General features: G+C 36.0%; 1 long non-coding RNA gene across 1 annotated transcript; it reads left to right on the forward strand.

Moving 5' to 3' along the window:
- The first annotated feature begins 39,862 nt into the window (after positions 1 to 39,862).
- Positions 39,863 to 54,014, forward strand: LOC123321307. Its single transcript, XR_006538842.1, has 3 exons — positions 39,863 to 40,189; positions 40,299 to 40,475; positions 53,780 to 54,014. It is a non-coding gene; the product is annotated as an uncharacterized LOC123321307 (long non-coding RNA).
- Positions 54,015 to 72,089: the final 18,075 nt, after the last annotated feature.

The following is a 72,089-nucleotide window of genomic DNA, read 5'->3' on the forward strand; positions in this document are numbered from 1 at the left end:
CTGCTCCGACAGGAAGTGCGGGTGGAGCAGGAATCCAACCTACAGCAGGAAGCCGAGGAGCGACCCGGACCCGACCACCACCACGAGCCCGAAAACCTGGAAAAGGCTCCAACATTGCTTAATCCTTTTGATATCTGAGATATCTGGGATAAGTGAATTTTTCTCTGGAGAGGAGTGTGAAAGCTGCAAGGCTAAAGTCATTTATTCACTATGAAAAAAGTTTCTGCAGTACAAACAATATACAGGGTGTTTTCTAATTGAATGTCAATATTTGTGGGGGTGATTTTTGGGCTCATTTTAAGAGAAAAATTTTATATGAACATATGTCCTAAACGTCTTACCTTTTGAGCGACAGGGTGGTAAAGTTTTCAAAAATAAATCATTTATTATCAATATCTCCAATACCACTTCGAATATTTCAATGAAATTTGTCATACATGTTAGCAAATGTTAATTTGACCCCCCTTAAAATATACTGATAATGGCCGACGACGAATGTCGAAGGAAGAATAAGAGTATAGAACCTATGCTCTGTGAACTCTGTGCTCCAATGTTACCTGCTCTCACTTTTGCACAGGCCGAGCACACAATTACTTGAACTATCTTGTCGGGCGGTACGCTTTGTACCTGACCCTTTGTTAGAGCACCTCCACGTGCTAGATAACCGACCGCCATCTTACTTTGTGAATAAAAAGTACCAACCACGTGTTTTATTAAATCTAACATACATGTATACTATGAATCAAGAGGCATTTTTTAATGTATCACTTTTTTCTTAATTCACACCAGTGGCGTTCGTATGTAATTTGACCTACCTATTTTGGCAGATATTGATGGTACGCCACAGATTTTTCCTGAAATAAAACTTATTTTTGAAATTCCCAATCATTTCTTACCAAAGTTGATCACTTAACTTTTTTCAATCCGATTCACGGTTTCCGCTTAAAAAAAATAAAAACCGTTTCTCTGCATGATCATAACAATATCCTAAATACATATGTACATATGACAATATCACCATGCAGAGACATACGTAGATTTTATTTTTTTAGATGAAACCCGTGAGTCGGACTCAAAAATTCAAGAGATCAAATTTGTTCATAGTTGAATACAGTCAGTGGCGTGATACTGACTGTCTAAATAATACCACCCTCAAAATCTGAAAAGGTAAGACGTTTAGGACCTATGTTTATATGAAGTTTTCTTCTTAAAATGGGCCCAAAAATCACCCCAATAAATATTGACATTCAATTAGGAAACACTCTGTATAAAGTAATATGTGAACAAATAAAAAGATGAAACGACATCACAGAAGCTCCAGCTGGAAGCCATCGCTTGTACGTGTTGTCATATCGTTAATATTCACCCCTGATGATTGAACAAAGTGAACGCACACTCCACACATTCTACCCCAGGAACAATTTTTTTTTTATTAATTTTTTTTTAATTTATTTATGAATTATTTTTTTATTACTATCATATTGATATTCAAAGTGTTCTAATATCACAATTTTTCTTTTCTTTTTCTACTCATCTATATCCAAACATAATTGATGAAATTATGTAGTCTTTCTCTTCCGTAGCACAGTATCCAACTCCTGCATATTCCCTTGAACAAACTGACATTATTTATCCCTAAGATGTAGGCAGGAAGTTGATTGAACAGTTTCGGTGCAAGATGATTACATTGCCGCTGGCCTATAGTCTTCCCACATCTAGGTACACTCAAGGAGCCTAACCTCGTTCTGGTGTTGTGACAGTGTACAATGGGCTCAAAAGACATTTGGGATTTCCTTATATTTTTGGCGGTATACTTTGGCGGTATGTGCTGGGGTGAGTTCACGCTATTTGAAGAAATGCGTGCTCTTGGGGTGATTGTTTCGTCCCACTGCTAGGGTCGGACTCATCAGGTAGGTTAATGAACCCTAGCAGCTACCTACGACAATCGCCGAAGCAGCGTAGTTTGTGCCTGCTATAAACGCCGGTTACGTCGAGGGTATAGAGTTGTGCGTCGCCGGTGGCGCCATCGTTTGGCGTATGCTGCACCGCAATAGACGTATATGCTACCCTGTGATCGCAACCGTCATGCGCAGTGATGCCATCGTTTGGCCACCCTTGGTACCACCATGGTGAGATGAAGTATTCTTCTACCATGGGTACAACTACGCCGCCACATATTCACCAGCATATTCAAACAGAATAGCTGTCTCACATCGAGTATCTCGGTCTCTCCATACAACCTATCGTTAGAGAAGGTAATTGGTTTTTTACAGATAACCCTTAGAATCCATCTTTGAATAACGCTCAATTTTTCCAAGTGAACATCACTCACACCCCCCAACTGATGATTCCATATGTCAGATGCGATTGGATTAATGCAAAATATATCAATTTGAGGTGTTTTAGATCAAGGTAATCCTTCAAATATTTTATTCTATATAGAACCCCTCTTAACTTATTAAATATATTTTTTACTTGTAGGTCCCACCTCATGTGACGGTCAATGATCACACCCAAATACTTGACGGGCTCTGCCTCCAGGATTTAAGAGTCAGTTCCGGCCGTTAAAGGACCAATAGAAGGCAATCCACTGGAGTATGAGCAAAAGGGCATATATCTTGTTTTTTCTAGGTTTAGGGTGAGTGTGCTAAAACTCAGCCAATCCTTCAGAATCCTTATGTCGGCTTCAGTTTCTGATTTCAAGCTTTCCCACGATTCCGACTCACAAAACATTGCAATATCGTCCGCATAGCCGAGAATTTTGCCCTTGATTCGGAGATTCAGCAAGCTGTTAACATACAGAGTGAACAACAAAGGTCCGAGCATAGTCCCCTGTGGAACCCCGTAGGTCATATACACGGGATCACCCATCTCACCATCAACATCCACCCTCTGTTCTCGATCAGTTAAATAACTCTTTAATAAATCATAAATATTCCCTCTAAAACCATAACTGTCCAATCTATTTAGTAATTTTTCGTGAGATACTGTATCGAAGGCTTTAGAGAGATCAAAGAAAACACATAATGATGGATTACATCTGTCTAGTGAACTGTAGATGCGAGACGTAAGATGATAGAGTGCATCTTCCGCTGACTTCCCCTCCATGAATCCAAACTGGCGCTGCAAAATGATCCCATATTCAACACAAAAATATGTTATTCTCTTTTTCAATATTTTTTCCATTACTTTCGCGATATTAGATACTAAAGATATTGGTCTGTAGTTCTTCATTTCTTGTTTATTTCCACTCTTGAACAGAGGTTTCACAATTCCAATCTTCAGCCTTTTCGGAAAGTATCCCTCATTAAAACAGCAATTTATCAAGTGCGTTAAAGGGATTTTCACCTCATCAGATATCTTCTTCAAAGTTTCTGATCTTATGTTATCATGTCCAGGAGTTTTTTTCAGTCCTAGCTGCATTATTGTCCTATGCACTTCTTACGTATCCGTAAGGCAAGAGACACATGGAGCTCTGTACATTTTTATCATTCTCTCTATAGTTCTCTGGTATTATAATCTTTTCTGCGTAATTTTGACCTAATGAGCTAAAATATTTATTAAAATTGTCAGAAATTTTCTTCTTATTTTCCAATACTGTACCTTCCATCGATCTGTTTTTATTGGCCCTCGAGTTATTAACGAAATACTTTAACAATGAAAACTAATAAGATGCATCATGTACCCCAAAACCGCATATTCGCAATAAAACCTTCAAATTAATAAAACAAGAAACGGTAATAATGAAATAAGTGGTAACTTACGTATGGAATTCACTGAACAAAATAAATAAAAAAAAAACAAGCTTTGTCTTACTCAGAAATTCACTCTAGAGAAAAACCGGTTTAACTCGTTTCAAGAAAGGACGCTTAATGAATTCCTTCTTCATTAGGAATTTCTTGCCTTTTTGATCTCAAGTACCTACTTGAAAAAGAGCGTCTTCCAGGATTCTTAACGCTTGCGCCATCTCGCCTTTCAATTCAACAGCTAGTACAGAAAACCTTCTCTAACATTTCATTTCTTACTGGTGGTCTTTGATAAAGTCCACTAGAGGGCAGTCGTTATGTCAATATTAAAAAAAAAGCAGTCCACTAAAAGGATGGCATAATTTTTCATTTCCTCCCAAAATACTGCTTGACTTGCCCAAGTTATTGAATACTTTCATGGCCTCTGTACTAATGTAAATTTTACACAATTTTAGTTCGAACACCATTTTGGCAATGCATGCTTCCATAGTATGTTTCTGTATATTATTGGTGAATGCAAATAAAAACACACTGTAATTATATTATAATTCTTTGGCGATCGATTTCGGCTATGATTAAGCCATCATCAGGCCAGCTGAAATTACATTTTTCATAATTTAAATGATGCTACTTTTTTACATAAACGTTTATGTAAAAAAAAAAAGTAGCATCATTTAAATTATGAAAAATGTAATTTCAGCTGGCCTGATGATGGCTTAATCATAGCCGAAATCGATCGCCAAAGAATTACAATATAATTACAGTGTGTTTTTATTTGCATTCACCAATAATTCGAACACCATGTTTACTTCGGACATTAGGGTGTGAGCAACTCGAAAATTCATTTTTGAAAAGATATATGTAATATAAATTCAAAATAGAATAGAATTTTTCAATCGTATTTGACAAGCAGCTGTTTATGACAGCGGAGAACACAACACGTCATGTGAGAATGTAGGAAGGAGTGGGGATTGTCGCTGGCGACACTACGAAGCTCTGAGAACTAGGCTGTCACCTGTCACTCATTTCCGCCACAATTCTCGCAATATCCATATCTTCTATTTCTAGAATTTTGAGTCAAACTTAATTAATTAGACGAATAAAACACTGTTGCAACTTCAACGTATTTATTGAATAAACTCAACTTATTAAAATTCAGCTCTAAGATTAATAATCAACGACGACGCTTTTGTTTCAAGATCTCATTAACCACTTGTTAGCGTCCTTTACGTGGCTTGGCTTCGCTTTTGTGACCACACAGTACTCAACAATCATAGACTTACTCCCTTCATACTCCGTAAGCTGGTCTCTCCATAAATAACAATTCATTAGTTCATTTATTCCAACACTCCCTTCTCGTTATTGTTGTGAAATAGTAGAATAACAATGACGACTTCTATAAATGAGCTAATGCACCTTACCTTATGCGTGATAGGATTAGTCAAAAGCACCATAACCTCCCTTTACTCCTTATTGATTTAAATAATTACCTCAACACCTTATTCTTTAATTTCTACAACACTTTTCTTTACAACATATTAATTCAAATTTATATCCAACACCTTGTTAATTACAACATTTCTACTTCAAAAACTTGACTACTTATACTATTATTTAACTAATGGACTTCCATCTTATTGTCCAATACACCTTGAAACCATTTAGTCTTGTCTAATCTACATTAAATTCACCTTAATAATTGAATTTCTCAACTTAACACCTTAAATCAACTTAATAGTTAAGAATTTTTCTACCACCTAGTATTCCACCACCACAACTGTCTCTATCAGATCATTCGAACATTTGGTTTTCATCTGTAAACATAAATAATTAGTTACTCTTTCATATTGTGTACTAATTTGGCTCGAAATTGTTCAAACTCATTTCGTCCTAAAGCCTTAGTAAATATATTTGCTATTTGGTCATTTGTACTGATCCACTTAATTATTAAATTACCTTCAGAAACTTCAAGTCTAACATAATGATAGCAGAGTTTTACTATATGCTTCAAACATTTAGTCTCATCAGACTTGGCCAATTTTATGGCTGCTGTATTATGTAAATGATTAAAATTTGGAGAAAAAAAAAAAAAAACGAAGGGTTTACAATTTTTTTATTAAATTTGTTAATAATGTGTTTGTCCAACGCGGTTATCTATACACCCCTCAACATGTCTTGGCATTGATGCAAGAAGATGGTCTATTTCTTCTTGAGGGATACTATTTCAAGCTACCTGTACTTCATGTCTCAGAGCCGCCAAAGTAAGTGGGGGCTGTGGTAAATTTCCAAGCCTTCTACCCATGATGTCCCAAACATGCTCTATGGGCGAAAGATCGGGGGATCTGGGCGGCCATGGCAAAAGATTCGCGCATGGGTCGCTTCAAAAAATTTTAAACTAACTCTGGCAACATGAGTTCGAGCATTATCTTGCTGAAATATTGGATTCTCGAGCCGGTTAAGGTAAGGGAGAACATATGGCTCAACTATTTCTTGAAGGTAACGCAGCGCTGTCATGTTACCTCGAATAAAGACTAAAGGTGGCCTACTTCCCTGTGCAATAGCACCCCATAACATAACACCTACTGTCCGGTGTACATGACGCTCAACATCAAAATGAGGTTCAAGTCTTTCTCTTCGACCTCCTCTTACCCTTCTTCGGCCATCATGTGCACCCAAGGAGAATCGAGATGAGAGACCTGATGCTATTCCATATTCCAATGTTGTGGTTCTCTGCACCACTGTATTCGATGCCGTCTTTCCTCAACCGTAAGAGGTAACACAAGATGGGGTCGATAATACTGCAGTCCAAAAGACTGCATCCTGTAACTTCGGACAGTTACAGAATGGCCTTGTTCTCCTAACCACTCATCAGCCAAAGATCGAGTTGTCGCAAATCGGTCTCTAATGGCCATAAGTCTTGGACGCCGATCTTGAACTTCATTTGTGCCCCTTCGACGTCTGGTGCCTACTTCTTAGATTTTGGGCATTATCAAACCACGCTTGACAACATCTTATAACAGTAGTTGGATTTCTGTTCGTACGGTTAGCGATTTCTCGAAATGACAACCCCGCCTCCCGTAGACCAATAATTCGACCTCTTTCAAATTTACTTAGCTGGCGATAAATTCTGCGTACACGTACTCTAGGCATTTTACAACAACTGAACATCGACTTTGGATCTCCTCGAACAGCTGGTTTGTTGTAAAATTTAAACAAATTGCAAAAAAACGACTACAATATTTAAGTAACAAAAAATGTTTTATGAAAAAACCTTCACGATTTTTTTCCAAATTTTAATCATTTACTCCTTGCTACACTCTCTATGTTTTACCAAAAAAAATTTTAAAATTTAAGCAGCTCCTTCTGGGTGTTGCAGTTTCTTTGTCAGTTAGTATATTTCATGTAAGCATTTCAATTCACGAAATACGCCTATGTTCGTTTCGACTGCTCCATGTGATATGTTTGATATGTTAATAATACAAGTGTTCAGCTCGATGTGTCATAATACTGAAATGATCTACACATGTACATTATCTATATTCTAATATATGTTACAAGCAAGAAAAAGTAATTGTTGTTATATAATATATGTTTGCAATATATCAACAAATTTTTTCATTGAAGCAATTCTTTAACGTTTTTTACCCAATAGTTAAATTTCTACAAATCAATTACTCATAGTGACAATTTGGTTCATTTTATTTGTTCTCAAATTGAAGGTAGGTAAGGAAAATTGTTACGGATTCGACTGTTTTTGTTTTTTTTTTGATTTCGAGGATTCATTGTTAGATTATATACATAAGGTAAATGTCCCAATTATCGACACAATAGTGCGTTCGTGAGAATGACAAATAATTTATGAACTCGAAGGAAGTTTTAATATTATTGCAACAAACATTTTCCTAATCTTTGAACCTTTAATTTGAATAAACTGAAAAGGAAACGAATCATAAAATGGCCAAATAATTTAAATTAAATCAATGAGAACGCAAAGCAGATGTCCCAATTATCGATACCTGAAAAATACGCATAACTAATGGTCGACATGTAAGAGGACCAATGTTCGACACACTGCAAAGTCGAAAGCGGACATCAGTAAGATTTTTACATTTGAGTGTTGTTCAAAAATCTGGGTGTTGAGATTTTTGGCAATTACTTAAAAGTGGACTGTTACCAAATGATTGAGTTGGAGATGGTAAAATAAAATCTTTATTGTATATCAAACACGTCACATAATAAATAGACACTCGCATGAAGTAAAATTATATACAACATCTAAACAGAGTGAACCTATTTACAATTATTGAGAAGTTATTGAGAGAATTTGAGAGTAATGTTTCAACGAGAAATCAACGTTGTATTTGCTTGAGTGAAAGAGCAGGTTGAGTGAATTTCATGTATCGTGTAACAAGATCAATTATTATGTGTTTGATAAGAATTGAGATAGATTTACATCAAAATGTGTTTATGTATTTTGAGTTGCATAATAATTGAGCTTGATAGTTATGAATTGATGTGAGTGTTATCATGCGAGTACAACGTTTACAGTGATAGAGTTTACGACTTCATAAACTGTCTCGCTATCAGAAAAACAGAAGGTTGCAGTGACAACTTGAGAAGTTAGAGATATGTAATGTAGTGAGACAGGTGTAATGAGACAGAATGAGAGAGATTAGTACCAACGCTTACAGGAATAGCAAATCTATTAGAAAAGCAGAAGGTGTTTTATGAGAGTACATAAATTGAGGTGAGTTGTGTTACAAATGTAATGTAGAGAAATGAAATATTGTAAACGTAGAAAGAATTAATGAATAGTATTCATAATTGAGATGAAACAAGAAGAGTAGTTCATAACGTTAGAGAAAAGAAATAAGGCATTATAATTTTCAGGTAATAGAGTCATGAGAAAGTTTATAATAAATTATACTTATTGAGTTGAAATCAGGTTGGACCTCCTCGAGCGTTATCACAAACCAGTCTGTCCTAGAGAGTTAATTGAGTGTATTCCATTATACAGAGTTCTGAGTGTAGTGAGATGGATTTCGATCTGGTCTATGAGAAGTCTTCGAAGTGTCCAACTTGAGCGTAGAGGTACCTGAAACTTAAGAGGCCTGAGAAGTCTGATCGTAAGAGGTGTAAAGTTAATCTGAGGTGACATGTATACAAAATGAGAGTGAATACAAGTATATAAGCTTCTAATCGAGTGGTGTGAAATGTGAACTTGGTGCTGAAATTAGAGAAATTAAAATGTGAGTAGTTTCCGAGGTGATGTGATTTAAAGTGAATGGAATATCGATGCATTTTGAGGAGGTTGAGGCAATTAGGTACATTGAGCACGTGGTTGATTGAGAGATTTGGAGAAAATTGAGAAAATATACATGCAAATATGATATAGAGATGTAGAGCAGAATATTGCAAATGTAGTAGTGAGAAAATGCATAGCGATGGAGTGAATGTTGAGAAGAAAATTATGTAGAATGATATTCTAACGTGACACATGCAAAAAATGACTACATTTTTTGTTGAGTGAAAAAAGTACTGTACCTTTTGAGATGTTAATCGAGTGATAATTATAATATGAAATGATATTATTAGATTTGAGATGACTGAGAAAGTTGAGAGTGCACTAAAAAATCACGTTAAGAATTCACACCAAGTTCCAATTCACTTGAGCGAACGAAGAATCTAAAGAGAATGCATTGAATTGAGCCGATTCAACAGGTTCCACCGGTTTTTTTGAACAGCTGATTGACAGCGATTTTAAGGTTACGTTCACAGAAGCATGTAACGATAAACGCAGTCACTGAGTTGATAGAGATGTGCACCGAGTGTAGAGATGGGTTAAAAATTACTCCAATTTTTAACAAGTGTAATGTGAGTGAAACACTCTTGAACAAAATATATTTTATTCCATATTAAAAAGAACAGTATAGAATAAATAAAATATGAATTCTCGAATAAACTTAAAGAAAAACTTTGGTAGGTACATTATCAATTTATAAGACTCTATTTCTCAATTTCAGGTACTTTATATATGCCACGTTTGTTCAACAGTTTTGGCTTCGCAATCATACAAAAAATTTCTTCAAAATCATACTCCAAAATATCCTCAAGATTTGGCCATTTCCAGTTTCTACCACTCCTTGTCATAGCTTTTATAGTATAAGATTGTTCCGATCGTTCTATAATTAAACCAGGAAAATATTCATTATCGTATTCAACAATCACGTAGTCACCTATATCGTAATGATTCGTTTTCGATAGATGCTGATTCTCCCTCTCTTCATCCTTTCTGGTTTTATGTCTACTTTTACTTGTTCTTGCTAATTTTCTGTCTTCTTTTCTTTTTTGTTCTATTTCTTTTTTTTCTGATCTTCGTCTATGATATTCCTGCCAGCTGGAGGAAGATGCAACAGCAGGAAGTTTTTCCCTTTGTCTTCTGTTATTTTCAACAGTTGGATGATTTTCCGAAGAAGGCCAGAACAAGGCTTTCTTGAAAGGAGTCGGGATATTTTTTCCCCCAGGTATTATCTTCACAGGTGTTTTTTCTTGGAGTTCTTGATGATGATCTGGTATTTTTTTTACTTTATCTTTGTTTTTTTCCGTATCTATTCCTGGTGTTATATTTAGTTCAGTATTTTCTTCATTTGGCACTTCATTGAGCATTTCGATAACCACTGAATGATTTGAGTTATTGTCCTTTTTTTCAATATACCCTTGTTCTGGTATTTCTTGATGTTGCTCCAAAAAATTATCATCAGTGTCAGTGAAACCATGGAGGTCATAAGTATCGAGTACCATATCTAAACTCAAATTTTCTGCCGTAACATTTAAAATAGATGAATCTAAATTACCCAGAGAAAAATTGTCGATTTCAATTCCATTGGATTCGAGGACATCATTTGCAGAATCAGCTGATGCTTCTGGCGGAACTGTAATTACAATTGGCGCCTGAAATTTGTCTTCTACTGACACAATATTATTTTGTTTCTTGGTGTTATTCAGTGGCGGCTCTGCCATGAGAGCACATGAGCACGTGAACCCCCAAACAAAGTAACGTAAAATCAAATTTCCTCTCTTAACTAACCAATAAATTACCGTTCTTAAGTTACAATATTATTTTGTACCTAGTATCTATTTATGAATTATACGAATATGATCCAGCGAAGAAGACTTAGCAGTGCTTTCCTCTACTCTTGCCGTCCACGGCGTCCACATACGTCGGTCGCACGTGCGAACGAATAGGAGGGGTTTACGACGAATTGCTAGACAATTTTTATGAGCGGGCGGAGGGGGATGTACGCCGATTTAACTGAAGCAGGAGCACAACTTCGCTGTGCCCAAACGGTGAAATCTAGGGAGATCACGTTCGGACTATTTATCCGTAAACGACGCGCGACGTAATCCATTAGGTGAAGTAGGAATTATACGTTCATTGTTTGCATTATGGATGCAACAAAATTTACTGTAGAATATTTAAAACAAAATTTTAATTCATTGAGTTATGAAGAAAAACTCCAAGTTAAAAAAAATGGTAGGCCAAAACCTGAAATTAATCTAACCCAAACTACCAAGTGTAAATCCAGAGACTTTAATCGGAAATTTAAAATGGAAATATACGACAAGAATGATTGGATATGTGGATGTAGCACAACGAATCGTTTATTCTGCTTTCCTTGCTTGTTATTTGGTCGCAGTCTTGTCGAACCAGCGTGGACGAATACTGGAATAGCAGACCTGGGTCATTTGGCACAAAAAATTAAAAAACACGAAAATACCCAAGCACACATTAATGCACAGTTAGAAATGAAATTGCTAGGAAAAGTGGATATACGTCAACAGTTGGACAGTGCATATAGACGTAATATCCAACAACAAAATGAACAAGTGCGAAAGAATCGATATGTACTTTCAAAAATTATTGATTGCATAAAATTTTGTGGTGCTTTCGAACTGGCTCTTCGAGGACACAATGAAAAAGACGATTCTTCGAATCCAGGAGTTTTTAAGGGTTTGATAAATTTCAGTACCGAATTGGATGTAGCACTGAAAGATCATTTCGAAAAATCTAACGTATTCAAAGGGACCTCAAAAACGATTCAAAACGAATTATTAGATTGTATGTTGAAGGTGGCTCAAGAAAATATAAAGGAAGAAATATTAAAAGCAGAGTATGTTTCTGTTGTGGCAGATGAGACTACAGATGTAGCAAATTTTTTACAAATGGTTGTAGTATTCAGATACCTTTTACCAGATGGGACACCTGTAGAACGTTTTTGGGGTTTTACTAATCCTACTGATCATGATGCTGCCAGCCTAGCAGAATGTATCAAAACTGTTGTGAAACAGGTAATACACAAACCAGAAAAACTTATTTCACAAAGTTACGATGGTGCTAGTGTAATGAGTGGATGTCATTCAGGTGTACAAACTATCATTAAAAATGACTACAAATACGCTTACTATGTTCACTGTTACGCTCACCAATTAAACTTAATTTTATCCCAGGCTACAAGCCAGAATCAAGAGGTACGTGTATTTTTCTCAAATTTAAGTGATATTACAAATTTTTTTTCTCATTCTCCTCAACGGGTAGCAGTTTTAGACGAAATTGTTGGACAAAGAGTTCCTCGCGCTTCTGCTACTAGATGGAATTTCAAAAGCAGAAGTGTTAGTACCGTTTTTGAGCACCGCGAGAACTTGATTGAATGCATGGAAAAGATAGCATCCACTGCTAGACAAACTGTGACAATCAATCAAGCCACTGCTATTTGTCGGATGTTGCAAGATTCTAAATTCGTGTTTTGGTTAACAGTATTCCATAGGCTGTTGCCACATTCTGATATTTTATATCAGCAACTACAAAAAACTGGGACAGACCCTTCACAGATTCACTCTGCCATAACTTGCTTCGAAGAATGTATTCAAAAAGAAAGAGACACGTTAAATACAGTGGAGAGTGAAATTCCCGAACTTACCATACAAACTAAAAAACGCCGTTTGAATGAAAATACATATATTACCAAAACTGTGGCTGCAAAAGAGGTATGTGATACTATCATAATGCAAGTAAAAGAAAGATTTTCATTTACGAAGCATTTGAATGCGGCATTACTTTTTTGTGCTGACAAATTTGAACAGTATGAAAACCGTTTTCCAATGCAGCATTTAGATGCAACAGTGGATGCATATCCATTTTTTGATAAAATGAGGTTGAAAACCGAATTAGAGATTATTTACAGAAGACCTGATTTCAGAAATCTCAGCGGTGCTTTCAGTTTGTTGAAATTTATAATTGAGAATAACCTAGAACTGATATTTTCTGCCACTTTTTCCCTTCTCCAAATACTTGTGACAATTCCGATGACGACAGCTGAAGCAGAAAGAAGTTTTTCAACATTGAAGAGAATTAAGACCTTTTTAAGAAGTTCGATGAATGAAGAAAGACTTACGGCACTAGCGATGCTATCTATAGAAAAAAAATTTATTGAAAATCTACCAAATTTTAACGATGTGGTCATCGATAAGTTCGCTGCAAAAAAGGAAAGAAGAATGGATTTCATTTTCAAACACTGTTCAGAATAGTTAACAATTATGTAAATTCTTGAACCTTTCTCATTCAATAAAATCAATGGCTTTTTTTAATTTTGTGAACCCCTGCCTCTTAGGCCCACGAGCCGCCACTGGTGTTATTATCAGCTACTACAATGTTCTCAAGTGTCGGTGCCTGAGATGTATCGTCATCAGCCAGTAACTGTTCGCGTTCTTCCGCTAGATCATGCTGTATTTGTTTCCAGATCAAAAACAAATTTTCATCTTCTGTTGCACCATTCCATTCATCAACAGCGCGAAAAATTTCAGCTTTCTCTTTATTTTTTGATACGAAATAATTCGAAATCTGCTTCATGTCCCACCTTTTAATCTCACTTCTTTTTTCTGTGCTTTCACTTGGTGTTTCTGCATAATTTGTTTTGAAAAATTTATCAAATTTAATATTATTGGGCTGAAAAGGACATAAACCACAACTACGAAAACCGTTTTGGAAAATATCAGGTTTATTTTTGAAAATATTTAAAACTGTTCCAGCAGGGGGGCAAAATCTTCTTTCCTGAATCTAACTCCTTGATTTTCCATTCTCCAGTTGGTAACAGCTCTTTTCCATTCAAGTTTTAGTGGTCGAAATAGTGCTACATCCAGTGGTTGGAGAATATGGGTGGAATTCGGGTACAGGCTAATGAGAACAATTTCATTTTTCGAACAAAACTCGCTTAATGTCATCGTAAGGTGTGAACTATGTCCGTCTACAAACAGTATCACAGGCAAAGTAATATCATTTTCTTTCAACCACGAAAAAAATACATTTGCAATGTATTCATAAAATGATTCTCCGGTCATCCAGCCAGAATCTGAAGGACCTACTGCCCAGTTAGATGGTATTTTTGCTGTAATATACAGGGTCTTTCACGAGGAAGCTCACCCATATTTATACGGGAAACTACTGAACGTATTTTCATGAAATTCAGCACTTATAAGTATTTCACGATGCTGATGAAATCTAAAATATTTTCAAGGCATGAGCACCTCCGGTTTTTCCGGAAATGACGTCAACTTCCGTTTTTCAAATTAGAACACCATTTTTTTATTGCAGAAATAGATTCCTTAGAAAATTTCAAGTTATTTTGATGTAACATTTTTCAGTTTTGGTTGGAAAATTCTCTCTGAGCGGGAAAATTCGGAAAAAAAATCGAAAATAGAGCTCCGCTGAAACAAGAATAACTTCGAGGTTTTTGGATGGAAAATTTTCATTTTTGGGATTTTTCAAGATGTAAGATTGATGTATCCACTTAAAAAATCGAAATCGCGATTCATGATACAGGGGGTGAAAAATTGATTGGTGAAAAAATCGCTTTCAAAGTTAGGGATGACAAAATCGTGAAAAATCAATTTTTTCAAATTAGAACCCTATTTTTTTATGGCAGATATTGAATCTACGTTAAAAAATAATGTGAGTGTATGCATCACACCCTTGCCCTAAAATGCATATTTTCTGAGTTATTCACAAAAAACTGTTTTACGTCTTGAATTTTCAGCTATTTCTTTTCCCTTCACGCCAAAAAGGTGAAATTTTCAGGAACTGTTATTTGAACCCTGCTGTAGATTTTTCACCCCTTCTTGAAACCGACTTCAAGTTACTATTAGGAGAACCATGGCAAACTCTCGCAGTTATAACTAGAGAAGATGCTCAAAGTTTTGACCGTTAATTTCTAGACATTTATTTATACGTCTCAGGAATGCTTCGTGCGTTGCTCTTCTTATTTCATCGGGAGGAAGAGATCTGCAAAAGTTGAGTTTCAAAACTATGAATCTAAAAATCTAAACAAACCTGAAGGCATTTCTGACTCGTTCTATGCAGTCCTCTTTATCAGTCAGGGGAGTTGAGTAGACAATATTTTTTATCCTACCCCAAACATAATAGTCTAAAGGAGTTAAATCGGGAGAACGTAGTGACCAAAGATGTGGACCATTGTTCGCCAACCATCGATCTTCAAATAGACTGTAGAGGATATTTGACACATTGAGTGAATTGTGTGGAGGCGCGCCATCTTGTTGATACCATAAGTCATTATGGTTCTGTACTAGCGGCTCAATTATTTGAGTCAATATGTCAGAATATCTATCTGCTAAGGGAGAAAATTCTTTAAATAATGCAAACATGTTTAGTGTTCTATCTTACCAGTTAAAGTCCCATCATAAATGTGAACATCGAGAATTGCATTATTTTTGATGGCGCAAAAAACATTGAAACTCCAGGTCTCTTGAAAGTTCCATTGTCTGAAGTGGTGGTTGTTCTCTTCATCCCAATAATAACTTATGCCTATTGAAAGAACCATTCTTTGTGAATTTAGATTCATCTGTCCAAATTATACAGTCCAAAAAGTTTTCATTCTCTTGAAATCGAATCATCATAGCTTCGCAAAACTCTGTTCTCCTGACGAAATCAGTTTCCTTCAAATGCTGTACCCTATTGAATTTATATGGGTGCATTTTATGTTTTTTTAATATTCTCCAAACACTCGATTGAGATAATCCCAGATCAATCTCGGCATCTTTGAGAGAATTTTGAGGATTCACACGAAAATATGCAAGAACTGTAATTTCGTTGTTCTCATCTTCTACTACACTTTTTTCTCTGTGTATAGTTTTCTTAACGAAAGATCCGACATTTCTCAAGTTTGTCATGGTTCTGTTAATGGTATCTCTCGTTGGTCTGGGTCGGTCAGGAAACCTCTCAATGAACAGTCGAATCGTTCTATCTACAACTTTATTACATTCTTCATGAAGTAGAATGAGATTTAAATAATCTTCATTGGTAAAATTAGGCATAGTGATCGATTTCATAACTTAACACGAATTATCACCAAATTAATAGTAAACACAAAATGCTACTGAATAAAGAGAAATTTGGCAGATGTAATTAATGATATCTATCATTAAAAAAAAAAGAATGTAAAACATGGTAAGTTTTTGCATATGGTTCATAAGGAATTATTTATTTATCACTGGAGAGAAAACCGATGGCCGATTTGTTGAAATAAAGAGGTTTCCGATACAAATTCGAATCAAAATTCGCCATCTATTTAGGAACAACCTGTAACTTTTTTCTCTTGCATATTAGGGTAGTAAAATCTAAAACATGGTTTAAGTAACTTGGCAACAGCATCATGTCTATTTTTGTACTCCGTACCCGTGAACTTCTGGCATCCCCCGGTGATGTGCTGGATAGTTTCATGTGTCGCACAGCCATAACGACAGCTATCGTCCGCCACTGAGGCATCCTTGGCGATATATTTCATGTAATTTCTTGTTGGAATCACCTGATCCTGGATGGCAAGCATGAAGCCCTCTGTCTCAGGAAACAACCTTCCGGGAGTCAACCAGTAGTTCGACGCAGATATGTCGACGTAATCATGGTTGACCTCGTTCTGGTGCCTTCCATGTAAAGGTTTGCCAATCAGTTTTTGCATTTCACTTTCTGCAGAGTGTTCGACGGTTTCCAATTGATCCTGTTTCAGCTTTAACGGTGTAGAACTATCAGCAACACAAACTACTCGATGGAGTTCTGACGAAGCTGCCTTGCTCAGGAAATATTTTCGAAGTCCTTCAATTTCCTGGGACCTACGGTTGGACAAATCAACAATTCCTCTACCCCAAGATGTCGTGGCAGCTCTATCTGTTCTATTGAGCTTTTGGGGTGATGTTTATTGTGTTTAATCAGCATCGTCCTTTTAGGCTGCTAAATCGGTGGTCGTCCAAGAGATGATACCGAATGAATAGCTCAGCGCCGAGCAAGCGTAGGTGTTAATCGCTTTTATGAGATTCTTGCTGTTATTATTATTATTATTATGACTTTAGCCTTGCGGCTTTCACACTCCTCTCCAGAGGAAAATTCACTTATCCCAGATATCTCAGATATCATCATGTTTACAAACTACTGATTTTTTTCCTTACATATTACCACAGCATAGTTCACTTTTAAAAGGTAGATCGGACGCTTGTATGGCAGTAAATTTATTCAATATTCTACCAAAAAATTTGAGGAATATAACGGGTCATACAAAATTCAAGAAATCTCTGTATGGATTTATTCTAGATTGTGAACCATATAGTTTGAGTGAATTTAGAGAATACCGCATGGTTTGATGTATGCATTGTTTCATTTTTCTTTTCTTTTGTTCAACTACAGATTGAACTGTTTGACTTGTTTCAAATTTTATTCTTTCTGGTGTAATCTTTTGAAACCAATAAATGTTATTATTATTATTATTATTATCAAAAGGATTAAGCTCTGTTGGAGCCCTTTCCAGGTTTTCGGGCTCGTGGTGGTGGTCGGGTCCGGGTCGCTCCTCGTCTCCGTGCTGTAGGTTGGATTCCTGCTCCACCCGCTCTTCCTGTCGGCGCAGACGGTGTTCCTCTGCATTCCCCATGTACTTGCGTACAGTTCTCGCCGTTCCGAGTAGTACCGCCTTCTGCATGACTCTATAGATATTTTCGTCCAACTGAAGTTTCCTCAAGTTCTCCAGTAGTTTCTTCGGTATCAGGCCTGTAGATGAAATGACAATAGGGATGGTCTTGATATCTTTCAGCCAGTGGCGGCCCAGGGCAGTGGCGGTCAGGGACGGCAGGGTCGGCAGTGCCGACCCAAAATTTCGCGAGCAGCAAAAATGTGAATTCTCACTTGTGTAAAATAATAATGTAATAGAAATTCTCCAAACATAACATAGCTCTCAATAAATTTTATAAAAATATTAGGTATATGATATCTGATATCAATGGAATATGGAACTCTTTGAAATACGCTGTTTCAATTTTAATCCTACTCGGTCCGTAGACAAAATACGCTCATCTCCAATCGAGCTATGAAGACAGCGCCGCAGATGCCTTCTCTAGCGACCGAGTGACCGACCGTTCGTTCTGTTCATTCTAGTACGGCACGCCGGATCTAGATTGTAAACATATCGAAGAAGCGCTAATATCAATGAGTCAAATTGCTTCAAACTTGAATAATTTTTGTTGGAATTTAATTCGGATAACAATTAAAATTAGATAAGCCTCTTATTTAATGTTTTTTCCGTCAATATCCGATAGTTTCAGTTTCACATAACAAATTACAAGAGATCGCTGTTATTTAAAACGAATTTTTAATGTATTTGTTAATTTTTATAAACGTGAGTGCTGAATATATAATAGTAATGAAATTCCGACAATTTTTTAAGACCTTTTCAAAGAATAAAGACCAAAACTATGATGAAAGTTGATATTGTTGGCTCAATACTTCGCACGGTGTAGGACATATAGGTCCGGCAGGCAGCCACCCTGCCGACCCTAGAATGCCTCTCTTCGGTCTTCGGTAACTCGAAGAATGATCGTTCGGGATATCTCGATTCTATCGTTTGCGCTCGAGGTGATGTTAATTTCTCGCAAATCTCAATTTCGTTAGAATGCACATTTGTTCGTTTTTTCAATTTTATTTTATGGATAAGCATTTTTAGAGTATTTTTATTTGTTATATATATTTTCGGTTCTTATTTTCATATTTGTTCCGAAATTATGTTTATTTTTCAAGTGGCATGCAGGGCTAAAATAGTTATTTCTCAATCATTTTTTATTTTCCGGATAATCTTCAGAGATTATTGAAACAGAAACAAAAATTTTGGCGAAACTCCACTATGAAAAACTAACGCAGCCAGTGCAGTACCCCATGGTGATGTGGAAACCTGCATAATACATAGGTATAGAAAATATTTGAAAAAAAAAAAAAATATGTATATATATATATATCTGCCGACCCACGATAAATATGCTCGAGCCGCCACTGCTTTCAGCTTCCACTGTCTTCTGGTTTGTTCCTCGAGATCTCTGTATTTTGAAATTTTTTCAGTGTGCCTATCTAGAAGATTGTTATTATCTGGAATCGCCACATCTATGAATAGTGCTCTGTCCTCATCATTATTGAGCAATATGAGGTCTGGTCTATTGTGGGTTATTTTCCGGTCTGTGAGAACAGTGCGATCCCAGTAGAGCTTGTGATGTTCGTTTTCCAGCACAGCATCCGGATGGTAATTGTAATAAGGAATCTTTTTAGAAGTAAGAAGTTGGTGTTTTAGTGCCAATTCTTGGTGAAGAATCTTGGCAACAGCATCATGTCTGTTTTTGTACTCCGTGCCCGCGAACTTTTGACATCCCCCGGTGATGTGTTGGATAGTTTCATGTGTCGCACAGCCATAACGACAGCTATCGTCCGCCACTGAGGCATCCTTGGCGATGTATTTGATGTAATTTCTTGTTGGAATCACCTGATCCTGGATGGCGAGCAGATATGTCGACGTAATCATGGTTGACCTCGTTCTGGTGCCTCCCATGCAAAGGTTTGCCAATCAGTTTCTGCATTTTACTTTCTGCAGAGTGTTCGACGGTTTCCAAGTGGTCCTGCTGTAGCTTTAACGGTGTAGAAGTATCAGAAACACAAACTACTTGATGGAGTTCTGATGAAGTAGCCTTCCTCAGAAAATATTTTCGAAGTCCTTCAATTTCCTGGGACATACGGTTGGACAAATCAACAATTCCTCTACCCCCAAGATGTCGTGGCAGCTCGGTCCGTTCTATTGAGCTTTTGGGAGCTTTTGGATGTTTATTGTGTTTAGTTAGCATCCTCCTTATTTTTCTCTGTAAGGCTGCTAAATCGGTGGTGGTCCAAGAGATGATACCGAATGAGTAGCTCAGCGCCGAGCAAGCGTAGGTATTGATAGCTTTCATCAGATTCTTGCTGTTAAGGCCAGTTCTCATTATCCTTCTCAATCTTCGGGTGAACTCCTCCGTTAGTTCTTTCTTCATCTGGCTCTGATTGATTTTTCTTGCCTGTTTTATGCCCAGATACTTGTATGTGTCTCCTTCCTTTAATGCTTCAATTTCTGCACCTTCCTTGAGTTTGAACGTACCATCTTCTATTTTCCCTCTCGTTATGTTTAGCAGTCGACATTTTTCTAGTCCAAACTTCATATTGATGTCTTCCGAGAATCTTTCCACCATTTTCAGCATCAGTTGCATTTGTTTTTTGGTAGATGCGAAGAGTTTCAAATCGTCCATATGAAGGAGATGATTCAGTTTCATCATAGTTCTACTGCCGCTCTTGATGGAAAATCCGTAGTCCATAGAATTCAATCTATGGGACAAGGGATTCAGGGCCATGCAGAAATACAGAGGGCTCAGCGAGTCTCCTTGGAAAATTCCGCGTCTTATTGGAATAGGTCCTGTTGTAATGGAGCAATCTGCTGCTTTCATTTGAAGACTAGTACGCCAGGTTGACATGGCGTTTTTCAGGAACTTAACAATATTGGGATCCACCTTGTAAATCTTCAAGATCGTCAAGAGCCATTCGTGAGGTATAAAATCGAATGCTTTTTTGTAGTCTATGTACGCAGCGTAAAGATTCCTTCGCTTGGAGAACGCTTGATTGCAGATAACTGAATCTATTATTAGTTGTTCTTTGCACCCTCGGCTGTCTTTGGTGCATCCTTTCTGTTGCATGGCGATGATGTTATTCCTTTCGCAATGGTTGTGAATTCGGTTTGAAATGCACGATGTGATTAATTTGTACATCGTTGGAAGACATGTGATTGGTCGGTACTTGGATGGGTCTTCTGTAATCCTTTGGTCTTTAAGTAACAGGTATGTTGTGCCATGTGTAAGGAATACTGGCATTCTTTCAGGATTTTCAATGACATCATTTATTGCGGAGGTCAATTTGTCATGCATGATCCAAAGTTTCTTGATCCAGAAGTTCTGTAATCCATCAGGCCCAGGTGCTTTCCAGTTGTGTAGTCCTCTGATAGCTGATTTTACTTCTTCAATTGTGATCTTATCATGCTGCATCGGCTCATATTTTATAGCTTCAGATTTTTCATCTTCAATCCATCCGGTATTTCCATTGAACTGAGGTTTCGTTGATAATTGTTCCGTCCAGAATTGTTCTATGGCTTCCTTTGGTGGTAACTTTCCATTTTCTACATCAGACGATGTGAGTGACCGGTAGAAAGTTTCTTCCGACTTTTCGAATGAATTATTGTCTCTTTTTCGGCCATAATTGCTTTTATCTCTCCTCAGGCGTTCTGCATACAGACTTAACTTATGCTTCAGAGTGTCGAGGCAGTGGTGAGCTGTAGCATTCTCCGTCTCTCTTTCTGTGTGTGTTCTGTTTCTATCCATGATTTCTTTGGCAGCTTTCACAACCTTTCTTCCGCGATTTCTGTTCAACTACTCCGTCAGTCGTCCAATGTCCCTTCTTAGTCTCTCTGTTTTGTCTTGAAGACGTTTCTGCCATGGTGGCGCATTATTATGACTTTAGCCTTGCGGCTTTCAGACTCCTCTCCAGAGGAAAATTCACTTATCCCAGATATCTCAGATATCAAAAGGATTAAGCTCTGTTGGAACCCTTTCCAGGTTTTCGGGCTCGCGGTGGTGGTCGGGTCCGGGTCGCTCCTCGGCTCCCTGCTGTAGGTTGGATTCCTGCTCCACCCGCACTTCCTGTCGGAGCAGACGGTGTTCCTCTGCATTCCCCATGTACTTGCGTACAGTTCTCGCCGTTCCGAGCAGTACCGCCTTCTGCATGACTTTATAAACATTTTCGTCCAACTGAAGTCTCCTCAAGTTCTCTAGTAGCCTCTTCGGTATCAGGCCTGTAGATGAAATGACAATAGGGATGGTCTTTATATCTTTCAGCTTCCACTGTTTTCTGGTTTGTTCCTCGAGATCTCTGTATTTTGAAATTTTTTCAGTGTGTCTATCTAGAAGATTGTTATTATTTGGAATTGCCACGTCGATGAATATTGCTGTGTCCTCATCCTTATTGAGCAATATGAGGTCTGGTCTATTGTGGGTTATTTTCCGGTCTGTGAGAACAGTGCGATCCCAGTAGAGCTTGTGATGTTCGTTTTCCAGCACAGCATCTGGATGGTAATTGTAATACGGAACTTTTTTCGAAGTTAGAAGTTGGTGTTTTAGTGCCAATTCTTGGTGAAGAATCTTGGCAACAGCATCATGTCTATTTTTGTACTCCGTGCCCGCGAACTTCTGACATCCCCCGGTGATGTGCTGGATAGTTTCATGGGTCGCACAGCCATAACGACAGCTACGTCCGCCACTGAGGCATCCTTGGCGATGTATTTCATGTAATTTCTTGTTGGAATCACCTGATCCTGGATGGCGAGCATGAAGCCCTCTGTCTCAGGAAACAACCTTCCGGAAGTCAACCAGTAGTTCGACGCAGATATGTCGACGTAATCATGGTTGACCTCATTCTGGTGCCTCCCATGCAAAGGTTTGCCAATCAGTTTCTGCATTTTACTTTCTGCAGAGTGTTCGACGGTTTCCAAGTGATCCTGTTGTAGCTTTAACGGTGTAGAACTATCAGCAACACAAACTACTTGATGGAGTTCTGACGAAGCTACCTTGCTCAAGAAATATTTTCGAAGTGCTTCAATTTCCTGGAACATACGGTTGGACAAATCAACAATTCCTCTACCCCCAAGATGTCGTGGCATCTCTGTCCGTTCTATTGCGCTTTTGGGGTGATGTTTATTGTGTTTAGTCAGCATCGTCCTTATTTTTCTCTGTAAAGCTGCTAAATCGGTGGTCGTCCAAGAGATAATACCAAATGAATAGCTCAGTGCCGAGCAAGCGTAGGTGTTAATCGCTTTTATCAGATTCTTGCTGTTAAGACCAGTTCTCATTATCCTCCTCAATCTTCGGGTGAACTCCTCCGTTAATTCTTTCTTCATCTGAGTCTGATTGATTTTTCTTGCCTGTTTTATGCCTAGATACTTGTATGTGTCTCCTTCCATTAATGCTTCAATTTCTGCTTCTTCCTTGAGTTTGAACGTACCATCTTCTATTTTCCCTCTCGTTATGTTTAGCAGTCGACATTTTTCTAGTCCAAACTTCATATTGATGTCTTCCGAGAATCCTTCCACCATTTTCAGCATCAGTTGCATTTGTTTATTGGTAGATGCGAAGAGTTTCAAATCGTCCATGTAAAGTAGATGATTAAGTTTCCTCATAGTTCTACTGCCGCTTTTGATGGAAAATCCGTAGTCCGTAGAATTCAATCTATGAGACAAGGGATTCAGGGCCATGCAGAACCACAGAGGGCTCAGCGAGTCTCCTTGGAAAATTCCGCGTCTTATTGGAATAGGTCCTGTTGTAATGGAGCAATCTGTTGCTTTCATTTGAAGACTAGTACGCCATGTTGACATGGCGTTTTTCAGGAACTTAACAATATTGGGATCCACCTTGTAAATCTTCAAGATCGTCAAGAGCCATTCGTGGGGTATAGAATCGAATGCTTTTTTGTAGTCTATGTACGCAGCGTAAAGATTCCTCCGCTTGGAGAACGCTTGATTGCAGATAACTGAATCAATTATTAGCTGTTCTTTGCACCCTCGGCTGTCTTTGGTGCATCCTTTCTGTTGCATGGCGATGATGTTATTCCTTTCGCAATGGCTGTAAATTCGGTTTGAAATGCACGATGTGATTAATTTGTATATCGTTGGAAGACATGTGATTGGTCGGTACTTGGATGGGTCTTCTGTATTCCTTTGGTCTTTAGGTAACAGGTATGTTGTGCCAGGTGTAAGGTGTTTTCCAGTTGTGTAGTCCTCTGATAGCTGATTTTACTTCTTCAATTGTGATCATGTCATGCTGCATCGGCTCATATTTTATAGCTTCAGATTTTTCATCATCAATTCATCCGGTATCTCCATTGAACTGAGGTTTCGTTGACAATTGTTCGGTCCAGAATTGTTCAATGGTTTCTTTTGGTGGTAACTTTCCATTTTCTCCATCTGACGATGTGAGTGACCGGTAGAAAGTTTCTTCCGACTTTTCGAATGAATTATTGTCTCTTTTCCGGCTATAATTGCTTTTATATCTGCGTTCTGCATATAGGCTTAATTTTTGCTTCAGAGTGTCGAGGCAATGGTGAACTGTAGCATTCTCCGTCTCTCGTTCTGTGTGTGTCCTGTTTCTATCCATGATCTCTTTGGCAGCTTTCACAACCTTTCTTCCTCGATTCCCGTTCAAGTACTCCGTCAGTCGTCCAATGTCTCTTCTTAGCCTTTCTGTTTTGTGTTGAAGACGTTTCTGCCATGCTGGCGCGTGTAATTTGTGTAATTTTGGAGCATTGTTGTTCGTTCCGCGAATTTTTGCCCCTATGGTTTTGGCTGTCGTCAGCGCTGCACAGTAAAAAACTAGATGCAGATATTCCAATGAACTTCCGTTCTGTAGGTATTCAGGTAAAACGTCCTTATTCAAGATGTCGATTATAATAATGATATAAGTTACAGCTTCTTGGATGTATTGAGTCGGGGAGGTGTTATTCGATGAAGAGGGTCTGTCCCTTCCAGTTCGGCGAAGTATCTCCTCATGTCAGAGTGAACTTGTCGGTGGAGCTCTTCCCTATCGTCCTGGAGTTCAGGCTCACTTGGGTTGCAAGATGGACTTTCAGTATCAATGACTTCTAGGTGTTGTTGCCCAGGCATGTGAATTTCATCAGAGGTGTTGGTGTTATTCTCTATTGCTAGCGGACGCTGAAGTTCCCGTTTAATTGCGTCGATTCGGGCCGTTGGTATTAGTTTATTTCTCAGAATTACGCGGTACTGGTCTGCCACTCGTTGTTCAGTGACCTTGAGATTTGGGTAGGCGTTGCAGAATTCCTCATGGAGCCTTTTCCTATAGTTGTTCGTGTTCTGCCCTAGTCCCGTGATGGAGTTATATATGCGCACAATAGTTTCATTCATGGACGTTGTCCACTTCATGCGCTTTCTAACTAACCCCGCTTGGGTGAGCACTGGCTGAATATCCTGCGCAGCACCTTCAGCGGTTCGAGTCGGCAATTGAATTGAACTCGTTGGTTGCTGTTGTTGCTTTGGAGCTGTAGCTTCTTTTGCAGCAGGAGCCCGCTTCCTCAACATCCTGCCACCGACGTCCCGCATGCTGTCATGTCCAGCGCCGGCTCCAGACATGCCCTGACGATTCCCAGGCAGCGACTTGTTTCCGAGGCTTCTCGTAATCACCATTTCCATGGGTTTGTGCTCCCCTTTCTCGGTTTGGGTGAGGGGTAGAGAAATGGGAGCAGAAAGAGCACCCCCATAAAGGATGTGAAAGAGAGAGGAAAAAGGGATGGGACTGCGGACAGCAGGCGTGGCTGGCTGCACCGTCTACGTCGTTACGATGGCTACCCGGCAGGCCATCTACCAGATAGCTGCCAGGCAGGCCAGACATTATTATTATTATTATTACTATTTATTATGCACCTTAGGCACAACACTGATAATTTTAACCCAACAATGAATGGTGCCCGCACCCGTATCGACTAGAAAATTTCTTCAGTAGCTCGAGTAGATCGAGCTCAATACCCCGCGGTTGCAATATACTGATCCGACGCTTCAACCACCAAGCCACGCACGCTACAATTAAAACTACAATCAATATACAATATCAATAGGACTAATCCAATTTGGTTAGGTATTGTAGAGAAAATTGAGGCTCCATCATTTTATTTTATTTCAGGTTGGTGATGATCATCGATGATCGTTCACTCTCAATTTGTACCTATATAATACATCTTGAAGATTTAAAACTCCGACGTCTTCAACACGTCCAAGAATAGACGTCCTGAAGATTTAAATGTACGACTTCTCAAAGACGTCTAAGAACAGACACCTTAAAAACGGCCTTTTTGAGGCTAAAGACGTCCAGACCAATATGAGGCTCATTTTGGACGTCTCAAAGATGTCTTGTGTTATCTGGATTGGCAGAGGGCGTCTAGATTTTTGAATTCGCCAATTTTGGAAGGATGTTAAGTCGCATTTTGCACAATGACAACATTATTTTAAACTGAAAATAATGTTCAACTGGGCCTATTTGAATCTCTGTCCCCAAAACAACAACCGAAAACATTTCATACGATATGTTCCGAAAAAACTTGAAAACATAATACCAAATAACACAGAACAATACAAAAAATACAGTCAAAATAAATAAGGAGGAAAATTTATTTCAAACGCAAAAGTGGCCTGAGAATATATTAAAAATTTTTTTTCACAGAAATCGATATTGTGTGAACACTTCACAAACTGCAATATAAATACATTCAAACCATATACAGAAGAAATTCTTTCTTTTATCTATAGACAATTTATGGATTCTTGAATTATAATTCAAGAATCCACAAATTTGATTCTTGAATTATAATTCAAGAATCCATAAAGTCAAAACAAACTACAACTGACTAGGGGAGACCAAACATTAAGGGGAAGTAATACCTAAAGAATCTCCATTCAAAAACGGCATTCACTAGTTCCTATTTTACGTTTTCAATTTCTTACGTAAAGACTTGGTTTTTTTAAATAGAAGTAAAAGGACGTCTTGATGTCACCCCGTCTCTTTTTTTTTCAATTTAGTTCGTTTTTCATGAGAAAACAGAGTTTAGTGTCTATAAAACTTGTTTTCACAATCATTTTTCGACGGTTTCTCAATATATTTTGATAAAAATAGCGAAGGGGTGACATCGGAGATTCAATTCTTTATTTATTGCAAAATTTTTTTATAGTGATACAGGCCAAAATTACGCTGAAATTCAGGAATAACTGAAAATTATTCAATATTCCTAATATTACCTCTCACGTGATAATTTCTAATTTTCAACTGACTCAGTTCGTAATTCAGGCATTGCTCAAAGATGTGACACATTTCCTATTTGGGGAAGCATCCGTAAAGCAACCAATGTCGATCGTCTTGATATCGAATCGTATGTACTACTTCCCCTTAATAATAATTTTATATTATCCAATTCCTGGAATGATTTCCTGTTCTGATCATACATCATCTCCTGAATTTGAACTGCTATCTCGGGATGAATTGGAAGGCGTGAATTTGGCAACAGGAGAATATCCAACACGATCTGTCTGATGCTGACTGATCTTGAGCACTGTTTCATCTGGAGTTATAGACGGAGAGCCAGAGCCAAAAAAAGTCTCTGAATTTCTTGAGCCTGTTTTTTTCTCAGGTGATTACAATCATAATAATAATAATAATAATAATAATAATAATAATAATACCCCGCACGGGGGTACTACTTAGTAGTATACGGGTGTGACAACCCCGCGGACCCCGGTCACTCTCAGCCGATGTCGGAAAGAAATCAGCTAAGCCTCGGAAAACAGTCGCTGCCTGGGGATCGTCAGGGCACGTCTGGAGTTGGTGCTGGACGTGACAGCATGCGGGACACCAACGGCAGAACGCTGAGAAGGCGGGCGCCTGCCACACAAAAAGCTACGCCTTTAGACGAGGAGGACATCGACGAGGAGAGAGTTCAGGTTGTCGGTCGCATAGGGATTCAAAGCTCGCAAGAGCACCCCGTAGTCGGAACCGGCAGCCGAAACAGGACAGCACAAAGGGGACGCCACAAGTGGACGCCCGAGCAGCATAGCCTGCTGTCTGCGCTATACAGAAGATCAGAACCCGACAGAAGGGGATACATGAATAATAATAATAACAGAAAGGATGCACCAAAGACAGCCGAGGGTGCAAAGAACAGCTAATAATTGATTCAGTTATCTGCAATCAAGCGTTCTCCAAGCGGAGGAATCTTTACGCTGCGTACATAGACTACAAAAAAGCATTCGATTCTATACCCCACGAATGGCTCTTGACGATCTTGAAGATTTACAAGGTGGATCCCAATATTGTTAAGTTCCTGAAAAACGCCATGTCAACATGGCGTACTAGTCTTCAAATGAAAGCAACAGATTGCTCCATTACAACAGGACCTATTCCAATAAGACGCGGAATTTTCCAAGGAGACTCGCTGAGCCCTCTGTGGTTCTGCATGGCCCTGAATCCCTTGTCTCATAGATTGAATTCTACGGACTACGGATTTTCCATCAAAAGCGGCAGTAGAACTATGATGAAACTGAATCATCTACTTTACATGGACGATTTGAAACTCTTCGCATCTACCAAAAAACAAATGCAACAGATGCTGAAAATGGTGGAAGGATTCTCGGAAGACATTAAAATGAAGTTTGGATTAGAAAAATGTCGACTGCTCAACATAACGAGAGGGAAAATAGAAGATGGTACGTTCAAACTCAAGAAAGGTGCAGAAATTGAAGCATTGAAGGAAGGAGACACATACAAGTATCTAGGCATAAAACAGGCAAGAAAAATCAATCAGACCCAGATGAAGAAAGAATTAACGGAGGAGTTCACCCGAAGATTGAGAAGGATAATGAGAACTGGTCTTAACAGCAAGAATCTGATAAAAGCGATTAACACCTACGCTTGCTCGGCGCTGAGCTATTCATTCGGTATCATCTCTTGGACGACCACCGATTTAGCAGCACTACAGAGAAAAATAAGGACGATGCTGACTAAAAACAATAAACCCCAAAAGCTCAATAGAACGGACAGAGCTGCCACGACATTTTGGGGGTAGAGGAATTGTTGATTTGTCCAACCGTATGTCCCAGGAAATTGAAGGACTTCGAAAATATTTCCTGACCAAGGCTGCTTCGTCAGAACTCCATCGAGTAGTTTGTGTTGCTGATAGTTCTACACCGTTAAAGCTACAACAGGATCACTTGGAAACCGTCGAACACTCTGCAGAAAGTAAAATGCAGAAACTGATTGGCAAACCTTTGCATGGAAGGCACCAGAACGAGGTCAACCATGATTACGTCGACATATCTGCGTCGAACTACTGGTTGACTTCCGGAAGGTTGTTTCCTTAGACAGAGGGCTTCATGCTCGCCATCCAGGATCAGGTGATTCCAACAAGAAATTACATGAAATACATCACCAAGGATGCCTCAGTGGCGGACGATAGCTGTCGTTATGGCTGTGCGACACATGAAACTACCCAGCACATCACCGGGGGATGTCAGAAGTTCGCGGGCACGGAGTACAAAAATAGACATGATGCTGTTGCCAAGATTCTTCACCAAGAATTGGCACTAAAACACCAACTTCTAAGTTCAAAAAAGGTTCCTTATTACAATTACCATCCGGATGCTGTATTGGAAAATGAACATCACAAGCTCTACTAGGATCGCACGGTTCTGACAGACCGGAAAATAACCCATAATAGACCAGACCTCATATTGCTCAATAAGGATGAGGACAGAGCACTTTTCATCGATGTGGCGATTCCAAATAATAACAATCTTCTAGATAGGCACACTGAAAAAATTTCAAAATACAGAGATCTCGAGGAACAAACCAGAAGACAGTGGAAGCTGAAAGATATCAAGACCATCCCTATTGTCATTTCATCTACAGGCCTGATACCGAAGAAACTACTGGAGAACTTGAGGAAACTTCAGTTGGACGAAAATATCTATAGAGTCATGCAGAAGGCGGTACTGCTCGGAACGGCGAGAACTGTACGCAAGTACATGGGGAATGCAGAGGAACACCGTCTGCGCCGACAGGAAGTGCGGGTGGAGCAGGAATCCAACCTACAGCAGGGAGGCGAGGAGCGACCCGGACCCGACCACCACCACGAGCCCGAAAACCTGGAAAGGGTTCCAACAGAGCTTAATCCTTTTGATATCTAAGATATCTGGGATAAGTGAATTTTCCTCTGGAGAGGAGTGTGAAAGCCGCAAGGCTAAAGTCATAATAATAATAATAATAAATTTATTCATCCTGTAAGACATTATACATGCATAGGACAAGTCGAAATATATAATGATTGAACATTTACAATCTTTCGGAATTGTATTCACCGACAGTGTAATAACATTTTACATAAAGTGTATCTTTAATTGCTTTCCTAAATTCCTTGAGACTAAGCGACTGTACACCACTTGGAAGGTGATTAAAAAGCTTCATACTCATATACAAGGGTGACATTTCAAACTTAGCAGTTCTGTACTTGGGTAAAGACATAATTCTAAAATTTCTGGTGTTATAACTATGAAATGTTGTGAGTTTTGTGATATGATTTTCATTTTCTTTCGCATACAAAAGACACCGGAAGATGAATATAGATGCAACAGTCAAAATATTGTTATCCTTAAAGTAAGGTCTGCATAAAGTTCGAGGTGGAATGTTGAACATCATGCGCAGAATCCGTTTTTGGGCTATGAACACTCTACAAACATCAGATGAATTGCCCCATAACATTATATTGTAAGAAATGTGACTGTACACAAGGCTGTAGTATACATTCATCAAAGACTGTAGGGGAATTAAGTTTCTAACTCTACTCATAGCATAAAAGGAGCTATTCAGTTTTTTGCAAACAGAATGTACATGCGAGCACCACTTCAAGTTCTGATCAAGATAGATTCCCAAAAATCTTGCACTTTCTTTAGCTTCTATAACATAATCCGAAAACCGTAAAGTTAATTTATTGAGACCATCAGTTCTATTTTGGAAGTGGATGCATTCAGTTTTGCTGATATTAATTAATATATTATTTTTACGGCACCAGTTTACAAAACACTGCAGCAAGAGTTGACATAATGTCTGTAATTCTTCGAACGTCTTGGCACTGATCACAACTGAGGTATCATCAGCAAACAAGACCAATCTTAAAATGTTCAGGAATAAATTGAAATCTGTATGATATGATAACAAAAATAGCATGTTCTTCAAATTTACAGGTAAATCATTAATAAATAACAAAAAAAGAAGTGGTCCGAGTACGGACCCCTGTGGTACACCTAGATTGATATTCTCTTCTTGCGAAAAAGATTCGTTAACCTTGACAAGTATGATTCTACTTACTAGATAACTTCGAAGCCATGTTAGAAATATGCCTCTGAAACCAATGTTATAACATTTATCAATGATGAACTCGACGGAGAGGCTGTCGAAAGCCCTTGATAAATCAAAAAAAAGTCCGGCTACGAATAAGTCTTTGTCGAGGCAACCATGTACAAACTCGACGAAAGATAAAGCTGCCGTGTGAGTCGAGCGACCTGATCTGAAGCCGTGTTGGGCGGTCAGTCAAGTGGATGTTAGAACATGTGCCTCTGGTGCGCGGTCAAATATGTCGTGATTACCGACATAACAAAATCAATTTCTTAAGGCTGAAACTTTATAAACTGTTGTATTTTGGTAGGTAAATCAAAATTATGATAGTCAGTTAACGTCCGATCGGGACACAGCTGGTCAGTCAGCTTCAATGTGCGTAGCTTCGTTTATAAGGATGCAATTCGTTTATTAAGCGTGAATTTTTTTTTTTAACTACTACTGACTATATTATTGATAAATAAAATGGTCAGTCAGTCATTCCGTAGACCAACGCCCGTCAGTCAGTGGATAAGAAATTAAATTTTTTCGCTCCCTATAGATATTACATCATAATCATTCAAAGTATATTACATTTATTTTAATGAGCAACTTTTCTTTAAAATCTCAGAAATAAAATTCGTTCAAAATCAACAAGATACTTAACGAACATGGGTATACGCACAAGTAAGAACTCGTTGATTTTCAAACATTTTTAATATTTATTTAATTCTTTAACGAAAACAAGCTACAAAGAATCATCTTATGATTCATAATCTGAATCTTCATCTGAATCCATATCATCATTTTCACTATCGTGATCTGACAAGTCGAGCTCGGGTGTTGCAGAATCTGAAAAATAAATAAAATTCAGTAAAAAAAGTATTTTTGTGATTGTTTAATCCAGATGAAGATATTTCTATACCTGTATTTTCTTGTAGAGGTGGAATAATGACATCTTGTACAAGTTCTGGTAATTGGTCGCATTTGAACCAATCAAAATCATATTTCTCATCCACTAATTTCCACCCGTAGTCTGTAGGAGATAGCTCCGTTGGAATTTGACGGTGAGCATTATGCCAAATATTTGAAATGAAGCTCACTCTTAAGAACTACTGCATCAATTCCGATTGGCATGGTGGCATACTCGACCCATCTACATTCTTTATTTTAATTTTAAAAGGATCATTTGTGGTGCTTGAACATTTATACGTCTGTGAAAATAAAACGAATCTTGCCTCGTCAATTGATTTAATTTTTTTCCAGCCGTATAAATGGCAAATTCTTGAACCTTATTGAACCTGTTATTCTGGTTGCTTGCATCTACAAGTCCAAGGTCAGCGAATGTTTTTTGAAAATCTTCGCTTTGCTTCATTATCTGCAGAGGTTTTTTTTACCTTTCTTGTAAAAAGCTGGGTTAAAATCATATTCAGTCAAAGCATGCAGTCCAGGAAGAGCATTGCAAACTGAATTTTCCAATTCTTGATGCATTCTACTGACATTAATCATCCTTTGATGCTTTCCAGTCACACGTCCAGTCCAGTCTACGCACATTAAAGCTGACTGACCAGCTGTGTCCCGATCGGACGCTGACTGACTATCATAATTTTGATTTAAATACCAAAATACAAAGGTTTATAAAGTTTAAGCCTTAAGAAATTGATTTTGTTATGTCGGTAATCACGACATGTTTGAATGCGCACCAGAGGCACATGTTCTAACATCCACTTGACTGACCGCAGCATTTCATTGTATATTATGATTGTAATCACCTGAGAAAAAACCAGGCTTAAGAAATTCAGAGACTTTTTTTGGCTCTGGCTCTTGGACTATTAGTCATCTTGGATCAGAAATTCGGAAATAATAATTTCTTTGCATCTTTCACGTTGTATTGTGGCACACAATATCAAACCTCTGGAGGAAGAATAATAGATGGTTACTGCCTAATTTGAGGTATTGATATAACTGCTTCTTCTGGTAGCAAAAGAACAGAAGAATGAGTTAAAAAATTGTTAGAATTACCTTGTCATATCATTGAATCTGATGGAATCTTTTATATCCTCGATCAGGCCTTGAAAACTACTATCTCCACATTCACCAGAGCTATTTCTCTTAGGTACTACCTTCTTCCGAATTGTTCACCTGCATGAAAAAAAAGAAAGTATTTTGAATGATGACCTATATATAATGAGCGATGCTCTTTCATATTCATGCAAGACATATCCACCTTTATACAACTCAAAACAATTTGAATGGATCTCATTTTCTTTCAGCATCGCAGGGATAAATCTGCTTTGATATTCTTTTATAAGATTATTAACATCCTAATTGACTGTCTAGATATTTTAGCTTCTGTAAATCTGAGAGTTCCCCAGCATGGGACAAGGCCGGGCAATATGTACCAGATTCGTTTATGTAGACCATTCTCCATTGATCAGGATGTTGAGGTTGGCAAACTCTTGTGGCAGGCTCGATTTTTCCACACTTAATATTTCAATATTTAAAAGAAATTTTTCAAATATATTGTTGAATTTATAAATCTGTCTTACTTAAAATAGGTTGTATTCCGTTGATTTTCAATAAATGAATGAAGATTATTGTTGAGTAAAAGAACTCCAAGTATCACAACTAATCGTCTCCTTTTAACACCCAATATTCACACGCAGAAAACCGAAAAATAGTACAAAAATTTCTCTGTAGGTAAAAATCAGTTGAGTACATGGACACGTACAGCAACCGGAAGTATAGCAATAGATACGGAAAAACGAAAAATAAAAGATCATTCAAATCATTCCGCCGCTGTCAGTATATCTTGGCACACTCGGGAGCAAACTCCATCATCTGAATCTCTGAAACCGTATTTAAAACTTACTGAGGAACACCATAGAAAAATAAATGAAAAAATGAGGAACATATATTCATAATCCATTCATCTCGAGCGTCACCAACAGTACCAACACTACAAATTCCAAAATGACATGACAATACATCAAATGTTTATTATAATAATTGTACCTTTAATATAAATATTATTCAGTAAAAAATTAGGAATATTATTCGGTATATAATCGTAACGAATAGCAACGCATATACAATATATTTCGATTTTATTGAGATGTCTAAAACTCTGGTGTATTCACTGATTCGATTTTGTTTTTAATGTCGTGGGGATATGGGATTAGTTTCGTTTTTCCCACTGTAGGTAGCGCTGTTTAGAAGTTGACAGAGCATTGTTATTTGATATTTGAAAATAATTTGAATACTTATCTACGACGTACGAATATGTGTATTTATAAGATTATATTATTGGTATGTGAAAATGTATTAGTTTCGAGAAAGGGGTGTAAAACATTCAATCATTCAACATGTCGTTCAGTAAGTTCAGTTTTCTGTATGGACAATCAAGAACTACAGCTAAGAATTCGGTGTTGTTGGAATTTGAAGCAGAACCAAATCAGATGAATGAACATTCGGGACCGATATAGCTAAGTTTTATGGAAACTTCAGCAATATTTCAAAGAAATTGTATTGGAAATACGTAATGTGAATTGTGTGTATTGAAAATCAGAAATACATAAATCTATTCGAGTCTGTTACTTCAAATATTCTTCCCGAGTAGATATAGTGAAAACTCCCTTTCCGTCAACTGAATATATTGGATGTTTGACCAATCAACTGTGTTTTATTAAAATCATATTGAATTTCACCCCTCACGAATTCAAGTTGTCAAATGGAAATTATCTTGAAGAAGCACAGTAAATCCTCCTTCGAACCCTTATTCGATAGTGTTGAAATATTGACAGATTTGTTTTTACAACGAAAATTAAACTGTAAATCACAAATATTCCTTAACAGCTGACTAAATGGGCCGGTTCATATTTTGCACTCGTTGATCGATATTCGATATATCAACGCAAAACGAAATAAAACGAGAGAGTATCATTGGACTTCCTTTGGTAGAACAAGGATAGAACGAACCCAGCGAGCACAAAAACATCTCAGAGATGTTAAAAGTAAGAGATTTCGAGACATTGAACATCCACTGCGATGTTCTGTTTATACATGAATAGAACTTTTATAGAACAGCCAATGTCCGCCGCAGGCGGCTATTATATGGATGTCCCTGGGATGTCACAAAAAGAACTACTCAGGAGTTTTTTTGTACACAATAGAACATTTCTAAAGCGCTTTGCGCACACGAAATCGCTGTTTGTAAGTCTTTATATGAAATTCTTTTGTGAGGCCTTTTTTCTTTCATTTGAATGTTTGAGGATACCACATTCAATTTTAAATGAACTACAAAGTTTTCAAATGAAATACAGAATACTATATAAGAATAAAAATATTTTAATGATACTTCAACAGGTACAAAAGGAAAAGAAATCACATTTCACATAAAAAATTGAACAACAAAAAACAATTGATAAATATTATACTACAGAAAGGGAGAATAAACAAAAAAATATATCACATTCAATAAAACAAACATAAATAACCAAAAAGAAATATCACATTTAACATAAAAAAAACAGAAATAATAGAAAACAAACTGATTATAATTTTAGATGTACCGTAAGGAAAAATGAAAAAAAATTTATGAAAAATTTATTTTCCCTTCATTTCATCGTCCCTCCTCCTCTGCCTAATATGCCTAAACCAATTTTTGGCATAGAGTTCTAATACTTCCCTAGTGATTTGGAATTTTTTATGGATCACATCTACAAAATAAAAACAATTCAAACAATTAATTCACAAAATATATGAAGGTTAAGATGATTTTTTCCTATTAAAATAACAGAGAAAATAGCTGCATGAAAGGATCTGGAAGATTTGAGTTGTATAGCTCCTGACCAGGTTGATTTGCGAAACGATTTTATTTATTTAATTATTTGTACTGGTATTCAAAGATACAATACAACAATTTAAAAGAGTTTTCAAAAACAAGAACTTTTCTGGGACAATTTGAATTATTTTGTGATTCACAAGTGATGAATGATTATTATCATCGTCGGAAGAGTAATCTTACAAAATATTCTGGTAATTATCAACGGCAGAGATAGATTATCGAAATATGTTGAAATCCTCGATGATATGGCTTTAAACTTTATAAAGTTATTTCTTGAATAATTATAATAACCTTCCATATACCATTCGATTACTCCAACCAAAATACAATGATCTCTTATACCTAGTCCCAAATACACAAATAATATTAACCACGCAGCGTGGATTCTTTTGAGGTTATATGTATGTTTCTGGACATTATACTATACATTTAATTCATGTAATACTTACTTATTAATTGTATTTGGTTACTATAAAGAGATCGATCCTAAATTCACAATCAAAACCAACACAGAAGTAGTTAATATTATACAAATCACCAATCAACTTTCAACTCCGAACAGTCCACAGTCCAAACTACGAAGAAAGTGGAAATGGCGGCAAAATGAAATAGGTGAATTGTATATTGTTTATTTGGAATAAACCTCTCATATCAGGAAAAGTATGCGACGCCAAGAGAAGATATCCACACGTTTACATTATTTTCAACACGACAGTACCTCTCAGTAGGTAGACGAAGAAATGCCACAGATGGCACAGATCAGAACAAATAAAGATTTCCAATAGCCTTTGGAGACCTCTTTGGGAAGTGCATATTACGTTTCAAAGAAACATCCTCATGCCAACATTTTCGAAACATCCCAAAACATCCCAGGGATGTTTGTGCTCGCTGGGAAGCAAATGACATGGGGGCGCCGCCACGAAACTGATCCCATATCCCCGATTTTCTGAAATGTTGATTCTTGCAAAAAGTGACAAGTGCACACACCAGTGTTTTAGACATCTTAGATTTTATGAACCTCGGTGTATGATCGAATATTGTCTATGCTCTCGTGATGTTATAACTGATAACTCTTTTGAATTTTTTAAATGAATACAGTGCTTCCCGATAAAGATTTCCAAATTTTCATTTTCGATCGGCTTATTCTGAAGTTACTGTTATAATATCACGAGAAATTTCCTAATTTGAGAATTGACAGTCGAACTACTTAGATATTATATAAAGCCTTCTGCAAACACAACTGAATTCTGATGAGTTAAGCTGTTCGATTAATTCCAGTTTTTAATTCTTTGCTATTCATAAACAGTATCACTCATATCATCAGGTACCATGAAGTTAATTCAAAGTTTGCTCAGGTTAGGTATAAGCTTTTCGTATGACTTAGGGAAATTCAAGCTTAAGGGAGCTATTCGGAGAGGAGACATCTGATATAATACATCAATGCATGAAAGAAACATATCCTTTTAAAATATCAATATACAGGCATTGGGACATTGCCTAAGGAATATTAATTCGAATCAAAATATGATGATAGGACTCAACGTAATATTGCTGTTGAAAAAGATTATTTATTTTATCTATTCTTTTTTCGTTTTTTGCTGATAATTGGAACGTTGATTTTTCATTGTCATCAAAATCGGAACAAAGGTATAACTTTGAAAAACGAATCACGGCCACCACATGAATGACTTCTGATGATGAAGTAAAATGGTAACATTTTTTAACGAAACTTCCTAAAGATAAGATAAGAAGGATGAATCATTTGCTCAGAATATTGGTGCTATTGTATGAATGCGATAATTTCAGACATTTTCGAGAAAAACGCAATTAAAGCATGCCTTCGAATGTCAGAAAAATGTTGCTGTGTGACTAAGGCCCGGTACTTTCACGTGCGAATAAATAAATTAATTCGCATTTATTAAGTCTTATTCGTAAGATTAGTAAAAATGCAGTCTTTTCACTTTCAGATAGTGTTATTCATCGAATAAATCTGTCATTGAAACTGAACTTGAAGAGTTTATTTGTCATAGATCGAATGTCGGTATGTCATTATTCGTTGAATAAAATTTATTCGAAGGTGAAAGTACCGGGCCCAAATGTTATTTCTTCAAGTGGATTATTTTTGCTGTGACATTATAATATATGGTCGTTCAACTTTGACACCCGGTATGTTTTCCCACAGCAAAAGCTTTTCACAGTATATTTGGTTCTATTGCTTTATTTCTATCCTTATTTTCCCAATAATTTGAATCACCATGTACAGGGTGGCCATTTGAAAACGAAACAGACGAGATTACAGACGAAATAAATTTTTTCGATAGAAATGCTCGGACAGGTCGATTTCTGTTACCAGGGGGACAACTTGATGTAGGTTACGGACGCATAGCGCTTCAACCCTTGCTACTACAACCCTCACCCCCATTTTTTGAATAGGGAAGATGGGGTGAGTGATACCTCATTTGAAACGTATTTTTATACAGATTTCAGCACAGTAGGAATAGTAGGAATTGTTTTTCATTCTATGCATTAGTTCTCGAATTATTCTTAACTAAGTATTTGAAAATGAAGTGGTGTTTTCATGGCACTTGTAGTGTTTTTTTGTGAAAAATCCACATTTTGAGCTTCAAAACATACTTCCTATTAACATGTTCATCTAAATGTCGTTGATTGAAGAATTCTGCGGTTTTATTCGCACGTTGATTGTTCGCAAAAAAAAGTGAGATTATTTCCACCCGCTCTGCAATTGAATAAATCATGTCGAACAATGAATTAGAACACATACAAGTCTCGATTCAAAACTAAGAATAATTCACACATGTCAAAGAACCAGTTAGCCAACTTGATGATCTGTTCGTAATAAATGAAAAATTATCGATTCTCATTTTTTTGAAAAAGATATGAATTCAATAATCAACAAAAAACATTATTGAAGCCAACTGAGAAAACACTTCATAATTAAGTCGGAAATCGTTTCACGAATTGGGACTGGAATATTTCTGTGGCATCATTAATGATTTGATTTTTTTACCTGGTAATCTGATTGGAGATATGTACGTATTTGGACTTTTTGGAGATTTCTATCGATCAAGTGTTACCGCATGTTATTGGAAATACTTCAAATTATATCGAAGATAATTTAGATAGAGTTTCGGCAAGATTGAGCTCCTTCGCAATACGCTTTGTTTGTTCGACATCTTGATTAAAGATTTCTATGTCAGTGGATTGGAGGAAGGAAGCCACAGTCATGGTTGTTTTGAAGCTCAAAATTTCGATTTTTCAAAAAAAAACACTACAAGTGCCATGAAAACACCACTTCATTTTCAAATACTTAGTTGAGAATATTTCGAGAACTAATGCATAAAATGAAAAAACAATTACTGTGCTGAAATCAGTATAAAAATACCTTTCAAATGAGGTATCACTCACCCCATCTTCCCTATTCAAAAATTGAGGGTGAGGGTTGTAGTAGCAAGGGTTCAAGCGCTATGCGTCCGTAACCTACATCTTAAGTTGTCCCCCTCGAAACAGAAAGCATTTCTATCGAAAAAATTTATTTCGTCCGTAATCTCGTCTGTTTCGTTTTCAAATGGCCACCCTGTATATTATCATTGAATACTAACTGAGAATGTTTCCTCAAAAATAATGAGAATAAAAGGTTCCTTTGGAAATCGTCAAGACATAGAAAATAGTCTTATTCCAGCAATTTATTGAAAGCTCCAAATCGGAAGGTCCCTGGTTAAATCGTATTATTTTTTTTAGGCCACAGCTGCTTCACTTCACAATCTATTCAGAGTGAACGCACAAATGAATGGAATATTCATGAAATATATCAAAGACCACCGGCTCGCGTTTTACATAAACATACCCTGAAAGTTCTTACCAAGTGCGTCCCTGAATTCCCCCTGAATATTTGCAACTCCGTTTAATTGGGTTGTATGTGTTGCCTGTATGTCATGTTTACATTTTTCTAGTTTTTGTATCTTTATCATATATCTAACAGATGCTGAAGATCGTTTTCGGATATTCATTTTGTGGCATTTTTACGTCGTTTTCTGTACTCTGAATAGCTTGTGCGTGAAGCGAGGTTTTTTACAGAAATTTCTTGTGGAAATTCAAGTTTTGGGATGAAAATAACCATCTATATTTCCATTATCACTAATTCGACGGTTGGGGTAGCAATATTACCCATCTGAGGATCAAACACATACTCCTGCTAGTATAGGAAGGCCGCCCAACAACTTGAGTGAGTTCGTTTTTTTTTCACTTAAACTAGACCCTATTAAATCTGTTTTATTTGTGTTTAAGGGACTTTTTTACGAAAATTTTCATATTCTTACTTCTTTCTGCTGTAGACAATACAAGTTTCTACGTAGTTTGGATCGTCCCGTTCTGAACCGAACAACGGAGATGAAATTCACGTATTTCCTATCCGAAGAAAAGAAAAAATAACTTGAGAGGGATTTTCGGCCACTGTGGATTTGTTTGGATCCTCGAATTGGTAGTTTCTCCGATTGTATTGCAAATTCCTGGTATGTACAGATAATTTTTCTGATATTACTTATTGTTCATTTCCTATCATGTTATATCAATCAAATCAATGATAAATTCCTTTCTGACATAATGGAAAGTTGAGATATTTGCTCTCACATTCTTTCAGGAAGTTTCAGATTTTGTTTTTATTCCATTCATAAACTATTTCATAGTGGAAGAATTCAAAAGATAATATCTCAGAATATAATATTTTTATTCCACCTATGAATCATTTCACATTTACAGTATCTTTCAATATATACTTATATACATGAATTCAATAAATGAAGTGAAAGTCTAGTGAAATTTATAAATATACAGTATATACCATAATTAGTGTGACATTGTGAAAACTACGCTTGATCAAGCATAGGGGGTGAAATATTTTGTCTTGTAGGTTGATTATACTTCTAAAAGGAATTTTAGGGAATCGATACTAGAATTTTACATCGAAACATTTCTTTTGTATCTTCATTATTCTTATAATAACACATTCAATCATTTTATTTCATCTGTTCCGGAGTTTAAGTACCTATTTCGATAGGCTGACCAGATTACCCAATGTTCAATGACGGACGGGCCTAGGGAATGTGTTATTTATATATATACAGGGCGAGTCTTTGAATCGTGAAAATATTTCAACAGTAGATTCTTGAGACCAAAATAAACACTTTTTTCCGATTCAGCTCTGATAAAAAGATAAAGCAATTTTAAGTTTTCATAATGAGCTGTGCCACCCCTAGAGAAGCAAAATTACCTTCAGAATAACTAAATGAATCTGTGACATCTGTGGATCTTTTAAAAAGAGTTACATTCGGTCAAAAGTACCCAATTTTTCGAATTTCAAAGATATATTTTATTTTTGAACGTCAAATTACTCGAAAACTATATTCCGAAATTCATTTCATTAGATAAAACAGTTAGTGAGAACCAGTAATAACATTTTTTTTTATTTTTCAACAACCTGTATCTTTTGTGTTTCTTTTGACTTCAAGAATCTACTGTAAAATATTTGTAAGAGTCTAAGACTCACCCTGTATATGATTTCAGCTACTCAGTTTCCTACAACATATGGCGATAAAAAAAATAATTCATTGAAAATAGAAAATTAATAAAAGTTTATCACAATACAAAAACGAAAATTTAATAATATTGATATAATGGTTGTGCATTACACTGTGGAATGAGAAGAGGGCTTCAGGCGTTGCTAGATAAGCTTCTTCATCCCCAAAATTTGAATGTCTCAAATATTTGGTCAGGGAGGAAGACGCTGCTGCATTAAACATTTTTTTTACGTTCTCTCTTCCTCCAAATGCAATCTGAATTGACCCAAACACTTCGTACATTGGACTTCAGAATCAAGTTTTGTTTTTAAAAAAATGGAAATTCTTTCGAAAGATCTTCCATAAATTTGCATTTTCTTTTTTCAATATCCATCTCAAATATTCTTTAGAAAAATACTGAATTAAATTTAGGATTTTGACGGACATTTTGACGGACGTTTTCTAGTGACGGACTTCTTGGGCGATTGACGGACTGTCAGTCACAATGACGGACGTCTGGTCACCCTATATTCGGATGAGGCAGCCCTTTTTTCTATTTTTCTTGCTACTTTTTTTTTGCATTGGATCGCTGAATACGTTGGCGCCCTATTCTATCAAACAGCACTCACGCCATTTCCACTGTCAGCAAACCGATATGTTTCTAGAGTTTCCTTCTGGTGTTGGTTTGATTTCAGGAATTTTGTTCTCTCTCATAAGTAAATAGTTAAATTTTGGTTTTTGGTCGTTATACCTTGAGTCTTCTTCAACATAGGTACGTCAAAAAAGAACTGTTAACCCAATTTAGTGTTAGTACCAAAATTGGTTTTTGCCATTCGAACAGATAATATTCAAACTTCACTTTGATATCCTAAGGTTTATTCTGAAGTAAATCAGGTAACTGGTGGAGCCCTGCATACTTCAAAGTTTTCTGGAAAACTGTCGATAATTTTTTTCAAAATATACTTTATTACACTCATCAATGAAATGCTCGTCTAATACTTGTATATATCACTGTTGAAGTAGACTGGCTACATTTTCTTCACGATTAAGGGCATGTAATTCGATCGATTTGTCTTGGACCATATTGATGTGCTTGTTAGGTGTATTTTTTGATAGATCAGTTAGCACATACTCTGCTTTCGATGTGCTATTCAGCATGCGAGCAGCTTCATATAAAATATTTTCTGATACAACCAGTTGCCGGCTAGTATTAGGTAGGGACCAACTCGTAATGGGTAGAGACTCCATTATACACGTTCTAATAATTTTTATTGTTTCTGGGTTTGTTTGAGAAAAACATCTTGAGACAACTTCTAGTGTGAAAGAAATACAGAGGTGAAAATAGAACATATTCTTTCTTCTTTCGCCATTACTCTTATATTACTTGTATTCAAAATCGAAGTTATTTGTTTTCTTACATTTGTGAAATTAACATAATCGGTAACGGCTGCTTTGTTGAGAGGAGATTGTCAGTTCATGAATAAATTTCCTGTTAAGCGGGTGGGTACAAGTATCGGAGGTCGGATGAACCCGGTGGCTATTCAATACGACTAAAAAAAAAACAACCCACAAAAAGTAATTGATAAAAGGATGCTGATGAATGGAAACTTGTCAGACCTAATCAATTTGTTTATTGATATCTGTATATTTCACTAACAGCTCCATCAAATTGAAACACCAAAAAAATTATATAATCAAATATAAACACGAAAACAAGTAAAGAATCTAAATAATATAATAAAACTCTTATCAAACCAGTGAGGACACATCGCTGAAACAAAAGGTACATATATATAATAGAATGAAAATCTTCAGTATATTTGAAAATATACGACGATGACTAGAGACTACTCTTTAAAATGAGATAAGCAAACGAACTGAATGACTTCTGAATCAATTTTCCTCTTGCATCCTGAATGAATGGATATTTATATCATTGGGTTATCTGAAAGAAAATAATGCACCTGCACTATTGCGTAATATGTATTATGATTTGTATGGCTATATGTAGGTTCCAATAAGAAACAAACAAAAGTCTTATTTAACTCAATAAGGGTTAGGATTATGTACTTCCTCCCCACCTAGGATAAAGTAAAGTAAAGTAAAGTATATGTTTATTTCAGTTATTATAGTACAAACCCTAAAGAATTCAACAAGTCAAATCATCTCTTGCAAAACTCCACAAATTCCTTAAAATAATATGGTTCACAACTCAATATACCTAAACTGGTGAATCTCTTTCTTGAAGTTTTTATTTCTCAATATTTGATATTTAAAAATTATAACTTGTATCCTTTTTGAATCAATATGATGAATTAATTCCAGATTCCTTCTTGTTACGTAAGCTCTTCCTATCAATATAGGCAAAATATTACTTTCTATCGGAATTATTTCAAAGGAAGTGATCAAAATTATCATTTAGCATATAATAAGAAGAAAGCTCGTATTCAGGAGAATTTTATCTGAAACAAATATTCATACTATTTTTTTTTTCGTTGTTTGAGGATTCTTTTATGATAAATATGCTTATTCTTACTATCTTCAATAAGATGTGAGTCAATTTCACAAGAATGTATCCTTTTAAATACCAGATCTAGTTTTCTCGTAATAGGATTTTTGATATACGCGGGATTATCACCTAAGGGATGGTATTCTTCAGCTGCCTTTTTCTGATCTATTTTTTCTGAACGATCAATAGTTTTATACCTGCCTTTTTTCAACTCTTTCGAAATATCATTAACATATTCGACATAATTGACTTAATGATTTGCATTGGTGTCATTTCTAGACTTGAATGCTAAAAATTATTATAACTCAATAAAGCGAGAGCTTATATATTTTGAAAAGTAGAATTTTTATGATGAATAGTACGTAATTGCTCAATTAATGTTGAATGAAATATTTCCACAATTGCATTAGAATTCGGATTGTAATTCATGATATAAAGGCGCGTACTCACTGGCGAGCAGCAACAGCAACGCCCATACAAATCCCATAAAATTTTACGATGTTGCGTGTTGCACCAGTGAGTACGTCCCGTTCATCGTTGCGAAGCACGGTGTAACTTTCCTTTGAGAGTGGCAAAGACCGACAAATCTCGGATCGCTTCGAAGACTGCGACGAACGAAGAAGGTCGTAATGTTTTATGGGATTTTTATGGCCGGTTGCTGTTGCTGCTCGCCAGTGAGTAAGCGCCTTAATGAATTTAAATTTTATGTACTTTACAAAAGTCTTTAACGAAACTATTTTTTAATTCTAATCCGTTGTCAGACGTGATTTCAGAGAGTATTTATACCATAATGACTGAAATACATTATTAATTTATCAATTATTTTCGTTCCTGTTTTCTGAATTAGGATAACATTGTCCTTATCTTGAGAATGAATCAATTATATAATACTTAAACAATAGGTTCGACCAAATATTATGGTATCGCAATAAACATGTGTAACGGCTTTTGATCCAATAGGTTTAGGTTTGAATTGATGTTGTATAGGACTGTACTCTGAGATATTTCACATGAATTAATATAATTTCGCACATTTTTATTCATATAAGGCAAATAATATTTTTGTCTTAAACTGATTGAATTTTCGCTCACGCTACGATGTCTCGTTTTATTTTTGTGATATTGTTGGATGCGTCAAGGTTGTTCTTCTTTATCTTCAACATCTTCAATAAATATTTTAGAAATTTTGAATTTAATAGTTTTATAATCGAATGCATTTTGTAAAATTCTAATTAGAGGTTCTTGTAACTCTTCGGATTGCAAATAGACTGTGTAAGGTTTTTCAGGACGAACATGATCTTTAATGAATTCAAATTAAATCATTATCAATTGAATTTATTGAAACGCGAAATCTTATTCTATCTCCAAATAACTTCGTTTTGGTAACGTTATAATTTGATGCTACATATTTTGAATATTATTTGCAGGGAATATGCATTTGAACATCGTTCCGTATATAGTAACTATAAAATTGGATTTTCCACAATACTATGGATAGTAAAATCATCATTTTCATCATGATCATCCTGATTCAAATCATTATCAATATTATCTTTATTATTATCATCATTTTCATTTAAGTGAGTTTCTTCATTATTGAAATCATTATTTTCATTTGAATGAATACCTTCAGTATTATCATTATTAATATTCGCATTTGGATTATAAGTATTATTATGAGCATTCAAAAGCTCTAACTAAGCATTCATATAATTATATTTTTTACAATGAAAAATCCGTTTTTAAAAAAACCAACTTTATTTTGGGAATATACAACGATGACTAGAGACTACTCTATGTAATGAGACAAGCTAAGTAACTGATTGAGTTCTGAATTAATTTTCCTCTTGCATCGTGAATGAATTGATATTTATAACATTGGGTTATCTTAAAAGAGATAAGGATGCAGGTGCCCTATTGCGTAATATTAACATTGTATGGCTATATGTAGATTCAAATAGGTAACAAACAAAAGTCTTATTTCAGTTAATTAGGGTTAGGATTATGTAATTCTTCCCCACCTTTGATAAAGGTATCTCCCAAAGGAGTAGCTTTACAATTAAAATGATTATTAAAATATATAAAAGCTAAAAATGCAATTATTATTAAAATTATCAATATTAAAAGTATTCAAAGTGTATGATTATTATTTTGGAAGTTCCATCCTTCCAACTCTTCTAAATGGATATCAGGGATTTCTTCATCATCTGTAGCATCATCTTCTCTCTTGGAATATTTGTGTTTAGATACCATCTTGGGTAAAACGACGAATTTTTCTTCATTAATAACCGTAGTTGGGGAAATTTCTTTTTGAAATTTGACGACACAATTTGTGCGTATAATAGCGACTGGAGGAACAAAATACCATTTTGTTTGATGAGGGCAATCTTCTTTAATTTTTGTGTTTTCCACTGAGAGAATATTTCCATCTTTTAATAACTTGAGGTTTGATGTAGGAACCATTTTTTGTTTTGTACAATTTTCGAAGTGGATTTTCAAGATATTTTCCATGCATATTGGAGGCTTGGATAAAGAGTCTTGATCGCAGAGGAAATCATCTTCGACTGGATGACATTCACTTGTTGACCATTTTAATGTCTCTTGTGAGAGCAAAAAAGTATAGATAAAGGGAAGGGTAAGATTGTTTTGAGGCAAATAGTAAAATTTATGTATATCAAAACTATCTTCATAAATCGTTGAAATTGATATCAGAAAAAGTAAGATCTTGTCCTTGAAAATAACTTTGGTATGACACAATTGATAGTAATCTCTGATGTGATGCATTGTAATAATAGTGACATTTTTGACTAATTCTACGAATTTTGTATACGGTAGAATAGACTCATGTAAGAGATGTAATCTGGCAAAACTAACTGCTGTTTGAATTTTATCATTTTCATCTAATATATCAGAATCTAATGTTTCAAATAGTATTTTCGAAATCTTGCCACCAAGGTTAATTAATCCTCTTTCGATTCTAGTTTTTTCATTTAAAAGTTCCTCGAACGTATTAATATTAATTTTATTAGTATGTAATAAATACTCGTAATTAGCTGTCGCTGCAAAACCCAAATGTTGATGCTTCAATGCTTCAATTTCTACTTGATATTCAAAAATTATATCTTGTATCTTTTTTAAATCAATATGATGAATCAATTGCAAATTATTTCTTGTTACGTAAGCAAAATATTATTTTTTATTGGAATTATTTCAAAGGGAGGGGCATTATGTCTGAAACAAATATATTATTTTTTCTTCCGTTGTTTAAGAATTCTTTTATGATAAATATGCTTATTCTTTCTTTTTAAATACTGGATCTAGTTTTCTCGTAATAGGATTTTCAATATACGCCGGATTATCATTTAATGGATGGTCTTCTTCGGCAGACCTTTTCTGATTTATTTTTTCTAATCGATTAATACTTTGATGCTTTCTCTTTTTCTAACTCTTGTTGTTCTATTTGTTCATTTTGAGTTTTTCCAATTGGTAACGAATAATTTAAATCTGCATTGGGGTCATTTCTAGACTTGAATGATTGGAATTATCATAACTTAGTAAAGCAAGAGCTAATTTATTTTGAAAAGTAGAATTTTAATCATCAATAGTACGTTACTGCTCAATTAATATTGAATGAAATCTTTCCACAATTGCATTAGAGTTTGGATTGTAATTTGAGATAAAATGAATTTCGATTTTATGTACTTCACAAAAATCTTGAACGACACTATTTTTAAATTCTAATCCGTTGTCACACGTGATTTTAGAGGGTACACCATAATGACTAAAATACATTATTAATTTATCAATTATTTCGGTTCCTGTTTTCTGAATTAAAGGATAACATTGTCGTAATCTTGAAAATGAATCTACCATGCTTAAACAATAGGTTTGACCAAATCTTATGGTATCACAATAAACATGTGTAAAGGGTTTTGATCCAATAGGTTTGAATTGAAGTTGTATAGGAGTTCTTTCATATTTACTCTTCTGACATATTTCGCATGAATTAATATAATTTCGCATATCTTTATTCATATTAAATCCTTCATTGACGCTAATTCGTCTTCGTCTACATCTTCATGAGTAGCTTCTTTAATCAATTTCATAAATTCTTTATATTCTATACCATTAAAATCAATATTTTTTGTTATTTCGTTTTTCTTTTTACTTCGAATATTATATATCATTATATTTATATTTGAATGCATAAAAATGAACTGTATCATTTTGAATATTATAGACCTTTCCAATTGCTCTAAAGAACACGCAATTCGTGGTAACGCTGAATATTTTTCATTATAATTTTCACATAATTCCCGTAAATTTATTAACGCTTTGAAAACTATTTCATGATTAGGCTTTTCATAATAAAAATCTTTCGTAATTAAATAGTAAATATTTCTATTTTCTCGGTTAATAAAAGCAACGAGAATCACCGATCGTCCCGATCGAAGTCCTGGAATTATTCGAAAATAATTTCCGAAAAAGTTCAATTTCGACGATTTTTGCTGTTTTCGCGAAAGGTGCTCGACGTTCTTGAATAGGCAGATCGAACGAAGGCATTCATCGGAACGGGGACGGGCTATGTTTTGTCACGAAGGACGGAATTACTTCATGAATATACTCATGCCCACTTTTACGGTCCCCAAATAACCGAAAATTGCGTAAGAAATTGGTGGAATTTTGACAATTCTCAATTTCACAATATCGAATTGTTTACTATCGACGATCAGAGAAAGTTTGATGGACTTTGACGATCGATGTCAGATCGTTGAAGTTATTTTCGACTGAAGTTGACTGAGTTAGGAAGATAGGCGAATCCAAAAGTCTAGACGCCCTCTGCCGACTGAATTACGAAACTACATTGTCAGTACTGCAAAGTCAAAACAAATTTCTTCTCTTATGTTTTCTTTTATCTCACGTTGTCCAACAAAGTATTATAATTATTATTTGGAGATGTTATATTGGGATTATTGTCTGGGATTCTGAATAGAAATATTGATTACATCTCTTCATAAACTTTTTAGGGTTTTCACTCCCAATCTCTGAAACAAAATCAATTAAAAATGAAATCAACGATTTGCTCCTGCGTAAATGCTTGCACTAATTCGTCAGGAGCAAATTAACTAGAAAAAATGGTTGCCTGACAATGAACTGAAAATAAATAACATTGAAATTATAATTCTAAGTTGTAACGTTTCGGAGTCTATATCAGACTCCTTCATCAGACGAAAAACCTATTTTTGAAAATCTTCTGAATTGTGGCTTTTGTTTGACATTAATTGTCAACACACAAAAACAGAGACTGCATAGAAACGTTCATTCATTTAATTTTGAAATTACCGGATGACAGTTCCTTCTTTAGTAAATTGATCTATATTAACAAAAACTAAACCTTTGATCGAAAAACACAAATCAAAAAATTGTATTTACAATATACCCTGTATTTGTGGTAAAACTTATACAGGTGGAACGTCCAGACCTCTAGAAATAAGAAAACGCAAACATAAAAATAATATTAAAAATAGAGAAATTAATCGATCACAAATCGCAGGTCACATTTGTTCTAATACGGGAGACCACATGATGGATTGGGACAACACTAAAATTTTAATGACAAAACCAGACCATTTTAAACGAAAAATTAAAGAGTCTACATGTATTCTATTAGATCAAGATAATAATTTGGCAAATTGTTCGGTAGGAATAGATCATATTTGGATCAATTTACTAAAGAAGGAACTGTCATCCGGTATCTCTTCACAAACCTTTTAGGGCTTTCACTCCCAATCTCTGAAACAAAATCAATTAAAAATGAAATCAACGATTTGCTCCTGCGTGAATTCTTGCACTAATTTGTCAGGAGCAAATTAACTAGAAAAAATTGTTGCCTGACAATGAACTCAAAATAAATAACGTTGCTCCTGACAAATTAGTGCAAGAATTCACGCAGGAGCAAATCGTTGATTTCATTTTTAATTGATTTTGTTTCAGAGATTGGGAGTGAAAGCCCTAAAAGGTTTGTGAAGAGATGCAAAATCCTCCCAAAATAAATTTCAATCGATATCTGTCATCCGGTAGTTTCAAAATTAAATGAATCAACGTTTCTATGCAGTCTCTGTTGCTGTGTGTTGACAATTAATGTCAAACAAAAGCCACAATTCAGAAGATTTTCAAAAATAGATTTTTCGCCTGATGAAGGAGTCTGATATAGACTCCGAAACGTTACAACTTAGAATTATAATTTCAACGTTATTTATTTTCAGTTCATTGTCAGGCAACCATTTTTTCTAGTTAATTTGCTCCTGACAAATTAGTGCAAGAATTTACGCAGGAGCAAATCGTTGATTTCATTTTTAATTGATTTTGTTTCAGAGATTGGGAGTGAAAACCCTAAAAAGTTCATGAAGAGCAAAATCCTCCCAGAATAAATTTCAATCGATATTTGATTACATCTGCCCACTCTGGCATTGAAGTCTCCAAGGAGAATAATTCGTTCCCGGTTTGGGATTTTACTTAATGTAGAAACGAGTGTTTTGTAGAAGGTGTCCTTTAAGTTGTCAGAGGAGTTCAAAGTGGGTGCGTATACTGCAATGATGTTCACAAACGTGTTATTCGCTGCAGGAAAGCGTAGGGTCATCAAACGTTCTGAGATCCCAACTGATTTTTCGGTTAGTTTGGCGGCCAGGTCGTTTCTAATGGCAAAGCCTACGCCATGTTGTCTGATTTCGCCTTCTGGTAAGCCTTTCCAGAAAAGAGTATACGCTTGTTCTACCAAGCTACCTTCGTCCGAAAAGCGTGTCTTGCTTAAGGCAACTATTGCAATAGATGTACGTTGCAGTTCCTTATCGATTACGGCAGTACGTCTTTCTGGTCGGTCGGCCCTGGGGTTGTCTAGCAAGGTTCTGACGTTCCATGCTGCAAGAGCTGTGTGTTTTTTATTGATGATTCACTCGCTCAGGCACCCTCCCCCGGAGATCCTAATGGGTGGGTATTTTACCTCCGGATACATATTTTGTCCTGTTCGACTGATCCATCTTTTTGTAGGAGCTGCGTTAGAAGGTGTTTAAAAGCTGCACTGGTAACGCTGTCAGTGCAACTTTGGTTGCGGTTTCGACTAGATTATCTTGTGGCACAGGTATCCTGAGACGATAAGGCCTAAGACGTAACTTATACAACGCAGAGAGCAATGTCCTGCTCAAGCCGATGTTCAGGCTAGGTAATTGTGGGAAACAGAGTTTTATACCGCTTATGTTCGGTCGCCAAAGCCTCGTTTGTAAGAACAGGGTTTACCGCGAGTGGGTGAGGTTGGCATTTGAGAGGAGAGGCTATAAAACGCCTCCATTCCCCTTACACCCCTTTATCTTCACATCTTTTCTAAACATGAAGATTCTTGATATGGCTACGTTTTCTTCATCTTTCGTTGGCGTTTCCCTTATCGGCACTTTACCCATCAACTTCCACCCTAGATGCGTCTCAACCGCTGTCAGTCCATTTTTGAGCGTATGGACTCTTCCCGTCAGCAACTTGCCCGCGATGTCTGCACCAATTAAAACCGATACGTTCTTCGCTGTCGAGATCGCTTATCACGACTTTCCGATTTTCAGGTCTTTCAACCATTTACCTTTCGTTACACACGGTATATCCGAATAAATCACTTTCTCGTCGAGTGCTTCGAAGTTACACCAGTATGTTATGTCCTGATTCCCGACACGAATCTAGTACTTTTGGCGTATCGCGACGTTCGATTGGCTACCGCCGAAAAGTAAATGTACCATATCTTGCTGTCCAACTGGTTTATACTTCAAACTTTCAGCAAGCTCGGACAACACATATAAGTTTTGCGATCTGGTGTCTATCAAAGTGGTTAGGATTAGAAAGTTTAGATATTATTTGGTCTGATTGTATAGTGTTCGATATTCTGCTGATTAGTAGATGCAGTAATTTATCCTGATTATCGGATATAAATTCTCTGTACTCATGCTGAATATTAGGTACTATAGTATTTTCAGTTATTTCTACCTCTGGGATTGTGTTCATCAGTCCAGAGGGGGCAACATCTGCTTGACTTAGTGTCGTTGCCATTTTAGTATGAGATCTAGTTCTCATGGAGGGTCCGCCCTCTTCTATTTCCTCTCTTGGTCCCAGAATATTCAACTCATTGATCATTTCTTGTTCACTGGCGGAACCTTGTACCTCTCTGCCTGCTCGATATCTTTCTCTCCTTTTTATGTATGCGTTTCGGTCTCTGATCTGTTAAATAGTATTATTTGGCAGATGTTCGCCAATTATTTTGTAGATGTCTTTTTTTCCTTCATGTTCCCTCAATAGATGTTTAAGCAGTTCAACTTCTTGCTCTTTCCAGCTCTTACCTACACTTGTCCTTTCCTTCTTCTTTGCATGTGGTTTACATATTATTTCATTCCTTTTCTCAGGATGTTTGGATCTTTGATGCAAAGATAGGCCTCCTTGTGTTTCAAACTGCATTTGACAATCGTCACAGCTAAAGTTCCCTGTTAGAACTTTTGTGCCAGTACATCTAGCTGTGTGCCCCACGATTGATCTGTAATTTTGGGATATTTTCTGGGAGCATATTTTGCAGCTGAATAGTCACCACCTCCGTGTGATCATTTCGCACTCTTAGGGTGATCAGCCACCGAATGCGAAGTTGAGCGAAGCTCAGCGTTTTCAATGCTAAATGATGAGCTACGTCACTCGATTCGTAGCTTGTCGATTATATTAGCATTGAAAACGCTCAGCTTCGCTCAACTTCGCTTTCGGTGGCCGGACACCCTTATTCTAAGCGTTTGCATAAACGTCGCGGGAATTTTGACGATTCGCGACCGAATCCTCTTGTCAGGCTTTCGATTGCCTTCTGGTAATTTCACCCTATCGGATGGTAACTACTTACCAAATCTGCCGCTCCCGATCCCGGTACTATTGATTGAAGAAGATACTGGAACTTGTCCTCGTCTCGCAGGCCATCATCCTCGTGAATCTTCTGAAAAAGGCTCCGGAACTGCAGCCACTCTTGAAATCTCCACTAAACTTTGCAAGTTCCACCTTGGGTAGATTGTACCTTGACCTCGTGGCCCCTATTCCGCTGCTGCTCACACTCGAAGCCTTCTCTTCCTTTACGGCCATCCATTGTTCAAATTTACATTTGGCCTTCAAGAATTCAGACTCATAATTGTTACTTTCGTCGTTGGCCTTTTCTAGGGCTGCCCCGTCAAAGTCCTAGGAGGCATACATTTTTTCCAGTCTCCTCTTCGATACTTCTTCCAATTCCTGGTACCTTATCACCAGTCCCTTGAATGCCGCTTTGATTTCAACGTCGGTTCCGGATTTGCCGTCGTCCATCAGAGCATTCAGCGATCTCAGCGCTTTTGTGAAGCTGATTGTTTGTTGTTTAAGTTTCTTCTGCTCTGCCTCGATCATCTTCATCATAGTCTTGACCTAAAGTGCAAAGAATAAGTCAATTGTTCGCGCCACAACGCTACCGTGATGAGCTGGACCTGCCATCTACCGCATCATTTGTTAAACGATGCTGTCTTAGAGCTATGGAACTTGCACGCGGAAGGAATCTTCTTTTTATTTAAGTCTCAGTCATTCACGAACCTAGTCACTAGTCAGTATTCACTACACACATTCATTCACTCACTCGATGTTAAACAGCCAGTCTAGATTGTAAAAAGCAATACGAGAAACAATAAAGTTACCCTTTAAGTGAAAAGAGTTGTTTGTTTTTCAGAATCGTCAAGTTAATACAGTCCACGAACACCAACATGGTCCATTTGAGCCAACGGATATGAAAAAGAAGTGAATAAACGTTGAGAAAAGCTGAAAATCAGATTCCATTCGGCACCAAGAGGTAGTTGGTGAGTCCGTTCCTGTTTTTCCATTTATCCAGATCTTGTTATTCCCTTTTCACCTGTCGAGTTTTTAAAATAGTCGTTTTGTTTTTTAATATATTATTATAGCTCTGCTTGGCGTAGTGTTTTACGGAAAATGACGGATCCATTAACTAGAAAGCGAGGGTCGCTAAAGAGCTCCCTAACAAATTTCGTTAAACGCGTAGATAGTAAAAAGACCTAGATAAACTCAGTGAAACCGACCTGATCCAACTAGAAGAAAGATTAGATCGCCATAAGATAGTATTTGATGAGTTCGAGGGGGTGCAAAACCATATAGAATTGGCAACCTCCGAAGAAGCTCTCTAGAAAGAATATGAAATTAGGGCCACCTTCGAAGACACTTATTACGATTACCGGTCTATTGCCAAGTCCCTGTTAGCAAATAAAGTAATTATTGACTTCAACAGTCAAATCTCTTCTAGGAATTCCGCAGTGTCAGAGACAGTAGTCCTACCAGTATTTTAAGTGGAGTTAAATTGCCAGTTATTGCCCTTCCCAACTTCCAGGGAAAATATAAAAAATTGGTTACAGTTCAGAGAAACTTTTGAGTCTTTAGTTCATGACAATGAGTCTCTGAGTTTGATTCAGAAGTATCATTACCTTAGAGCCTCCCTAGAAGGAAGTGCAGCCCTTGTAATCAAAGCAGTTGAATGGGGCCTACCGTTTTTTGCTCACCAGTTGGCGCCTCTGCAGAGTGAGGTCCTGAACATAGACAAACTAATGAAAGATTTGTTTATCTACGATGACGGGGACTCGTCATTTCACACATCATAATATTGGAGAAATTGAATATAGAAATATTTGGTTACTAATCAATATCTTGTTCGTCATTTTTGTATTTTAATTCGCGTGTGTAAGTCCCTTTCTGACAATGATTTGGCTTCACTTCTTTTATAGCATAAAATACGTAATATCAATAAAAGTATTATAGATATCTGGTGACCATAAACTTAATATTAACTATATAGTCGAGTCTATGATTCGGACCTCACGCTACACTAGCACATCTAGCGGCGAATTCACACGCGGTAGCCCTCATTCACAAGTGCAGGTTACACAGTAGCTTGGCAAGTTTTATGCGATAGATATAATAATACTGGGTTATTAGTTCATAATCATATCAAATTAATCTTCGGTTTAGAGTCTATAACAAAGGAAAGTTCTTACAAGTTGCGTAAATTAGTCGATGATCTGTCCAAGCATTTGCGCTCACTAGAACAATTGGAACAGAACACAAAAAATTGGGACCCATTATTGTTTTTTCTAGCAGCAAGAAAGTTCGATGCTAAAACACTTAGTGAATGGGAAATGTATTTCTTTACGTTTGATAACCCGACGTTAGAAAACTTACAAACCTTTTTGCGCAACCGTGCAGAAGTTTTCCGACAAAGTTCCAAATCCCTAGTTTCCCATAATTCTACGGCCTTGTCATATTTCTTCTGCAAAGAATCTCACTCGATTTATAAATGTGTATCATTTATGGGTTTGCCATTGAAAACAAAAATAGAGTTTGTTAAACAGGCCAATCTTTGTAATATTTGTCTACTGAATAACCATTCGAGCAAAAAATGTAGGTCAGGTCCTTGTAAAAAAAGTAAAGCTTGGCATAACACTTTTTTACATCCTGAAAATGAATCCACAGCGGTTAGCAAAGAAAGCGGCTTAAGTTCGAATAACGTGAATTCTTTGGCCAGTGGCGTAGACGTCCTCAGTAATTACACAGTGTTATTGTCTACAGCAAAGGTTATAGTTTTTGACGAGTTCGTTTCGGTACGTGTACTGTTAGATTTTGGATCGCAATCAAGTTTGCGTCAACATTTCGGTATATCAACAAGTAACGCAAGCTTAAACGTTCTAGGTATCTCAGGCAATATTTCAAAAATCAAAGAGAAATGCGTGGTAGATCTGAACTCTCGGTATGGTAAGTTTAAAGCGAGTGTTAACTGTTTCATTCTTTCTAATATCACCAGTATTACTCCAGCATGGAGGTTTGATGTTAGTTCGTTAAAAATTCCTAGTGATCTGCAATTGGCGGATCCCGAATTCAATAAGCCCGCTCCCATCGATATGCTCATCGCTTAAAATTCTCTATACAAATTTCCCCTCGGAGTACATAGACCTCAATCATATGAGTTTAGCTGAAGAGCAGATAAACGATGATGTATGCGAATATTTCATGCCGCATCACGGCGTTTTACGGGAAAACAGCAAGACTGAATGAATGAATGAATGAATGAATGGTTTATTGGTGTATCTACAATTGTAAAAATTGTTTCCACAAGTCAGGTAAACATCAACATCAACAAGCTTATATAGAATATACACACTTATTGTAAAAACGATGACATGACCATATACTTACAAATTGAAACATAACAAATAAGATAACCAAAGTTACAATCTCATGGCTTCCAGAACGAATTAAACTCATCAATCGAATAAAAAACATTGTCCAACAATATTTCCTTAATTTGCTTTTTAAATTTGACATATGAAAGGTTTCTCAGCTCGGCAGGCAGTCTATTATATAACGACGCTGCACAGTACTCCGGGTTACTTTGGGATTTTTTCAGTCTCAAGAAATTTTTTCTGATTAGGGATTTGTTTATTGTGTCATATTCGTGTACGTCGGATTGCAAAGGATAAAGTTTGTCGCTGCCGTGGATGTAAAGTAAGTTTTCTAGAATAAACTACAGGTTTAGGAGTAGTTTTCATTTCCTACCAGTAACTGAATCCCTCCTAACAATATCCAGTATATCGGTCCAATTTTGCAAGAAGACTTGTTGTCAAATTTAATGAATCCTTATGGTTTTTTTTCCTCAGGAATTGCAATTGATGGATTAATACATCTAGGTTGATGAGATCTCCAAATTTAGTATGAAGAAATTGTTATGACTTAAGCCTTGCGGCTTTCACACTCCTCTCCAGAGGAAAGTTCACTTATCCCAGATATCTCAGATATCAAAAGGATTAAGCTCTGTTGGAGCCCTTTCCAGGTTTTCGGGCTCGTGGTGGTGGTCAGGTCCGGGTGGCTCCTCGCCTCCCTGCTGTAGGTTGGATTCCTGCTCCACCCGCACTTCCTGTCGGCGCAGACGGTGTTCCTCTGCATTCCCCATGTACTTGCGAACAGTTCTCGCCGTTCCCAGCAGTACCGCCTTCTGCATGACTTTATAAATATTATCGTCCAACTGAAGTTTCCTCAAGTTCTCCAGTAGTTTCTTCGGTATCAGGCCTGTAGATGAAATGACAATAGGGATGGTCTTGATATCTTTCAGCTTCCACTGTCTTCTGGTTTGTTCTTCGAGATCTCTGTATTTTGAAATTTTTTCAGTGTGCCTATCTAGAAGATTGTTATTATTTGAAATCGCCACATCGATGAATAGTGCTCTATCCTCATCCTTATTGAGCAATATGAGGTCTGGTCTATTGTGGGTTATTTTCCGGTCTGTCAGAACCGTGCGATCCCAGTAGAGCTTGTGATGTTCATTTTCCAACACAGCATCCGGATGGTAATTGTAATAAGGAACCTTTTTCCAACTTAGAAGTTGATGTTTTAGTGCCAATTCTTGGTGAAGAATCTTGGCAACAGCATCATGTCTATTTTTGTACTCCGTGCCCACGAACTTCTGACATCCCCCGGTGATGTGCTGGATAGTTTCATGTGTCGTCATTATTATTATTATTAATATCGGAAGTTAATACTTCAGCACGGGCTCTATCAATTAATTTTTTATTTTACAACCGCAAAGCAATTGGGAATTCCAAACAAGCGATACGCCCTCTAGTGTCAATTCTTGTAAATAAAAAGTTAATGCACTTCTGTTTGTTTACATCGAGGAACGGTGAATATTGAATCTGTTGAAATTATCTTCATCTATCTCGTGACAATGGGAAAGCTTAGTGAAATTGTCATAATCCTTTGAGCCAATATTCGATTATGACTTTCTTGTGAAGCTGTCAGTTTTCACTATTTTCCACGATGAAATGAACGTTTGGTCAATGTTTAAGGACATATGTATCTCGTCATTATAGCACGGAAAAGTTTTTGTGCATTACAATTTGGTTACGAAGAATAGGAGATGGATTAACAAACCTGGATATATAACCTCAAAATGAAAAGATTTACACAAAAAACGAATCTGTTTCCCCTAAAGAGTACTTTTTCCATCTAGTAAGTTGATATACATATGAATTTCGATAACATTCACACAAAATTCATTTAGAAAATCATTTCCGATTTCCAGTTCACTTGGGCAAGTTTTCTTAGCATCAATGTTGCAATTTTAGCCATTATACAGGGTCTTTCACGAGGAACCTCACCCACGGGGAACTACTGAACGTATTTGCATGAAATTCAGCACTTGTAAGTATTTCACGACGCTGATGAAATCTTAAATATTTTCAAGGCATGAGCACCTCCGGTTTTTCCGGAAATGACGTCAACTTCCGTTTTTCAAATTAGAACACCATTTTTTTATTGCAGAAATAGATTCCTTAGAAAATTTCAAGTTATTTTGATGTAACATTATCCAGTTTTGGTTGGAAAATTCTCTCTGAGCGGAAAAATTCGAAAACAAATCGAAAATAGAGCTCCGCTGAAACAAGAATAACATCCGGGTTTTTGGATGGAAAATTTTCATTTTTGGGATTTTTCAAGATGTAAGATTGATGTATCCACTTTAAAAATCGAAATCGCGATTCATGATACAGGGGGTGAAAAAATCGCTTTCAAAGTTAGGGATGACAAAATCGTGAAAAATCAATTTTTTCAAATTAGAACCCCAAATTTTTATGGCAGATATTGAATCTTCGTTAAAAAATAATGTGAGTGTATGCATCACAGCCTTGCCCTAAAATGGATATTTTCTGAGTTATTCACAAAAAACTGTTTTTCGTCTTGAATTTTCAGCTATTTCTTTTCCCTTCACTCCAAAAAGATGAAATTTTCAGACGGCCCTAAAAATTCGGCGCCCCTGGGCCCTGCCCATCCTGCCCCTGAGGGCGGCGCGGCCCTGCGCTTCTGATAAAATAGCATAAAAAACACTACTCAAAATTGCACAATTTTCAACGATTCGTTTCGCCATATTTGTATTTATCTAGTCGAGCGACAGTTTGTCACCACTCTACGCGCAATGATTTCGAAAGCAAAATAGAAAGCTTGCCACGTTTTCTATTTTTAGCTCCATGAGAACGCTGCTTTACTGTTTTTTCGCCTCATGTGGCTCGGTGCTTCGGCCCCCGCAGTTCGCGTCGGACGTGGCGATTTTTCTCGTTGACAGATTAAAATGCGCATACCGCTTACCACAGTAAGCGGTATGCGCATACTGATGGTATATGTTGGAAAAAAGCCAATATTAGATAAAACAAGAAAATATTCACTCAGTGACCGAAAATCTTTTTAATATATAAAACAAAAAAGATAATTTAAAAAAATCACAGAAAATGAAATTCTATAATACAAAAATAAATACTTCACAAATCAACCTAAACAAAATATACAGTTGAGCAAATTTCGATGTATAATAAGATAGTAACAAGATTTCGGAAAATATCGTAGCAGTTATACTATATTCTGAACAAGAGGAAATAGTTCTTTGTCAGTACTTGAAAAACCGAGAAATAATTCTCAGGTACTTGACATTTGAGGCATAGAATTCGTATTTTATAAACGAATATAAAAATAACATAAGTTGAAGAATATTTCATTTTTATTCTATCATCCCAAGGTATCGAGAATTGCTCATAAGATACCTATATTAATAATTGATAACACTTTATCATTCTCTTTAAACCCAAACAAAGCTATTTTCTTACTGTAATAAACTCATTTCCTCAGTTGACAGAAATTTCAGTATTTCATCAATGGAATCATTATCCAAAATTCCATTACTTGTTTCTTCTAAGAAATTGCATACTGAAATTTCTGCGTTAAACCTCTGCAAACCAATTTCATAAGTTTATTTCAAATCCATGCCATAAATTGGTAATCTTTTCGTTTCTACAGCTGTTTCTCGGATTCGAGAAGAGTCATCATATAAACACCTCGCTAAAACCCTCTCATCCACGGTCATCACAGTGAATAACTTCAACCTGTCATCCTTTTTCATGAGTTCATTCTTGAGACTGCTTAATTCTTTCCTACGCGACATCGCGAATTCGAAAATTTTCTTATCTGTTCGGATAGAATCCAACAGATGATTATGGAATTCAAAATTTTTTCTGCACTCCTCAACAAGCAAACATTTCACTAGCTCCTCAACTTTAGAACGGTTACTCCGAATCATGCAATTTATGAATGTTTCGCCCAATCCATTCCGAATGGATGTATCTGCTCCTTTCTTTATCAGGAACCTCAAAAAAGACACAGAATGATTGTAGAAAGCCGCAGCATGTAATACGCTATCAGAGAAATGATCTTGTTCGTTTAAATTGCCGCCATATCGCAGGAATAGATCAATCAATTTTTCCTTCTAAGATGCTGAATCTATCTGTAACAATCTCATCAACTTATGCAATAGGGAAGCTCCCTTTATATCTCCTGCGTTTATATCGGAAACTTTCTGTAGAAGAAGCTCAAAAGTATCAAAGTTTATGCGCAATCCTTTAGAACAAAGAGTATGTAGTGGGGTTCTTGCATATTCGTCCATGGAATTCACATCTGCACTATTTATGATCAAAGTCCTAACTTGATCAAAAGGGTTAGTATATCCGAGGGCCCAATGCAGTGGTGTTTGTCCTGTTCTATCTCTAGCCTCGATGTCTGCCCCATTGTCCAGTAGAATTTTTGTTATGTCCACTCTTTCACATTTAACCGCTTCATGGAAAGGTGTACTTCTTATTTATTTGTGGCTTCCTTCCAGTAATATAGTCCACCACGTCTTTCATTTGCCTTCTAACTGCTATATGCAGAGCAGTATTCGCCGCCATGAAGCATGTTTATATCTTTTACATGTTCCAGGAACTAGATAATCAAGGCAGAATCTGTAATGAAACAATGTCGAATAATTGATAATCAAAATATAGTGAAAACGAATCATTTTGATAGTTTTATTTCATCATTTCATATTTTAGTTATATATTTGTGCACTGGATGTCCCATTGTAAGTATGGAATGACGGGTGTATCAAGAATTACAAAATAAAAGGGGAGATATAAATGAAGTACTGTGCGATTCGAATATTTGGGTTTAATTGCAAAAATTGGTAATGTCCTTCATTGTTTATGAAATGGATGGTGTAGTTGTACATTTTTCATAATGTCAGGAGAAGCTGCTATTTTTTTTATTTTGAAAATTTATGTTTTGGTAGTATTGGGACCAAAATTTGACAATTATTCTTCAATCATTCGTTGATTCAAAATTTAGATGGAGTTGACGAACGCTCTTCTGATTTCAGACCGATTTTCTTGCACACACTAGTTATCTGTGCAACCAGTTGGGAAAAGCATTATTTTTCGTAATGAGCGTATTTCTGCGCAATTAGCGAAGCGAGTTGCGCAAAAAAACGAGAAATTTCAATATTCCAGGGCAGGATTCCTTAATCCTCATTTAAAGTATTCAGGATGAAAATATCAATTTTAATTTCGATTTAAAATAATTGTTTCGCTTTTCAAAAAGAACGTGGCTTCAATACGTGGTACCACTAAAAGTTGTCACATTAACAATTCTTTTTTTATGAATTTTTGAATTTGAACATTGTTCGAAAAATTTAATTCATTAACTTTTTCACACAAACAGGACTGAGGTGTTTCGTGGAAGTCGTGAATAAATATGAATTTTTTCGAAACACTCATTGATGGTGTAGAAGATGATAATAAATGAAGTAATTAATTCATTAGTGAAACAACAATGAAAGACAGAAATCAAATTTTCTCGAAGATGAAATATGAATTACTTTAAACGTATTCTGTGGTAATTTTTATGACCTCCCAGATATCCAGATCCTAACCCAATTGAATATTTCTTATAGGGAAAATATATGGTTTATGCTGAAGACATCCAATTAAGAAACCATTCGATGAATATAATCATCAAATGCTACGATACATGTAATAAATGGCGATATGTGCGGAAGACTACAGGGTCTTTCACGAGGAAGCTCACCCATATTTATACGGGAAACTACTGAATGTATTTTCATGAAATTCAGCACTTATAAGTATTTCACGATGCTGATGAAATCTAAAATATTTTCAAGGCATGAGCACCTCCGGTTTTTCCGAAAATGACGTCAACTTCCGTTTTTCAAATTAGAACACCATTTTTCTTATTGCAGAAATAGATTCCTTAGAAAATTTCAAGTTATTTTGATGTAACATTTTTCAGTTTTGGTTGGAAAATTCTCTCTGAGCGGGAAAATTCGAAAAAAAATCGAAAATAGAGCTCCGCTGAAACAAGAATAACTTCGAGATTTTTGGATGGAAAATTTTCATTTTTGGGATTTTTCAAGATGTAAGATTGATGTATCCACTTTAAAAATCGAAATCGCGATTCATGATACAGGGGGTGAAAAAATCGCTTTCAAAGTTAGGGATGACAAAATCGTGAAAAATCAATTTTTTTCAAATTAGAACCCCATTTTTTTATGGCAGATATTGAATCTACGTTAAAAAATAATGTGAGTGTATGCATCACACCCTTGCCCTAAAATGGATATTTTCTGAGTTATTCACAAAAAACTGTTTTTCGTCTTGAATTTTCAGCTATTTCTTTTCCCTTCACGCCAAAAAGATGAAATTTTCAGGAACTGTTATTTGAACCATGGTTTAGATTTTACTACCCTACTATGCAAGAGAAAAAAGTTACATGTTGTTCCTAAATAGATGGCGAATTTTGATTCGAATTTGTATCGGAAACATCTTTATTTCAACTAATCGGCCATCGGTTTTCTCTCCAGTGATAAATAAATAATTCCTACTACTGACTACTGAAAATGGGGGTAATATCATTCCGAATTTTTCTGCAATAGACAAATCTATTCTTTCCGTAACCATTTTGAAATTATTTATTTTTCTATTCTTTTTGGGAAAAATGCTTAATTGAAGTAACCCATAAATTTCGTTGCTTAAATAATTATTCAATAGTTAAATTCGCGTTTTTTTGAAGAAAGCTAGAAAAAACTCTTATTAATCAATTTTAATAAAGAAAAACCTAAAAAAAACCTTGGTAATCGGTTTTACGCTCAAAACTGGGAAAAAGAATGATAACTTCGGGCTAGGTTATTAGACTGAGAGGAAAAAATTCAGGACTTGCTCATCACGTTGTATTCCTTAAAGTTCACTTTGAAGTCGTCGTAGGCGCTACTCGATCAATCGGACTCCTGCGGGATTCCACCTAGTCTTTCGGTTGTGCTGAACAGTTGAAATTCGTGGAAGCTCTGGAAACTCGGGTTTCCACACAAATTTGCACAATCACAGAACTCATCGTTATATTTTTTACGATGAAGAATCTTTTTTAAAAAACAAAATTTATTTTGGAAATATACAACGATGACTAGAGACTACTCTCTATAATGAGATTAGCAAAGTAACAGAATGACTTCTTAATTAATTCTCCTCTAGCATCCTGAAGGAATCGATATTTATAACATCGGGTTATCTTAAGAGATAATGTACCTGCACCATTGCGTAATATTATGATTTGTATGGCTATATGTATATTCAAATAAGAAACAAAAAAAGTCTAATTCAACTCAATAAGGGGTTGGGTGTCTTGTTGAACAGTGAACCACCTATTTTTCTAAGGTCCGGTACTTTCACGTGCGAATAACTAAATTTATTCGATAGATAAGTCTTATTCTTAGGATAAGTAAAAATGCAGTCTTTTCAGTTTCAGATAGTGTTATTCAACCAATAAATCTGTCATTGAAACTCGTTAATAAGATTTTATTTGTCATAGATCGAATGTCGGTACGTCATAATTGGTTGAAATTTTTAGATTCTGGATGTATGGTTATTCTTTGTGTGATTTTCACGAAATTTTTGCTTTCTAGTTGGAATTATGACAATTTCTACAATGCGGTGTCTTATTTTACATTAATCAGTGAAAAGCAGTATACCGTGTTTTCATAGAATTGTTATTCGTCAAATAATTTCATCTGAAAGCACCGAAATAAGGTATCCTTCAGATAAGAAATTATTTGACAGCTACCTATTCACATTGAATAAAATTTATTCGAAGGTGAAAGTACCGAGCCTAAGTCATATTACTCGATAGTAGAAAAAGCTGAAACATTCGTTTTGGTGTTATCGTTTGGGTAATTTCAAAAGGTTTCTCAGTTCTAGGTAGCAGAAAGTTCTAAAAATTTAAATTTGGCTCACTGTGTACTATGGGTAGTTTACACTGAACCACCCATACTTCAACAGTGAACCATAATTTAATTACCAGTAAAAATATTTATTGGTGAAAAAAAATCACTGATAATCAATTTTTTATTTTATAAAACCAGAAATAAAAAAATTTTTTATCAAAAAAACTCAAACTTATTTCATAACCCCTTTTGACAATTCTGATGGTACAATAAACAGTCTGGATTTACAGAATCGTGAAAAACAAAAAATAAACACTGATCACTAATGATCACTTATCACTGATAATCAATTTTTTTATTTTATAAGACCAAAAATAAGAAAAATTTTTAACAAAAAACTCTTTGGACAATCAACAACTAGTCTTCTGATGGTACAATAAACAGTCTTTATTCAAAGAATCGTGAAAAACAAAGAATAATCATGACATAAGTATTAATAGTTCTTAGCATACGGAATTTGACAGGTGCTTGCCGCCGGCGCCGGCTCATTACGGAAGAGAGGAAGGGTGCCTAGGAGTCAAGTATCAACAAGGATAGTCAAAGTGGCAATATCGCAGTTTTTAAAATATAGCGGTGGCTCACTGTATCTGGTTGGTTCACTGTTCAACAACCGACCTAATTATATACACAGACCAAAGAAGTGAAATTTTATATTTGAGTATATAAAATGTGAAATGAAAAACTTACTAAAGTCTTTTAGCTTCTAGTATATTTTTTATTGTACCACATGTCACCAGTATCAAAAATTGCAATAACAATAAAAATCAATTATTTCCTTATGGACACCACGTACCTACGGGTATCGATTTTGGTATCGAATGAATTAAAGGTACTTATGAGTGTCCTAAATTTGTTGATTTTAATCAGAAGAACTAATATACTTAGAAAACGACCGTTTTCATCATGTTCAAAATAATTTCCATCAAAACAGCCCGAGTAACTGGTATTTTTACAATGACATGACACCAAGATGGGTCAACTAAGGGTGACCGGCAACCGAATGCGAAGTTGAGCGAAGCTGAGCGTTTTCAATGCTAATATCATTGACAAGCTACGAATCGAGTGACGTAGATTGTCATTTAGCATTGAAAACGTTGTGCTTTGCTCAACTTCGCATTCGGTGGCCGGTCACCCTTACTTTCAGAAGCAGGAACAGAATCTGCAATTTCATTTTCAGAATTCATAAGAATGAGAGCGTAAATCGACCAATCGACCAGTGCAAGATTTAAGCAAACGATTTTCAACTATTCAACTAGACCGATGGACGTTTTTCCCATACTTTCAAATCTTCGCGACGGAAACCCAACACTGCTTGAAAATAAAATAATTTCTTAGAATTCCAACATATTAAGTGTAAAAGAAATTATTCAATTTATAAAGTGTTATTTTGATGGTAACTCAATTCAAGAGACAATAAATTCATTAACTGTTGCATCCGAAGATAGGCCTTCACCTTCTACTACTTCTGAAATTATTACAAAATTTGAGAAATATGGATGTGTACGAATGTCTGTGGAAAACACGAAAACACCGTTGAACCAACGAAATCAATAAGTGAAATTTGTTTGAGCTTCGTTATCAACTTGTCCAGTTAATCATTAGGTACTCAAACATCAGGTTAACGGGAAATCGCTCAAAGGCCTAAATCAGGTAACTTTCAATAAACATTAACATAAGCCTTTAAGGAATTTTCAATTAACTCTATATTTGAATACCTATCAATGAGTGCAAATCGTCTAAAAAGAGAAATTGTGTTGCTGTTAAAACTCGCGAACCTTGTTCGAGTATATGAAATTTCTGAACAGCTTGAAATCAATGCTAGAACTGTTTGGAATATTTTGAAAAGCTACAGTTATCATTTGTTTAAAGTAGAAAAAAATCAGGAATTTTTTTCCGGAGACAACGTAAGACTGATGGTATTTCTTGAAACGACGATGTAAGGCCAGGAAAAAATAGTTCTTTTTCTGAAAAATGCCTTACTAATGAACCATCGTTTTTCCTCGATAGTAAAAGCAATCCATCAGCAATCTCGGAAAAATAATTCTTAATATTCCTGTTCCTACTCCATACACCTAGGCAAAAATCAATGTACCGAAAGAGCAATTCTCTTCATCGATGGAAAGCTGAACGCTGCCAAATGTCTAGAGCTCTTGCAAAATCAAATTATTCCGATAGTTCGGCAACTTAATTTTAATGTTTTATGATTCCAAAAGGATAATTGTTCAAGCCAAGTGACACATTTTCTCCCAAAAAAATGACGTTTTGAGAGATCGGAAGATTTTCCTTCCATGATTTTTTGTGAATATTATCTGCTAATGGACCCGAAGATGACCAAGCTACAAATCAATGAATTACGTGTAAATATGAATTCATAACCAACCGACTCAAAGGTTGGCTGTTGTTTGGCAGAAGTTACACAAAAACACTGACGTAAGACTTGCGATAAGTTTTTACAGAATTCATTTCTATTTTTTTGTTGGAATTTTCCTTATATTCCTAGAATTTATTTTATTTTCGACACAGTTATGGCGAAAAAGAACACAAGTAATTATTGGTTTCATTTATTACTTGTTATTCTGTGAGCTTTATGTTGGTTATTAGCGGATATTAATTGAACATTCTGGTCAACTTCATAAATATATATGGGTTAGGCCAAAAAAAAACCTTCATGAATATGCCCTAAATTTTTCACTCATGTTGAAATTCGACATACAGCATGCAGAATAACTATTTTTGCCGATGATAAATTTAGCACATGCAATGGAAGAAGCAATGTCCTGGGCTTTCTTCACTAATAAGTGCGTCGTATGCACCACAATCGGCCGTTAAATTGGGGCTAGTTGGTCTAGTTGAATACAAGTATATCATCTCAATTCCGCATATCCATTATGCACTCATCGGCAAGACGATTAGCGCTCCCTTTCCAATGCATTGTAAATCGTATGATTCCAAGATTATTTTAATTAATTTAAACAGAAAATTTTAAAGAGCAACATTGAATTATTATTAATATTTTCCGTTTTCTTCATGTTGATATATTTATTTATATATCGTATGGTATCACATTATGTTACATATGTTTATAAATTTAAAATTAACAATACACAATAATATTTCTTCAGAAAACCCACTATATAAACCTCCATTTTCTTTCAACAATACTCACTGCTTATAATTTTGGAATATTTGTGAATAGTTAAAAAACATCTGAGAAACTAGTATGTGACCAGCTGGTAATGAAACTGTTTCGGTATGTTCAACAAAACTATATGAGTTATTTACACTATGAGTGAATGTAGTGGTTTATTTATTTATTTACTTATTGAGAAACAAGAATACAAAACAGGTATTTCAACCCAAGAACAGTATTCATAGGTTACAAAAATATATACAACCATTAGGCATCAACTTAAACATAGTGCAGATAAAGAAAAAAATCTAATACAACACTGAACCAAGAGCAACCAGTAATCAGAAAGAAACAAAAAGAAAATCAATCTTGTGCTAAATAATGATGTTTCAACAAATTCTTATAGCGTATAAAGGAGATATTGAAGGGATCTAAATCGAAAGAGCTCGAGTTGAACTCACTCAAAATTCTGCATAATGGAGAATACTGGTTACTGGAGATATAATATGTCATGCAAAAACACTGACAGTTCGTGCAAAAGGGAATTCACGCAAGATACTATGGCCTATAACTAATTTTCTGTTTATGTGTCTTTCTCAAAACATACGGCCTTGGTGCAGTTGCATTATATTTTTTTAATTTCTTGGATGTTCTCCAGTCTATGAAACCATTTTCAAGAAGCTCTTCAACAAGATTATTAGATCTTGATCGGTTCTTTGGTGTGGGGTCTTTGTTAATTTTAACGCATATAGAAACATCATTTAGCATTAAAAACATTGCGTTCATATAATTCTTCACCACCGAAAATATATGGTTTAGGAAGAAATAGATAAGGTTGATACACCCTTGTAACGGATGGGTTCTTGCACAGGGGTGGAAGTTGAAATAATACTCCTCGTACAAATTGTTATTTATTTCTGTAGAAAAGTTTCGAACAAATCTCTAGATAAAACAAAAAATCTGCAAAAGTCACAAGGACAATATTAACCCTGAAATCATTAACTGTTTACCTGCAACCAGGATAATATTTTCTTATTACGATATGAGTAATTTGAAATAATCTCTTCCACAGAGATTGTCGACTTCTTCTCCTCCACGTAAGGTACTCTTAATCGTGTTAATGAGCATTATTCTCTTTTGCCCCTCCTCAATGCTAGATGCGCGCGTTCAACCGCTTACAACAACTACAAAATAATCCTACACCCGCGCGCATATTTGAGATCGAAATATATTTTTCCAAAATTTTCGTTACACCCTTGAGACCGCTAATTTCGTGCAGCAATTCACCCACCTTCCATATTCCAAATTATAAGTTTGTGTTTTGAATAATATTAGATATAAATTCACCTATTCCATTAAGAACTCATTCACTTTGTTCACAAATTTTCGAGATATCATAATTCCCGATGATTATAAGGAAAGAACTTGTAATAAGGCACCCCGTATCTTGATCAATGAAAGGGCGGCTTTTCACTGGACAAGGGGTGATTATTTTTAACATGTTACTACACAAAACTGAAAACCCTCTCAAAGGCAAAATGTGGATTCGGCCTATCGCGCGAAGGACAGGTCTTTGATTTTATTTCTATACTTTCTATTTTTCTAGGGAGACAACTCAAATGAAATTCACGTATGAAATTTACAAATAAACCTTTAAAAAAAAATTACACACACATTCTTGTAACCATTATAAATCTTCAATTTCCTAAAATTTTCCTAAAACAATAAACAGTATTTTCGTCGACAAAAATATTCGATTGAATTCCTTTCTCTGAACCCCAAATATGAGAAAAGCAAATCTAAACAAAATTGGAACTTTCTACCTTTTTCTTCGATCGTCGTTCGCCTGATGATGCTGATGGAGAAACTTTTTCGAGCACCAGACTTTCCACGCACAAATACGGCGAATTCTAAATTTTATTCAATGTCAATATGTCTCTGTCAAATAATTTCCTATCTGAAGGATACCTTATTTCGGTGCTTTCAGATGAAATTTTTGACGAATAACAATTCTATGAAAACACGGTATACTACTTTTCACTGATTAATGTGGAATAAGACACCGCATTGCAGAAATTTTCATAATTCCAACTAGAAAGCAAATATTTCGTGAAAATCACACAAAGAATAACCATACCTCAACAATCTAAAATATTCAACTAATAATGACGTACCGACATTCGATTTATGACAAAAAACTCTAATTATTAAGTTTCAATGACAGATTTATTCGATGGATAACACTATCTGAAAGTGAAAAGACAGCATTTTTACTTATCCTACGAATAAGACTTATCTATCGAATAAATTTAGTTATTCACACGTGAAAGTACCGGGCCTTAATGTAGGAACGAGTGTTTCGTAGAAAGTGTCCTTCAAGTTGTCAGAGGAGTTCAAAGTGTGTGCGTATACTGCCATGATGTTCACAAACGTGTTATTTGCTGCAGGAAAACGTAGGGTCATTATACGTTCTGAGATGCCTTTCGGCAAGCCCTTCCAGAAAAAATATACGCTTGTTCTACCAAGCTATCTTCTTCCGAAAAGCGTATCTCGCTTAAGGCAACTATTGCAATGGCCAAATATCAGAAGTGGTTGAGCTGAGATTTGAGCAGTTATAACTTGAGTTAAAAAAAAATTGTCCTCAAGTAGACTTTCGAAGTTGATGTTTTGCATTAAGAAGATCCTTAGCTTGCATTAAAAAATAATGTGCCTCTTGTAAGTTGATATTATTTGCTTGAATGTAATGTTTAGCTTTTACAATAACATTTTGTGTTTAATATTCAAGTTCAGAATTTTATCCTTCCAAAATTGATAGCCTATGAAAAGAAGAAATTTTTTTGAACACTTGTTAAAATGTTGATGGCGAAGCTTGTTTTTAAAAACACCCTTCCTGGATACCACGGTATGAAATTATTCAAAATGTTCTGAATAATGCCCTTTTTTCGATTTTATTTTACATGAAACTTTTTTCCCCAAAATACCAACATACGAGTTATGATAATGAAAACGATATTTATGTTTTTTTTTACTTCTTTAAGCTTCGGCAGATGAGATAACTCATGGTTGGCACCTGGATACAAATTACTGATCATGAGTTAACTCGTGCTTGACAGTAAACGCTATTTCTTATAGAAATTTCTGAAATGTATTCAGGGCTACATGTATTGCTTTGAGAACCAACTAAACTTTTTTTTACAGATAGACTCAAAAAATCTTTTCCTACTACACCCGGTGATCTCAGTCCTAGTAGAATAATGTAAAAAAAAATTACTATAGAATATGGATACAGTAAAAGAAATAACATGTCACTTGAAACGAACGTCTCAATCCCAAGTGAGACTGCTAAAGTAACCATTATCAATGATTTTTACAAATCGGACTTGGTCTTCCGCGAGAATATAACTCATATTCTCTATATTAGTATAGGGATGGTGTTTTCAGATTACATATTATCTATGATTCAAAACATTATTGCTTATTGTTTTGAGGAAATCACAAAAGCGTATTTTTGCATTGCATATCGTCAAAATGTCAAAATGTGACCATAGAATAGAATAGAATAGAATAGAATCTCTTTATTTTCCATCGACCATCAAGGTATAGAAAAAGTCATAAAAAAAACCAATAACATGTTAAAAAAAAACACTTCGAAATTCACAACTTTCAAATCAAGTTTTTTTCTCCAAAAAGGATTGACCGACAATAAGCTCATTGAGTTTTCTCCTGAAACGAGCGAGATCCGAGATATGTCGTATATCGGCTGGTATCGTATTACATACATACAAACTCGTCCTCATCAAATTCGATACTCTCTGATCTTCTAGGATCTTTTCGGAAAAAATTCAAGAGGACATTTTCATCTGATGTCAGCACGTCGAATAAAGATAAAGAATCATCACTTTTCACAATATTAAGAATTTTCAACTCCTTCCTACATGCCACGTCAAACTCACAAGAAGAAGAGTCTGCTGGAAGAAAGGGAACGAGAAGCCTCTCATTGAATCTGAATTTATCTAAGATACATTAAGAAAACAGGCTCATGATTGTGAGCAGCTGCAGTGTGCAGCGCAGTCTTGTTTATTCAATTTTGCACCGTACTCCAGGAATAAATCGATCAGCTTCATATTTTCAAATGGTGAATTTATAGATAGGTACTTCATGAGGCGATGTAAAGGAGTATGAGCGGAATTGTTTCTTGCATTCGGATTGCCACAATTCTGAAGCACCACAATTCTGAAGCAGTAAATTATATTTTTCAAAATTTCCACTTAGGCTCACCACATATTTTTTGTGGGAGAGTAAAATAAAGATCTTAAAAAAATTTTTTTTCAAGTCGATAGGTGAGCAGATTCTTTCGTACGAAGAGTTTTACACGGTATTAACCCTAATATGTAGAAGCTCTCAATAGTCGTCCTCTTTGTACTTACGTACGTCAGTAATTATCCTTCTGATCCGATTATGTTAACACCAGTTCACTTTTTGTTCATCTCTCCAAAATTTTCCTGCCTGTGACGTTTTTAACATCGGAATAAATAGGTTTAGTAGAAAACAACTTTCAGACAACATAGTTCAATCGTATTGGAAATCAGTAACAAACACGTTCTACATGGAACACTGAAACAAATCCCATAACAGTGGGTACTGTCGTGGTGGTAATGGGTGAGAACACATCCCCCTTAAATTGGCCCCTACGAATTATCACAGAAATAT

Source organism: Coccinella septempunctata, chromosome X (assembly GCF_907165205.1).
Source record: "Coccinella septempunctata chromosome X, icCocSept1.1, whole genome shotgun sequence".
NCBI lineage: Eukaryota > Metazoa > Arthropoda > Insecta > Coleoptera > Coccinellidae > Coccinella > Coccinella septempunctata.